General features: G+C 37.0%; 3 protein-coding genes across 7 annotated transcripts; 2 read left to right on the top strand and 1 right to left on the bottom strand.

The window, feature by feature from the left end:
- Positions 1-4,309: 4,309 nt before the first annotated feature.
- On the bottom strand, positions 4,310-20,845 carry LOC128610340 (zinc finger protein 250-like). 5 transcript variants are annotated; one of them, XM_053629594.1, is made up of 8 exons: positions 20,565-20,844; positions 12,895-12,966; positions 12,741-12,813; positions 11,713-11,776; positions 10,742-10,811; positions 8,893-8,941; positions 7,705-7,891; positions 4,310-7,493 (listed from the first exon to the last, which is right to left on the bottom strand). In XM_053629594.1, exons 2-8 carry the CDS (start codon positions 12,908-12,910, stop codon positions 5,877-5,879), a joined length of 2,076 nt encoding a protein of 691 aa, XP_053485569.1. In that variant the 5' UTR covers positions 12,911-12,966; positions 20,565-20,844; the 3' UTR covers positions 4,310-5,876. The 5 variants fall into 5 exon arrangements, with proteins under 5 accessions (XP_053485569.1, XP_053485568.1, XP_053485566.1 ...); XM_053629593.1 differs by lacking the exon at positions 20,565-20,844 and adding an exon at positions 14,670-14,957; XM_053629591.1 differs by lacking the exon at positions 12,741-12,813 and having other exon boundaries at positions 20,565-20,845.
- A 3,207-nt stretch (positions 20,846-24,052) lies between these two features.
- On the top strand, positions 24,053-27,621 carry LOC128610355 (tripartite motif-containing protein 16-like). The gene is made up of 3 exons (XM_053629618.1): positions 24,053-24,313; positions 26,355-26,416; positions 26,820-27,621. The coding sequence occupies exons 2-3, from the start codon at positions 26,374-26,376 to the stop codon at positions 27,353-27,355; spliced, it is 579 nt and encodes a 192-aa protein (XP_053485593.1). The 5' UTR covers positions 24,053-24,313; positions 26,355-26,373; the 3' UTR covers positions 27,356-27,621.
- A 6,949-nt stretch (positions 27,622-34,570) lies between these two features.
- Positions 34,571-51,482, top strand: LOC128610721 (Fc receptor-like protein 5). Its single transcript, XM_053630139.1, has 17 exons — positions 34,571-34,601; positions 35,849-35,884; positions 36,026-36,262; positions 36,395-36,566; positions 39,349-39,452; positions 40,111-40,395; positions 40,575-40,850; positions 40,957-41,274; positions 41,596-41,862; positions 42,530-42,776; positions 44,026-44,141; positions 45,169-45,273; positions 45,441-45,479; positions 45,603-45,677; positions 47,143-47,220; positions 47,379-47,434; positions 48,460-51,482. The coding sequence occupies exons 1-16, from the start codon at positions 34,571-34,573 to the stop codon at positions 47,432-47,434; spliced, it is 2,442 nt and encodes an 813-aa protein (XP_053486114.1). The 3' UTR covers positions 48,460-51,482.
- Positions 51,483-54,385: the final 2,903 nt, after the last annotated feature.

Genomic DNA, 54,385 nt, shown 5'->3' with positions numbered 1-54,385 from the left:
AGCATGATTTATCTTGGTTAATTTTTTTTTTATATCACAAAAACCTGCAATTTTAAGAGGGGTGTGTAAACTATTTCCTTTCTAGTGGGAGTCTTAAAACAATGTGTGTGAAAGGAAGTACAGAGAGAGAGAGAGAGAGAGAGAGAGAGAGAGAGAGAGAGAGAGAGAGAGAGCGCTGTTGTGGTTTGTGTATGTGGTGGTAAAAAGTTTCAATACTGCTGACACTAATGACAGCACTGACCAGCATGTAGGCAGTCAGTTAACGTGGTATACTTTTATTTCCTTTAACATAAGGTGTAAACAGATCATCAATTTTACTGTTAGAGCTGTTGTACACCTCCGCCCTGTATACACTGCAATAACTCAACATTTCTCACATTCCTCCACACTGTATTCTTGTTTATTTTTTACAATTATTTTTTCTCATGGACTATCACAAATTTTACTGACAGTCACTGTATGATCACCTAGACTACAGTCACTTTAAAATCTCATTTTATTATATTTTATTTTTATTTACTTACTGGAATGGGCACTACAATCTATGCATTTTCTGTGTCTATTGTACTTCTGTGTTTATTGTACTGCTGCAACAAAACAGTTTCCTCAGGGATCAAAAAAGTACTTAATGTGAGTATGTGTAATGTGCAAAGCTGATGAGACAGAACACAAGTGAGTAACCTCAGCATGTTCTTTATTAAGGCCCAACCAATCATCTTCATCATACTGTAGTTCAAAGCAGAGGTCAAAGTTCAGGAAGGGAATATCAAAGTATGCAGATCCATAATCCAATAAAAATGAAAAAAAGAGAGAAAGGTGTAGATTTACATAGAAACATGGAAATAAGGCTCCATACTGCACAAGAAACATAAACAAAAGCACAGCAGCACTCACTGCAGGACACACGCTGTGCACTGAGGGGGAATTTGTGACAGTTCCACAGAATCCTGGTGCTGCTGAAGGTCACAGTGACACTGAACCTCCACCGAGTCTCAGGATTTTCCTCCATTTTGCGTCTTGATTACTGTTTGCTTGTATTTTCTCATTTGTAAGTCGCTTTGGATAAAAGCGCCTGCTAAATTAATAAATGTAAATGTAAATGTAAATGTTAACCATTTTCAACAGAGTAGCAGATAAAAAATCCAGTTTAAGTGAACACAGCACTGTACTTAAAGATTTTATGTTACTGGGCTTCAGTTTCTGATTAATTCGGCTTAAAGCCTGTGGATGATATGGACACATTTCAAGTTATTTTCATTCTGAGTTCTCTGTGTTTAGAAGCATTTATTGGCAGCACAAAGTAATGTGTTATAAGATGTGATAAGATGCTGTAGAGTCTGCAGTGACATCAAACATTATGTTCCTCTTTCATTCTTAGCTCAGCTCATTGAGTGTTGTTAGTGTTTACCACAGAAACTAGAGTGAGAACATGCAGGTGTGACTGTTTTAATTTTGGCTTTACTGAGAATGTGAATGGCAGCATTTCCTTGTTTCTCAAAAGTTAAAGACACACAGCTCAAGTAGAATAGAATTCAAACCACAACAGTGTTTCATGTCTTAACTACTATTGATTGAAAGCATGGATGTATACAGGGTTTAAAAATACAGAGGTCCAAAAATTAAGTTTGCTAGAGGGGTTGAGGGGCAAAAAAATACTGATTTCCCTGATCAACATATGTGCATTTTAAGACGTTGGATAATAATAGCTTTAAAACCATGTCAGTGGCCATATCAGTGTAGAAATGTGTCTCTTTGACTGACATCAGCTCTATCACCTCTCATCTCAGCCTGGTCTACTCCACGATTGCTCTGCATGTGTGGTCTGTCTGAGTCGTTTCCTTTTGTGTCTCCTGCGCTCTTTCTCTCAGCCTCTTTTTCTGTACCTCTCTGCTCCCCATAACCTGCTCCCTGTTTCTGATCTCTTCTTGTCTCTCTGCCTTCAACATTACAACCTTTCTGCTACATTACATCCTCTGCTACTCTTCCTTCTCTCTCTCTCTCCCTCTGAATTCACTGCCTGTCCCTTTCTTTGTGACTCCTCATTTGTGTCTCCTGCCAAAGTGTAATAAAAATAATTTAGTAAAATTAAAAACACTGTATTTAATCTTTGTGTTTGAGTTTGCATCATTTTAGATTTGAATTATAAAAATGTGTCTCGAGCAGTACATTAACGTAGGAAAATGTGTTTTATACAAAGTAATATCTATAGTACTATACTGTATTATGATACTATACTTATGAAAGTAAATTTAACCTATAGGCTTCACTGTAATTCCCAAAGAACATATATCTTTGTGGTTATTAGGCCTACATTGTTTGAATGAGTTCAGGTCAGATTTTTGTTAAACAGCACAGTAACATAATGCTAATCATATTCTGTGCACAGTGGGTAGTAACTGCTCTTCCTCTCTCATCTTCATCATCTTCGCTTTTTGTTTTCTCTCAGTCTCATTTTGCTTCCCTTCCCAAAGCTGTGCTTTAACTGGTGCAGTCTTTTCCTTTTCGTCTGTATCAGTAAAGAAAGTAAACACAGGGTAAATTGATATTTATTTGCAATTTTTTTGGCCTCGGCTAGGATAATCTTGCAACAAAAATAAAAATATGCAGCGGTATCTCATCATTTTAACATGCATTTCAATCCCACACAAACTGATATGAAAGAAAAGCATATCATTATCAGTCCATCACTGGATGGATGGAGTTAATGTTAGCTGGCAGCTAGCCTAGTTAATACACTCATGATGGACGGCCACTGTTTAACGAAGTGTGACCACGATTAGGAGCTATTTGTCAGATGATGTCTGACTGGTTGGGGATGAATCATGGCAATGAACTATATGCAGATGACTAGTAAAATTCTCTAGTTACTTCAGAACACTTCAGCGGATTAAGGTGCATTCCCTGCCTAGTTTGTTGACATAGTCCAGCACTGTGGAGCACAAATCCGATTTCATTGGTCAGGTCAAGCAAGCAGTCACCTGAGAAGGTCGGTTATCTTTGAGGCACCAAAGAGTTATTATTAGGCAATCATTTTATGACTTTTAATATACACCTCGGAAAAAAATACAGAGGTCAGGACCTTGGTCATCTCAATGATGGATACAGCCATGGATGTAGCATGAGCAATCATTTCGTTACATTTATTTGTCGAGTTATAACGGTCCTCTTCATTGCATACCTGCGTTGCCCGCTTGCTTCACAGGAATTAAGAGCCTCATTGTAGCTCACGTGTATAGGAAGAGACCATCTGATGGACAGGTAAAGCGACCAATCACAGTATGTTACGTGATGTATGGGGCAGGTAAATGCTAATACCATTATAAATTAACACTGGAGTTTATTCTCGGATACAGATAATATTACTGGCACTTTGTTGATAATAGGCAACACAACGTTTACATTTACTTACAAATAAAATAAGTTTATCAGTGTATGCTGAAGGGTTTATTGTATGTTATGACTACAACAGTCTGATTGTATTTCTCAACTTATTTTATTAGTTAATCATGGAAATAATAAAAATCAGTGGTAATAAAACTATTATTAATAATATTATTTATCGTTGCATATATTATTATTGTATCAATTATTCTTATTAGTTCAACACACTCATCCTTATCATCAATGATGGAGAGAGAGATGTAGACTGGTGCCGACAACGAGAAAACCAGTTACCTGTGGCCTTATTTGTCAAAGTTCCTGCGCCTTAAGAAACCAAATAATAAATCTTACACCTTTATATGTAATCTTTGCAAAACAAAAATTAAAGTTCATCCGACTTCAATTACAATATGACATCCAAGAGTTCAAGCACAAACTTAAGGACGCATACTGGTGAACATCATTTCAAATTGACAAATAATACAGTTATTCAAAAGCTAATTCACAATCATGACATACTAAAAATGTTGCCCATTTAAGTAGCTTCAATGTAGTTAGCTACTTTTTGGTAACTTGGTAACTTGTAGTGTGGCTAGTTTTTTTTTTTTTAAAAGGTTGATAAGAGAAGTCTCAAACCTGAAAGGTCATGCATGCACACTATACTTACCCAAGTACCCCTAAAAAACTAACTAACTGACTAAATAAATAAAAAGACTGAGACTCGAAGCATTCCCAAAATAAATCGGCCCTAAAAGTGGAACTGTGAGCAATCTTGAACATAACATTTGAACTTAAGGAACAAATATGTGCGAAATGTTCATGACGTTTTTGATCCAAGGAGCTAGGACCATCCTGAACCGAAATATTGAGGTTTCTGTAAAAAGCTGCATAACCGTTTATTATAAGTTGTTGTGTGCCATGACAAAGATGGTTGTCATCGTTAAACCAAGTTTTAAAAAAATATGCATTTTTAAAACTGAAGGCAATGACAATGCATAGAAATAATCACTTTATTTATTTATTTATTTATTTATTTTTTAGGAAAAGTAAAAACGGTCACGCAATCAACTTTGTAATTATTAGACTACTTGAGATGACCCAAGGTTACATTTTTTGAAAGATTAATCAATAATTTTGAAATTACAACCCTAATTCTCAAAACTCTGCCTCTAAGATACTCTTTTTATACCCAATTATAATACAGACCTGCTGCCAATTAACCTAATTAGTTGCAAAATGTTCCTCCATGTGTTTCTTTTTAGTAACACTTACTTTTCCATCTTTTTCTTGCCCCCCTCCCAACTTTTTTGAGACGTGCTGCGGCCGTAAAATTCAAAACTACCTTATTTTTTCCTTAAAACTATACATTTCCTCACTTTAAACATTTGATATATTTTCTATGTTCTATAGTGAATAACATGAGATTTGCAAATCATTGCATTCTGTTTTTATTTACATTTTACACAGAGTCTCAACTTATTTGGAATTGGGGTTGTAGACTAGATTAAAGCCATTTAATTCAAGCGAAAAGTCAAACAGGCTAATAACCATCAGAACTCAATAATAATCATTTTGATAACGGTGGGTAACGAGTTCTACCTCTAACACAATAATAATAAATACTATTAAATTTGATGATAATCTCTCCTTAATGTGGCATCTTCAATATAGCTTCTTTATGGCATATTCTTCTGTATCTACAATCAACATAGACGGAGAAGCCTTTCTGTACGTGCATAAAAAAGTGCCATAGCAGTTTTTCCATTGTTCCAGGACTGTTTACATTTCCTACTCCTAACTAGCAAGTAGTAGTAATAGTAAATGTAATTATAGTAATTGGTACATTGTACAAATACGGAAATCTCAAACCCCATGTCTAGCTTGTTATATACCCATAAACAAAGATTTTTTTTTAAAAAAATGCTTTTGCATTTTAGTATAGAGGAAACAGTCATTTTCGTAACAAGAATTTATTTCAAAGAAATCAACTTATATAATTCTCTTTGCTCAAACCTTAAAAACAAGCACTTATATAATAATGTGCACTTATCGGTTGTACGACGTCTGTTACATACAGCAGCATTGTTCTGTAGTTGCAGCCAGCTTTGTTTTCTAAAATAGAAAATAAACCCTTTACGTTTAATGCTCTTTTGAAGTCATGGTAGGAATGTAAGGCACTTTTGGTAAGACTGAAGAACTATTCTGGAACAACTATAACTGGATTTTCAACATTACACAACCGCACATATTAAAACCAACACTGACCTATAGCGGAAACACCGTGTAAGCAAACTCTTAGCTAGTAACTGTTTTACTTTTGAGTAATTCTGGTGGTTTCCGCTCGAGTGTATAAGCAATAATAAAATCATGTGGTCTCTGACACCATCTGATTTCTTGCATCTCATGTCAATGAAGAGATCCTGCATGTGTAAAAGTACATTTCTGTCTTTGCAGCTTTACCAAGCTCAGCTCCAAGTCAGTTCTCTGCTTGTACATTATTTTTTTCCTCGTTTCTTCCTCCTGGGTTTCCTCTTCCGAGATCTTTTCTGCTGCTCTTCTTCAGAGCCGGACTCACAACTCTCCATGTCGGCATCAGCAGTAGAGCGCGTTTTTCTTTGCCTTCTAGGCTGATCTTTGTTCCTTACGGGTCTACCGATCTGTTTGTTGTCCTCTGCTGGCACACAGCTAGAGTCGATGTCATGTTGTCTCTGCCGATGGTTCTTCAGGCTGATGTTGTGATTAAAAGTCTCTCCGCAATGCTCACACAGGAAGGGTTTCTCCCCTGTGTGGAGACGCATGTGGGACTTCAAGTGTCCATCCTGGCTGAAGGAACGCTCGCACACCTCACAATTGTAAGGTTTCTCCCCTGAGTGTATGCGCACATGTCTCTCATAACTTTGAAGCCTGGTAAATTTCCTATTACACGTGCTGCAGATGTATTTCTTTTTACCTCGGTGGGTGTTTAAATGCTTATTGCGTGTAACGAAATCTTGAAACTTTTCTGGACAGTCCGGACACGTATAGAGCAGCCCGTCTTCTTTGTGACTCTGCTCATGCTCTAGCTTGGACTGTTTTGTATCAAACACCATCATGCAGTACTTGCAGGAGTGCTGGTAATCTCCGTGCAAGCGACGGTAGTGCACTTTTTGTCCAATTTCTGTGAAGAAGCGCTTGTGACACACGTCACAGGAAAACGGTTTGATCTTGTACTCGCACACATGGCCCTTCTTGTTGGGGTCCGTCTCCACCCTGATAGTTTTATTACAGTCCTGACAGATCTTGCGTTCGTAAAGGTTTTCCGTGCCACAATGCTCAGCCATGGCATGCAGATGAAAACTCCGGATGTCACTAAAATGAACGGTGTAGTCCTTTAAACTGAGGATCTCGACACTCTCGCCAGAGACACACTCCGCACAGCAATAGTTCTTCTCGTGCCGCTGTATTGAGCATACCATTTTAGCTACAGCTTCACAGTCTATACACCAAATTACTGGCTTAATAGTGTTCTGAAATGGTTTCTTGGTAAACTCCTCATCAGACGTTTCTTCATCACAGCTCTCCAAGGCCTCGTCCGAGGAGCTCGGCAGGTACTCGTCTGAATCCTCTTCTGGTCTCTTTTTAGAGAACTTGTCGCTCTCTTTCTCAGCGAGCTCTTCACTTGGGTCCTCATCTGCACTCACATTGGCATTGTCCGAGAAGCTCTGCAGGTACACGTCAAAATCTTCTCCATGTCTGTTTTGAGAGGACTTGTCACTTTCTTTCCCAACAACCTCTTCAGAACTGTACTCATCAATAAACAGTTCCTCATCAGCTGTCAGCGTTTCAGAAGACTCGGGGTAAGTTGGGTTAGCAGGCTTATCGCTTATCAGTGCAAGATTTGAACCCTCTTCCTCATCACTGTCCTCATGCGTTTCCATCAGGAGACTCAGCTCATCCTCCCTCACATTCTCGTCATGTTCCTTTCTCACCGAGATGGAATCCTCAGCAGCCCGAGTGTTGTCCTCACTCGTGGGATTTGGTGACTCAGTCAGGTGTTCCTGGTCTACAGTCACAGGTATGCTGTCGGATGACGTCCTGTGAGCATCACTACACGGCGAACGCTCATCAGTCACCTGAGGAGACGAGAATCAAAAAACAGGCTAGGAATTACCAACTTGTATACAGAGAACTATATTCAACAAACGAAGCATTTGCAGAAGTCAAAATCAGCGCTTTATTGCCAAGTGAAGTCAAACATGGGGGGGGGGGGGAAGTGATTGCTATTGCATGTTTTTAGACTCAACATTAAACTGCTGTAAAGACTTGTTGTCCTGAAATACACACCTTGTTGTTTTGTGCATCAGCTGCCTGAGAGGTCCACACTCTGTAGTTACAGCAGATCAGGCACTCTTGTCTGAAAGTGAGATGCTCACCTCGGCCTTTCCCTCGGATCCGGCACTCACTGGAGCAGTCCAGGCAGCGGAACATCAGATGCACAAACCCCTCCTTGGTCAAGTTTATATACCTGGTTCTACAACATGTACAATATATGACTTAGTGAGTTATGCTGCTATTAACTACAAAAATGAGTGAAGTTATGTACGTGGATGTTATGGAATTAAAACAAGCAATCATGTGCGTCTTATTAACCATGCTCAATACTGTCGATAACGGTCCTCTAAAACAGCAGCTTTCTTTCCTGAAGCAGCTGGTGGTTACCATACAACACCCTAAGAACACACACTCCAGTTTCTACTGTGAATGGCTTGACTGCACTGTTTGAACGCATCTACACGGACCGGCGCAGGACAGCATACCATGTCCTTATTCACTTTCTAATGATCATTAACATTAAAATTATTTGTAATGTTTTAGATGCGACATCTTTGTGGATCTATTTAATCTTTTTTCCTCATTTCTTTCTCTTTCAACCAAAAAAAAAAAAGAAAAAGAAAAAAATAGACAAGAGAAATGGAGAAGGGGGAGGGGCTTCCACATTCAGTTAATATCAGCGAGTTCAAACCACCCGCTCAACTGATAAGCATTCCCGATTCGTATGTCAATCGTCTTGTCTGCCGTTTTTATTTGGGGGAAGAAGAACTGCCCTTTGCATATCTTTGAGGGATATCTAATACGATCATACTCCAATTTAAAAAGTGCTTGCCATGCTGTGGTTGTAATTGTGGCTTTGTGTCATGCTAGTGTGAATATCTATAATTAGTCATCCTATTGTGTTTTAATGTTAGAATTGAAAAAAATATTTTGCTCTTTAAAGTAAATTCCACTAAATCCATAAAAGCTGTCCCTTCTGTTTCAACTAGAATATTTAGTCTCCTCATGCCTACACAAAAAGAAAAAAAAAAAAAAACACTAATATCAAAAAGACAGATCACATCTAATTTGCAAAATATGCAAACAATTTAAATTCATGATTTATATTGAAATCATACAATATACACACATAGTGTATTGACTAGTGAAAGATTATATACTTTAGCATATGTTTATGTGATGTAAACCAAAAGGACATACTCGGATAAGTTTGTGTGTGCACCTGCATTGAATGGCCTCCTTTGCACATCTGGAAAAAAACAAATAAACAAACAAAAAAAATCTAGATTACCTTTAAAGCACAAAGTGAGGGACAGTATGTCAATCCTCCTACCAAGGTAGGTAAGGCAAATGTTTTTTGTTGTGCCACTCGGGAGTCCCATCTGACAAGCTTTTTAACTCAAAGCCAAGGCTTCAGCTTCTAAATCTTTAAATGACATGCAGTCCCCTCTAAAAGTATTGGAACAGCAAGGCCAATTCTACTGTTTTCACTGTATTTTAAAGGAATTTGAGTTTGAAATCAGAAGATTAATATGAGAAGACAGATCAGAATTTCAGCTTTCATTTCCTCATATATACATACAGATGTGTTAAATAACTTAGAAAATGGCACTTTTTATTTGAACCCACCCATTTTTTTCATGTGATCAACAATATTGAACATGTGACTGATGAACATGTGGTGTTTCTTGCTGCCAGGTTTGCCCTGTTAAATTGATTGTTTAAAGTAGTAATAGCTCTGAATGTCTACTCTTGATTTGAGTGCCTTGATTTGAGCGCCTGTGAAGGCTGCATTTGTTGTTAAAAAGAATAAACCAACATGAAGACCAGAGAGCTGTCTATGGGAGAAAAGCAAACCATTTTGAAGCTGAGAAAAGAGGGAAAAATCTAGCAGAGTCATTGCACAAGCATTGGTTATAGCCAATACAACAATTTGGAATGTCCTGAAAAAGAAAGAAACCACTGGTGTACTAACAACCAGACAGGTCAGCCAAAGAATCAACAGCAGTTGATGACCTCAACATTGAGCTGTGAAGAAAACCCTCAAAACAACAGTTAGTGACATCACCAACTTCCACAGGGCAGGTGTGAAGGTATCACAATCCACCGTTAGAAGAAGACTTTGAGAGCAGAAATATTGAGGCCATACCACAAGATTCAACCACTCATAAGCATTAAGAATCAGAAGGCCTGATTGAAATTCACAAAAAAATACAGAGATGAGCCACAAAAGTTCTGGAACAAACATTAACCTCTATTAAAGTGATGGAAAGACCAAAGTGTGGAGAAAGAAAGGATCTGCTCATGATCCAAAACATACGAGCTCATCTGTGAAACATGGTAGAGGTAGTGTCATGGTATGGACTTCACCATTCTGGAGATCACTAATCTTTATTGAAGTAACTCATGATGGGAGCAGCAGAATGAACTCAGAAGTCTACAGAAACAATCTGTAACAATTTACAGAGAAATGCATCCAATCTAACTGGAGGAACTTTATCATGCAGCAAGACAATGATCCAAAACACACTTCCAACACTACAGAGGAAGGGAAGGGAGAAACTCCTCTGAAACAAACAACAACTAAAAGAAGCTGCTGTACAAGCCTGAAAAAGCAAGAAAGAAAAATGCAACAGTTTGGTGATGTCAGTGGGTCATCGGGTTGATTCACTTATCGTAAGCAAGGGATATGCAACCAAATATTAAGTGTTATATACGTTAAGACCATCAGTACCATTACTTTTGCTCACCTAAAAATTGGGTGGCTTGCCACAAAAGGTGCCATGTTCTAAGTTGTTTAACACATCTAGATGTAAATATCAGGACATAAAAGCTGAAATTCTGATCTATTCTCTCATATTCATCTATTGATCTCAAACCCAAATGTATTCAGTGTATAGCAAAATCAGTAAATTGGCCTTGCCATCCCAATACTTGTACGGTACATGAGTACAGTAAATAAAAACAACAGAGGTCAAGCATAGAATTTTCATTCTCATCATGAAGGACATTAACAACTTTTCTGAAGAAAAATTCACAAACACCTCACCTCTTCTGTTCCAGCTGACAACTTCTCGTGAACCTGCTATCCGCGTATTCGTCATGCTTTTTGTTAACACCTATAAAGTGGAAATCGTAGCATCAAAGTGGGTCAAACTGCACCAACAGGGAAATGACCATATCATCGATCTTTTTTTTTTTTTTAACCAGCAAACTAGTAGCTGGAAGGATACAATATACCAAATTTCTAATAACTAATCTATATCCTCAAAGCCCAGTGGACTCCCTGCATCACTGTGACACCGTTTCAATTTTAAATTAATTTAACCAGCTGTTAATTTCAGCAACAGCTACTCGGTGAGCCAGTTCCAAACCAGCAAGCTAAATAAAATCTGTACAGAAGGTAGAAGAAATGCAAGGGTTAGCATCAAAACGACTGGAGCCTTATGAATGGATTACATTTTCTGGTTAACATTAAATCTCTAGTCTTTTGTTTGCAGTGCTAAATCTAGTTTGTTGGTGAAATATTTTGTTTAGCCTTTATTACAAAAATAACTTTGATAGTGATGATGCCAATTGCAGGCAGCTTGTAAAATGTACGGCATCAAAGATCATAAAATGACCAATAATTTTTTGTTTTTTCACATTTTGGGTTTTAAAAACAGTTAAATAAATGACAGAACAAAGAATACACTTCTTTATAGATTTAGAAGATAATGCAGGCAGATCTAGTACAGTTTCGGGATTAGACACGGCAGGTGCAACAAAATTTAGGATCAAAACGGTTAAATACATGTAAATAAAGCAGAGCACACAAAGAATGTGAGGCATGATAAAAGACTACAGTGACAACAAAAGAGAATTTTGGTTACCTCTAGCACAGTTTTTTTTTCCCCTCCACATTCAAAGAAGGGCTACTAGAACATGTACCAAGATTACATGATTTGGAAAGCCAATAGTCTAGCAGGCTACTATATTTATCTACAATTTGTCCACCTCTACACACATAACAGCATATACCAACTCTATCTCCACTGGTGCTGAGGCTGCGTCATCTTGAGGTAACTGTCTGTCATCCCAAGCACTGTAAATGCACAGAAACAAACACTTTTAGAAAGATTTAAGCTGATTATGCAAACTGTATAAAGTAGAATTGCTCCAAGCTATGTGGATTCAAATAATTTCTGCTTTACTGATTTATGTAAAAACTATGCTATATTAGAATCTTTTTAGTAATATTTATTAATACCACCAACAGCTTCTATTTTCTGCTGTTTCTTCACTCATAAATTGACCCAATTATCCTGTCACTAGTAATACATTATTTTTCCACAAATGATTTGTCCAAATATTATAGTCATCAGTTGTACATTAATGTTATCAGTACATCATACAATATAAAAGGATTACACCCATTTGCTTTGTACCATGCAGTCACAAGCCTGAATCTGCAAGAATGAACATTTCACCATGGTGGCCTGTAAGCGGGAAAACATTTTAACAACTAAAACACAGCCAAAAAATAAAGTAATAATAATAATAATAATAATAATAATAAGCAAGAGGAAAACCAAAAGCCTCACCAAACAGCAAAAATAAATCCACATTAATGTTAAGTCACAACAGTAAGTTATTGAATATCACATGCTTGTTGCTGATTGGCTGCAGTGCATTTCAGTCTAAGAGTCGGCAGCATACGGACAACTGGAGGACGTTTTTCAGTAAGTGGAATTATGAGCCTAAATTGATCTACTGATGTTTTTCATGCTTATTTTTTATCAAGGACATTCGTATGAGGTTATTTTAAAGATGCTGTTACTGTTGCACAGCATTAAAACCTTCATAAAGGAAGCTGGGTTATTCAGTAGAAAGATTATTTCTAACAATAAAAAAAGTAACTTCGCAGAGAAATTGTATTTGCTAGGTTAACTAGTGTTCAGATTGGAAAAAGTGCAATTCGTGATGTGATGTTCAATAGGGCCTTCAGATTTCACGGTTGTGTTTCCTGATTTTCTGCTGCGTTTGTTTGGTTTGTGCTTTGCACTTACAGGCCACCGTAGTTCCCAGTGTAACAATTCTCCTTCAGTTTAATCTCCACTGAGACCCACCACTGTAAATAGCCTGCTTAATAAAACATTAAAGCAGTTAGCAAAGGTTATTCTTTAGACCAGAACAAAATGTGAGGCAGTGTTTTAGGATTACCTTCCTGAAGCTTCATCCGTTGATGTCCAATCTGCTCTTGCTGCAGCTGGCAAGGATGTTAAATTTGAAAAACTGTAAAAGCAACAAGAGAATTTTCACTGGAGCAGTTAAATGTGTTAAATGCCAGACGTCCACCTCAATGAAGTGACACCCTACATGAACACTGACAAGCTTTAGGTTTCTCCTCTCTGTACGCTCACTTATGAACACAGCCTTCATTCATCTTCAGTTGTATCCTGGTCACAGGTTACAGGGTTTTTTACCCCCACAAAATAATCACCGGTCAACCATTAACAAAGCAAGCTTGAGTCTTTCAGGTATCTCCAGCACTGAAAAGCCACACCAATGTTCACTCTTGTCTTCACTCTTGCTTGGTCAAATTCCTTTCTGTATGCATCGTTTTCCTCTGTAGTCTTCATTCTCATTGAGTGTTTTGTAGTGTAAGCCACTGTCAGTAACGGTCAAAGCGGAAGTTTTGATTGAACCCCAGTTTGCTGTGCCATTGCTTCAATAGGGTGTATTATTAACCTGATGTCTCAGTTCATCTCTTAATCATTTATAGTCTAAATGTACATGAGGCTGTATACATGCAAAATGACTGACAGGCAAGGCATATTGCTCTTGTTTTCTATCCTGACATTTGCCATCTTCCTTGGTCTACCGTATGTTTTACGTTTATAAACTTCCCATTTTGTTTATACTTGCACCAAATTTTAGACACAGCTGACTGGGAACAACCAACCATCTTTTGCCACACTCAGATTTCCTTCATGAAGGAGTTTTCGATTGCGTTCCATTGTTTCAACTGAAAACTATTTTGTTGGGGCCATGTTTCCTTACAATTAGCCAAGTCAAACAGCTCATCAAGGTCCTTGAGGGTTAACTGCAGACTAATTTGCATTTTTAGACTTGCGTTGGAATTTGTTTTAGAAATGCAAATTACAAGGTGATTACAGAATTTTTAAACTCTGCTTGATTTGGAAAAAATATTCCATTAATTAAATAATTTCATTCAATTTGTTTTAGGTATGTTTTATGAAGCCAGAATGTTCAGCTATTAAACAAAAAATGTTTTGTTTCATATCGGTGATTAGTTTATTTGCTGCGAAGTAAAACTAGCCAGGTGAACATCCTCCAAGTGTGGTAATTTCCATAATTTTTGCCAGGGGTAGTATACTTTAGAGTAACTTTAAAAACCTGATCACTATCACTGCAACTGTTATTTGAACAAAACAAAAAAAAACAATTAGGTAGCATTTCTGGGAGAAATAACTCCCCCCCCCCCCCCCCCCCCCGAAAAAAAATAAAATAAAATAAAATAAAAAAATAAATAAATGAAAAACAAATGGACAGAAACAGGAGTGAACATTTGTCACAGAACTGTAAGAAATCGGCTGAATTAAAATGGGATTTACATGTAGAAAAGCCAAATAAAACAAGCACTAAACACCTAAACTGAAGAAAATAAGGTTACAGTGGGCTAAAGAGAAGCAATCATGGAGCAATATCCCTCCTCCGAACGCGCGCGACATCTCTGAAGGCTGCGCATGCGCAATATCCCGCCTCCGAACGCGCGCGACATTTCTGAAGGCTGCGCATGCGCAATATCCCTCCTTCTGAGCGCTACTTCCGTGGGCTGTCCGAAGCATCTGGATCATCCAAAGCATTACTTTACCAAGTAAATACTAAAGTGATAAATGTGGATCTAGTGGATTAATGACGTAAAGTCGGCCCTTCAAACTGTGCAATAGTTGCACAGGTAGTAGTTTCCATACCTGTCCAAGAGGAATGTTGCCAATTCCGCGTCTAACTTCATCCTCTTCTTCAGTAATAATTCTCGCCATCTTGGGAAAGCGCTTCCAATGTTGATTCTTGTTTTACTGCGCTTCTGGTCGTGAAGTCGTTTGGAAGCACAGCGTGGTTTTTTGCCTTCAATACAAGAATCTCCCAGCGTTGGACCCTTCGTGGATTCCGCCATGTTTTCCTTTCCTTTTGATATGTGAAGCCCAGTCTCCATGGTCACTGGTTTCAAAATAAAAGTCTTTGATGTTGCGTGGCCGCCGTCTAATGGACTGCAGTGTGGATACAGAGTCCAGTTGAGCTCAATAAAGTTAATCAGTTCAACTTACTACAGAAACCCTAAGGTGTCCCATTATTATTATTTTTCTTTCCTTCTGTTCTTGTGATTTCAAATTAATTTTCTTGTGATATCAATGTAACAAAATGGTTTTCTCGTGATCACCAGGATTTTTCTGTGTACTCAACATAACATTTTGTTTTGATTGTTCTGGAGGTAACAAAAGCTTAGCGCAATTCCGCAGGATCGTGGATGAACAAATTAATTTTTAGTTTAATCAGGGACTCGCTCAAGCTGAAATAGCGCCTTGTATGAAAGTGAAACGGTCAAGACTGGCTGAAAACCTTTTTTACTTATATGTTTAGTCATTTGGGACACATTTTCCCTTGGATTACATCAAGTCCATGCTGCTGGACTCATGTTCATATCATGCAATTTGCACTGTTTTCATACTATCCCAGATAGCATCCGGATGTGGGCCACTTCAGGCAGTGATGCGGCACAGCTGGCCTTCTTTTTGCCCAGACAAAATGGATGAGCCTGAAGTGGCCCACATAGCCCAAATATCCCAAATCACAAGTGGGCCTTTTTAGGCAAAGATGTGGTGCTCACGGCAATGTGTATGTGACTCTTAAGTGGCCCATGTGGTAAATAGTGAGTATGGCCCAAATATCACAAATGTGGGCCACCTTTGGTAAAAATGTGGCACATGCGGCATTGCTACGGCTTGCTTGTGGCCCAAATCTGGCAAACAGGAGCGGACCGTCCAAGTGCCATCATTCCACGGGGTATGTGGGCTGGATCTGGGCCACAGCAAATTCACTATCTGGGATATCATTTGCACATGTAATTTTTGATTGGATTTTCATGGGTGTGCCACAGGGAACAGACATGCTGTCATCCAAGGCTACACATAAGGACTTTGTTCAGAAGCTGACTTACTAGAAAGGCTACAGGACTTTCTAGTGAAATAAATTTTATACATGATGCTGAGTAAGTTGCTTAATTACTGTAAGGTTGTTTCCATTCTGAAAGCAGATCCAGGAATGACCTGCACCAAAAAAAAAAAAGAAGAAAATCTTAATGTCCTAACATTATATCATTGGTAGTACATATTTCTTATCATTTTGACACACTTCCATTTTGATTTATGGCTATCCCTGTGCTCATACTCCCTGGCAGCCATTTTGAAGCATGTGTGAAAACAGTGGTCAGAAGTGAGGTCACATAAACTCACATATTTAAGGTATTTTAACCTTAATTTGTGATACATGTCACTACGATTAAATCACAAAGATTAAATGGTAAAGACCTGTAAAATGGAAAACCTTAGAGACATAGCAAGAGTGCTACAGTGGTAATTAGCACATTAGTCATATTAAATAGATTTGTGTATTACCGATATCAGAGGTGTTACTGGCTATTATTTAATACATTTAATTAGTAAGTTTCTTATTAACTGTAAGTAGTTGGAGTTTGCTTTAACTCAACAAGTTGTAATTGTAAGGTGGGTACCCTCAATGGGTATAGTACTGTAAAAGGCAGAGAATAGTGAGTGAGACTAAGAGAATGTATAATATATAATACAATATCTGTACTTTTTGTTCACAAATGTAATTCATAAACTTGAGGTATAATCAATACAACTACTGCTGATCCAATTAAGCTTATTGAGTACCCTTAAAGCCATTCAGTTGGACAGGATGTGTGTTACTTTTACTTAAAGCTGCAGTATGGAACTTTTGCCTCTCTATCACCATCTCTATTTGAAACATAACATTGCAAGTTACTCGCAGAGATATTATTTTACATGGGTTGTGCTTCGGTGTTGCTCCTCTGCATTGATGAATCTGAGTTTTAGGTATCCACACCTGTGTCCCAATTGGCATACTTATACTGTGTTATAAAATTATGCATAATTTTGTGAAAAGAGTGGGCAAGTACTGGGACACATTAACACATCGTGTAAAGGAAGAGAACGTTGTTGCCCAGAAGAAAACACGGTCACAGTGAACAGACTCCTCATTGCATTTCAGTATTTCTTCTTCCATTATTCCTTACAAATTTATACTATATAATTTACTTCATCATTCTCTTGATTTATTTTTCAACATTTTTCACTTACAACTCTCTAAAATGCATCCTTGAAATCAGCGTCACAAAGCTCCTCCTCCCTCACGCAAGGAGTTGTGGTAAATATTAGCTGAAAAAAAGTGTCCACAAATCCATACTTTGAAAACTTTGCAGAAATAGTAGACCATCCAGGTACCTTTGGGATACTCGTTTCAACATGGTACCATCCAGGACATACTAATTCTCATCTCGGATTAGTATTTAGTACTGATAGTATGTCAGTTGGGAAGCAAGGCACCTTTTACCTGAACACGGAATTCTCACCTGGCTCACACCAGAAGCATTTCTGGTCTCCAGTGTTTACAGGCAAATTAGCGTGTTTTTCTAGCTGATAATGTGCAGAGCTGCCAACTCTGCTTATAATACACAACTTTGAGCTTCTTTTTTTTTTTTAAGTCACTCGGGAAATTTTTTTTTTTTTTTTTTTTTTTTTTTTTTAGGGAAAAACTTACAAGTGACTTTTTTTTTTTTTTTTTTTTTTTTTTACCATTTATTGTCACTATTTTCCCCCAATGCATGGACACTGTCTATTCACAGCCTCACAGTAATATCAGTGCTGTAGTTTATTTCACCCTCTCCTCCCCCACATTGGAGAAAAATCACATTGTAATTCCTAGCAATAATAGTTAGTATAGTAGACATAGAAGACATATGTACAGTTCCTCTTACTCGAGGTACATTTGCAAGATTCATGGTGAAAAGAGGTATTAGACAAGGATCTGGCAGTTCACCTTTGTTGTTTATTATGGTAGTGGAAACGTTGTCTATTTTACTTAAATTGGGCAACATATCAACATAATTTAGAAGGGAATCGTTTTATTGTCAGTCAACTTGCTGATGACACTACTCTTTTTTTTTTTTTATTAAAAAAAAAAAGGAACAGCAAATACCTCTAGCACTTCAGTATATTGAAATTTTCTCAAAAGCTTCAGGTCTAAAATTAAATGTCAAAATGTGAGCTAATAGTCAAACACGATCATCCTAATATTACAGTATATAATATCCCAATAAAAAAAAAAACAAAGTTAAATATTTACTTATCTGGATATCCAAGAAAAAATTATGTTTACAAAGATTAAACATTTGGAGAAATGTAGATTAATTATGAATACCTGACTGCAGAGAGACATAACGATATTCGGAAGAATTTTATCGGTGAAAGTAGAGAGTCCTTCTAGAATCATTTATCCATGTTTTGGCTAAAAAGATAAAGGCAATTAATAAATTACATTTTGATTTTATATGGAATAGAAAAAGTCGTTATATATGTAAAAGTGATATGATTAAAGACTATGAAGAAGGTGGACTTAAGATGACTGACATTATGAATGGGATGCTTAAACTCATAGTTACAGTCATTCATTAACAATGAATCCTCATACTGGTTTTTTATTCTTGCAATCTTATTTTAAAAATGTGGTGGTATAAGTTTTCTCTTACAATGTGACATTAAACTTTATAAACTCCCTGTAAAACTCTTCGCTTTTCACCAACAAGTACTATTATACTGGAAACTAATTTTTAAACACAGCATTAGCCCACATAACATGTCAATCTGGAATAATAGATGTACATTAGTGAACAGAAAAATCGGCTTATTGGTGAGTGGTGGCAGAAAGGAATATAGTCAGTAACACGTTATGAATAATTTTGGTAATATTTGGGCGGCTGTGGCTCAGGTGGTAGAGCGGGTTGTCCACTAATCGTAGGGTTGGCGGTTCGATTCCTGGCCCACGTGACCCCACATGCCGAAGTGTCCTTGAGCAAGACACTGAACCCCAAGTTGCTCCTGATGGCAAGTTAGCACCTTGCATAGCAGCTCTGCTACCATTGTTTTGTGTGCGTGTGTGAGAAGGGTGTATGAGACACAGTGCAAAGCAATTTGGAACCACTAAGGTTTATTAAAAAAAAAAAAAAAAAAAAAACCACTATATAAGTGCAGAGCATTTAATATAATGATTCACAGTAATTTTTGTGGTAAACACAATCTAATTTGCTCCCCTAAAGTTTATGACAAAATTACATTATATCACAAGTATCCCAATTCAAATGATTAAGTTAGTAAAAGAACATTAATATACTCAGTGGTAAGATACATGATCTGATGATAGAAAATATACATTTAGCTAATTTTTAAGAAATTAGTTAATACAAAAGTGTATTGTAAGGAGAACTTCTATTTATGATACAAGTTATGTTATGATAATCTGATGATAATTAAGTTTGGTTTATTGATCAAGGATTAAAAAAAAAAAAAAGTAGCTTGTGCTGTGAATAACTTACTGCTTTTGTTGAAGTTTTACATAAACAAATGTAAAAGTTTTCAAAGCTCCTTCCTGATTACTTGTTTTGGAAAAGGAATTCTCAATTAACTTGGAGACACTGAGAAGGATGAAAAGTCCCAAAGCAAAGTATTTGTATTCGATACTGGAGTATTTTGGTTTTGCAATGTAAAATCTCCTAGACCCCTGTTTTGTTAATTATTTATTCATTTATTTTATGGTAATTTGGTTACTTATTTTCTCAATATATATTTTTTGTTTTTAAAACTTTGACAGTTGTTCCTCTGGGCCATTAGATGGCAGCAGTGCGCTGTAGTAGTGCTGCTAAATCCCTCAAAGAGAAAGAAAAAGAAAAAAAAAAAAAAAGCACTTTCCAGGAATTTCTAAAGTTTATTGCTGTTGTTGTGGCAGCCAGTGACAGCACAGCTTGACCCTGAGCTCATTTTTATTCTTACTAACACTCAATCGTTTCTGTTTAACTAATTCAGTCGCTCTCTTTAGCTGGTTTTAATAAGAGTTCCTATAGGGGCAGTACAACGAAAATTGGGGGGTGGACACACACTTCAGCAGAAAGCGGAAGTCACGTGACAAGCGTGGTGGTGGAAAAAAGTTGTGAATGACCTGCGGGATTTCTTGTATAAAGATTTAAATGCAAAAGAAAAGACATGGGAGGCTGTTTGTGTGGATGGCACGTTTTCATTTAAAATGTTGGTGATCCTTTCTTTTCACGTTAGAGAAGTACCATGTTTATGAGCTACTTTTCTCTGTTTACGGATGTGACGTATGCACGCAATTTCCCGCGAAATCGACAGGTCTAAAATATAAATACTTATAATAATAGGCTTACCTTTGTGAATCAGAGTAAAACAAAAGACACGGGTTGGAAGATGGATTTATAATGTACTTACTCATTATTTTATTATTTTTATTTTGAACTAAAAGTTATTGTATTTCTAATTTTGCATCAACATCGTGTAACTAGGCGTAACTTGTGTGTATTAACCGTCATCTTTAGATTTCAGTTTCTATGGCGGTTTTCTTTGAGTAGAGGTGAGTTGACCTCTCTCATAGCTATCAGATATGCAAATAAGTGCAATTTACCACACTGACTACAGCAAAACAAAACAAAAACACAACGCAAGAATCTAGATTCCTATTGAGCCACTGAAATGTCTAACCTTTCCAGCAGAAAAAAGGCCATCTCTGCGTTAGTCTTCAGTCCCTTCAGATCTCGGAGTTGTCGCCACCTCTCAAAAGCCATGCCGATATTTATTCTGGTTTTGGCACGCGCTCTGTCGCCTTCTCTTTTTGACTGCAAGCTCTCCGCAGTTCGTGGATTCTTGGTTTTAACACCGGATTCCCCAAATATCAACGATGATTGTGGTTTAGAGCTACCACAATTAAACGCAGCCATTGAAGCTGTCATAAGTACAAGCTATAAACAACCCACACATGCGCAACATAGTAGCCGGCTCTTATAGTTTCTGTTTACGGACGTGACGTAATCACGCAAAGACGAATGACGTCAAACTGAAATCGAGAGGGTATAAACGGAGGTCGGAGCCGGGTCCAAGTGGGATGGACCTCAGCTCCATGTGGGATGGACCTCTAGCTCCAAATGGGAGGGGCTCTAGCTCCAAATGGGAGGGGCTCTAGCTCCAAATGGGAGGGGCTCTAGCTCCAAGTGGGATGTGCAAATCTCCAGAGATCTTGTAGTGTCATAAGGAAGTGTATTTTATTTGTTAACTGGCTTTTAAAAACCTGTTTTATAATATGTTTGCTGTGTATCCACCAGGTTACACTGTTAAGGGAAGACGAGGCAAGCTCCAGGGCATTTACACCAAAGCATTTTACCCAGGATTGTGCAGTTTGTCATGCATGCAATCCAAATGTGCTAATGAGTAATGTCATTATATATGCAGAGAAAATGCATGGCACCTTGCATGGACTGTAAATATATGTCAAATGTAGTTTTTATTTCTGAGTAACTTGTACACATTTTGTAGTAGATTTTGTTGTGAAGCAATAGTTCACCTTAAAAACCAAATCATTGAGCAATAAAAAAAATGTTGGTTATAATGTTGTTACACCTGCTGTTCACCTCAATGAGTGCAGTTATATCTCACTTTAAGTTTTTTTTTTTTTCCCATCTTGATACTGATAAAGTAATATTTAATATTAGATAAAATATATAAACTTCAATCTTCAAATAGAATGGCATTGGACATGCATACAATAATGACAAAGCTGTAAGAAATAAAATTAAATTAAAACTACAAGAAAAACTGTTAATATTTAGTTTTAAATCTGTGTTTTTCACTAGTGTCACTACTTCCTGTCATCATTCATCACCGTGCACCTTGGCACGATTGGGGATTTCTGCATACTTGCCATCAACGACAAAGCTGTAAGAAATTAAATTAAAACTAGAAGAAAAAGTACTGATATTTAGCTTTAAATCAGTGTTTTCATCATCATTTATCATCGCGCACCTTTGAGGATTTCCGCATACTTGCTATCACTTCTGGATTTTTGCCTAAATCCCACCCACTTCTGAAATCCCGCCTACTTGTGGCACAAGTACCTCCCACTTGGAGGTCTCTGGGCTGCAGCAGTACGTATTTGCTAATTAGGGTATGGGGTAAGGTAAGGAGACAGTTTTGAACACTGATTTTTTTATGTACTTGCTCAATAATTTATTTTTGTTCATATTTACCCAAAAAAGCTTTAAAGAGAATTCAATCATAAACTGATTTTAAGGGTTTGCAACATTGTGTTAAGAGTTTGCTGACTGTTCATGAGAGCTGAAAACATTGAAATAAGTGCTTGTAAGTGTTTAAGGTTTCATATAGGTTTCATATAGTCACTGATTAATAATATGTTCACACTAATGTATATATGATTGCAAGACATTCTGTGGTAAATGAAAGGCCAAACTGAACTCAACTTTGAACTTAACTCAACTTTGTTGAGCATACTTGTTTAAGGCTGGAGCCAAGCTGTCTGAATCTGGAGAGAACTGCTCTCTGAGAATAGAAAGGACTCTTACGGAAATCAACATTTGAACTCTCTTCCACAGAATTAGCATCTTCATCTGAGATAACACATCACACTGAGTAGAGACCAGAAGATCACGCCTCACTATTGGTAATCTATATTGCTTCCCCCCACATCATCCTAGGTCTATATGCATTAGACTATGTGAATAAGAAATTGACTATATGTGCTTGGTATCATTCAAAAGGTCTCAGTGTGTCTGTAAAATGGTCTCATTCCCTCAGCAGCACTTCAAACCACCATTAAGATCTAGAAAATGTATAAACATATTGCATGCCTTTGAAAGTATACCCTCCCCGGGTTCCTCACACTAATCACTTCCTGTATGCAAATAAGGTACATCCTTCCTCAGACATCGAATACCCATTCAATCACAAATGCCAACTGAAATCCTGAATAGTGGGCCCAGATTCTAATTATAATCACAAACAGCACCATTTGGTGGACTTACAGAGTATATTTAATTAGAGATTTATGAAATCTGTAGACAGATCTCCCACACAATTATTTTCTGTAGTTCCATTGCTGCGTAAACTTTTATAACCCTCTTGTTTGTGTTTTATGTGATGTTTTTATATTATTGATCATTGCTTATTATCTTCTGAATTGGATTAAGAATTGTTATTGGGATTACCTGGTTAATAAATTGTTGTTTGAATTTATTCTGTTCTACCCTGAAATTATTGGCTCTAGGAGAATACGTTAAGTCCATTACCGCAAATCTGTGACCAGTTTAGTACAGGCTAAAATCCAGGTTTAGGTGGGGCATTGGGGCATGCCAAGTGAGATTCTAGAGTCCAGGCTAACAACTTGGTTTTAGCTAAGTGTACTTAGACTGTAAATGCTAAAAGGAATTTCTGTTTAGAACAACATAGTGTTGACCAGTCTAAATAGGGTGAGCCTTAACCTCTGCTTGTTATAATAGTATTCTAGTTAAGTGGGATCCATGGCATGATTATTCAAAGCTGCTATTATAGGAAAGTAAAAGTGCTCAACTTGTACCTCTGTCTAATGACCAAGACATTGGAATCCGAATGAATGAGCACAATCTAAGTAAAAGGTTAAATATGATAATCAAATGTCGAGGTAAATATAATGATAAAGACTGGAATTTTAATATCTCTTAGAATCATTCATAATTGGAGTCAGATAAAGTAAAAATAGGATCATATTTAAAGTTGACAAATTGTTGTTTCAAAATGTTTATATATAACATAAAGGAAAGACAGCATCCAACAGAGTGGCAGAAGGCTTCTTATGAGTTACTGTTTTTCATTTATGCAATATATAAACATTTTCATACAAATCCTAAAATAATATTTCTCATCTACATAATAGACTTGTAGACTGAAGTAAATAATTATTTATCATGTTCTGCATATTCGTACTAGTAAAAAAAAAAAAAAAAAAAAAAAACAGCACAAATAACTGTTTTCCAAACCCTTTTATTCAACACATTTAGGGATGTTTTCCTTTTCAGAACATGAAAGTATAGTGTAATTATCAAAATATCATTAGCTGCTGTCACCCAGAAGAAAATGGTGTCGGGGTCAATTTAGAAGTTTTTCCCCCCTTATTTTGTCATTTTGGAGTTTTTCATTGAGGGAATGCAGACCAGAGTCAGATTGTGCATACTGGTGAATCATTCAGTGAAGACACACCCCTCATTTTGCACAAGGCCCTTACTCAGAACAGGAACAGGAAGTACACTCCTGTTTGTGTGCTGGTGTTTCTGTCATGTGCGAAAGTGCTGTAGAAACTTGGAGGCCAAAGCTGATCCTGTCATTATTCCTTGTGAATGGCATTTATTAGTAGGACATATACAGCTGCTCCAGCTACAGAAACTTCTTCATTTCAGACTGTTCTCTAGGTAAAAACACCTCACTGACTGAACTACTGAAAAACCTTATGATTTTATGATGTTTGCAGTTCGAAACATGGTAATGTGAACTCATTGCATTAAATGATGAGTCTTTTGACTTGTGCAGTCTGTTTTAATGGTCTTACAGCTAGTATTTAAAAAGTTAAATGTGTTTTTTTTTATTTGCTTCAGACTTTAGATACTCTGTTAAAGTGGCAAATATCCAATCTAGGTTTGTTTATGAAAATGCAACATAAAAGTCTAAAAACAGTGTTTTATATTTGGTTAAATCTAATCTTATTTCTCAGTGATCTTTTACAGTTTTTGAAGATATTTGATTGATACTTTGCTTTGATTGTCCAACCTCCACTGAGTTCTGACCATGTTCTCCTCATCTGTTTGATATCTGCTCTCATTGCCTAGGATACAAAAATCCAAACACCAAAAGGTTCACTTGTAAAATTCAAGGTTCACTTAAAATCATAGAAACCAGAGTAATTAAAAATAACTAATTTAAAAAATAAATTAAAAAAACTACACTCTTAAACTGAGAGTTAAATCTTGAATCCTTAAGGGCTGTTCAGCTTGTCCATCTTTTGAAAGTTTTACTTTTATTGTTTTATCAGCACATTTATTTGTTTAAATCTCTACTTATACCTAATTATTATAATTATTTCTTTTTCATTTTGGTTCATTCTGAACAAAAAAAATATTATTACATTCCTGTTCCAGATTTCCACACCCGACTCTTTGGTTGGAAACCAGTTAGAATAAAATAAGACATCAGCTTATAACATTCTTTATACGTGATATACTCCTACTCTGCCTGTAGGAAACAGGAAGCATTTTCAGAGCATCCTTCTACATTGATTACACAGGTAGATGTTGATCTTCTTTGGCATTACTGGCCGTCTCACCCCAGGTGTCCATGTGATCTCTTCTTTCTGCCTTGCCACCATGCCTATCACAATCAAAACCATACAGGCCTCCCCAGTGACTAAGGCTGTAGCAAGCCCTCTGGCACCGTTAATGCATGCTCAGTGCCACTGGTTCCACATGGTTTCCTCCTGTTACGCCTAATACCACTTAGGCATGCTACATTGCAGTGTGATTTGTTGCTTGTAGAATCATAGGAAAGAAAGTTTTTCCATCATTCCATCTTCACAAACTCAGATATAGCAGCTATCTACTATGATATCATCCTGTAGCCAGGCATGCACGAAGTGATGAATTCTGGGCCTGTATGGGAAAATGTTTAGGTATAGGGCTATACTTTCTTATATCACACTGGACCACAAAAACAATATTACTAACCAGTTAAGCACATTTTGCTTTGCATTTTCAATTATGTTCAGTTAAAAATTCCATTTGCTTTTGGTCTTTGGTTACATTCCCTATAATATTTTGTAATCTTTTCTTCTACTATTGTCTAAAATTTATTTAACAATCACTTTTTTTGTTTGAATGTTCATTTTCAGAGTTCTTACAGACAATAAAAACAGTATATCTGAGACATTTTATGTGTATCAAATAAAAAATATTCATTTATTACAGTGGCGAGTGTCTTGTCACATGTATTGATGCTTTCCTACTTTTACACAGTAGAATTTCAGATTTGTATAAAGCATGAATGTTACTGCATTTCCCATATAATGATCACGAAGACATTTTGAAGAATCTCGTATTCAAATAAAAGATCAGCGTTAACCTTATAAATCAGGAACACCTATATCGTTACTTAACCTAGATACACAGGCTTAGATTAGGGCACCTACAGCCTTCCCATATTAAAGATATGATTCAGATTTCAACCTCTTCCTAGATAACTCTATAAATACCATCTTGGACAACCGTAGAAACAAAACCCAGACATCTAAATAAGAGGTAGCAAACTTTACCAAGGCTCTGGTTTTATTGTCAAAATGTGTGTGCACTCTTATGACATTATCCTTGTTTATAAACTGTATATGTTTTACTTTTGTACTTTTGCAAATGTACTCCCTTTAACCTGTTATGTAATATGAATCTGTAATATGGCACTTTGTTTTAGTAGGACAGAAGACCAGATCATGTCCCCTCCGGAGCCCAAAACCAGAGACGATTTTCTACAATGTAAGAAAACTTTATTTTAATTTGTGACATATATATTACAATACAGTGATTTTTTTTTTTTTTCACATATCCCAGCTTGTTAGGAAGCTGAGGTCAGATCAGGGAGTAGAGAGGGTTAGCGGCCTTGCTCAAGGGCCTGATCAGTAACCCTGAATGTAAGACACATTCAGATTCTTACACAGATTCTTACATTCAGATATATAGAATCATAGAATCTAATATGTAATATGCACACATTCAGATTTTTTGAAATTCACCAAAAATGCATCCTTATAGTCTTACAGAACAAGATAAAAAAAAAAAATTCCAGAGATTCTAGTGGCTACTTGTCCACTTATCTGAACCAGGCACTATTATAAATTTTATATATATATCTAATTTTTTTTTTCCTTCTTTCAATCAGATGCCTGTCAGCTCATGCTGGATCCCAACACAGCTAACAAACACCTCAGTCTATCTGACAGGAACAGAGCGGTGACCTGTAGTCAAACAGTCCAGTCATATCCTGATCATCCTGACAGATTTGAAACTGTATATCAAGTGCTGTGTAGAGAGAGTGTGTGTGGACGGTGTTACTGGGAAGTTGAGTGGAGCGGATTTGCTGGAGTTGAAATAACCGTGTCATATAAAAGCATTAGCAGGAAGGGAACAGGTAAAGAATGTGAGTTTGGGAACAACAATCAGTCTTGGAGTTTATACTGCTCTCCATTAAGATGTTCATTCTGGCACAATGACAAACAAACTAAAATCTCCAAAAGACACAGCGCCTCTAGAATAGGAGTGCATGTGGATTTCAGGGCAGGATCTCTATCCTACTACAGCATCTCTGACACGATGAAGCTCCTCCACAGAGTCCAAACTACATTCACTCAGCCTCTCTACCCAGGGTTTTACGTTTTCTCTGGATCAAAAGTAAAGCTTTTGCAACCCACACTCTAAAAAGTGATTCTGGCCTTATGTAGCACTTACATATTGGTGTAGTGTCCATGTTATTAAAATAAATTATGCTTGTAAATAAACATTTTTATTTAGCATAAGTTTAACATAAACCTACAATTATTTACCTACCTATTTACTTTTTGTTGAACTTGCATTTTTTACTTAAGTGGAAATTCTGCACTTAATAAAATTTACTGAATTTACATTGTAGATCTTCTGTTTAATTCTACTGTATAATAATAATAATAATTGTATACTGTAATCCACACATTTTCATGTTCCCATGGTCTAAAACTATTAGTTTCAGTAAATATTTTCAGTTATTTAATAAATTTAACCCTTTTAACCCAAGGATCAAGTTGTGGTCTTTTAAAATCTATAGATTTTCCAGTCATTTTGGTTTCTTTGTTATTAAATTTAGATTCACAAATTAGTTTTAGATAATCTGAGTCTAACAGCAGTTTAGTCAGATAATATGTCTATTTACATAAGTTATAGTTTCTGCACAGAAACTGCATAAAATTATCTTTATCAGGCTAAAAGATGACAGACTCTAAAGGTATATTCATCCATTGTTGTATTAAAAAATGTCCCTTCCTCCTAATATTACTCCATTTTAGGTGGATTATAACTTTACCTCATGCAGCACACAGAAGAAAGAGGTCTTATTCAAGGAGGCGGTGCCTAATAACCACAGTCTGTGGAACTACAGACACTAGAATTACAGCGTCTGGGAGAGAAAGGAGCAAAATTGGCCATCCTTTCTGGGTGGGAGTGATGGCTCTCTCTCTTACCCCTGTTGATTACAGTGATACTAACTAGTCCTGGGCATCTATGAGCTCATTTATGCAGAAGAGAGCAAATAATGTAACTCCAAGTGTGTTGCTCTGTGATGTAGCATGAGCAACAGGTGAAAAGGTGCAGTTGGCTGGATTCATGAGTCTCGGTGAAAGCACATACTAGCAATCCCTGGTTGGTATAGTTGTTATATGATATGAGGGAGAGCTGGCTGGTGGGACAGGGTTAGGGTTAGGGACATCTAAGTATCTTTAGCTTGAATCATATTTTGGCTGATGATTTATTAATAGGTGTTAATCATTAATGAAAATTCTTTATGTGAAGTAAGGGAAGAAGAGTATATGATCAGTTTATTTGTGAAAGAAGGAACATTTCTGAAAGTGTATGGTTTAGTTTTTATTATTATTATTATTATTATTATTATTATTAGAGATGGTGGAAGAAACAGTGTTTTAAAGACTATATTTGCAATTGTGGTTTCAGAATCTTTTAATGGGAAGATTATGTGTTTGCAGTGTAAAAAAATGCAATATTTATTTTGACAATTAACCTGATTTGCAATGGGGGTTGAATGATTTTGCAACTGTATAATATATATACTACTACTAATAAATATTGAAATAAATAAAATATATACATCCAAACTGAACCAAAAAGTAACATTCTTAATAACTCCTTTTCGTTGTCGATGTTTTAAATCCGCATCTGAAGTATACCACCCTGCAGACAGTAGTCTCACGTGTGAAAAACAACCACGAGGCATGAGTGCTATTTTTTATTTCGCCTCTAGTGGCCGCTCTTGTACTGTATAATGACAGCGGACCCTTCTCAGCCGCTCCGCAACGGACCAACCGGGAAAAACTAGCGGTGTGGATTTTTGCCGATAACCGATAGCTCCAGCAATCTGTTATCGGTGCCGATTAATCTGCAAAAAAACATCAATCAGTTGACCTCTAATATCTGTGGTTTCTACAACAATGAAAATATAACATATCACAACATATTAGATGATCAATTTACTGAAAAGAACTGACACGATTTTATAAGTGTGTGCAATACATTAACTTTGTAAGACGCACAGACTTGCTGGTTATCATGCAGTCAATGTGTGATAATAAATTAAGAACTGTTGCTGTAGACCACTGTACAAAGCTCTGTGAGGTCATTTATTACTCTCAGAATCTACATAACTAAAGTACAAACCATGCAATTCACTACTTGAACCATCTTGTACACAGTGTTCAATTCTGGGTAGATCTATAGCTTCAACATTTTACTTACGTATATATGCATGGCTCATTATCAGAAAACTGGACACTGCTAACAGTTACAGGAAACAAATAGCAGGTCACTGATTGTTTACTACATCTGACTATATTAATTAATTACAAACAGTATACTGTATATAAGCAACGCACAATTACAACAATATACGAACAGAAAACAACAGTCCAGGAAGTGCATCTAGACAATAACAGTTTTCTTCCACATTATAAAACTAAACAAACTGTACATGCACTGTTCAGAAAAGGATGACATAACCATCAGGACAGCATATGTGAAGCAGGGAATTTTGCACAGCTAATATAGCTCGCAAATGATCCATGCTGTTTCTCTGAATCGAGGTCAGACCAGGTACAACTGCACAGGCATCATTATGATAACAGCAGAAGGAATAGTCTCCACTCTGTGACCTATATCCTACAAAGTCCTTTTTATATATCCTTTTTTAAATAGCAAAATGGCTCTCTGTTCTGAAAGCTACATACAAAGCAATCTGCACATCAGCCTCATTTGTATCAGTAGTCGAAGACAGTGACTTTCACCATTCTTGGCCAGAATCCACAAGTCACAGTTCCCTTCAAAGTGCATGGTCTTTATGTAATGTCTGAATGAACGAGGCCTGCAGGATAAACAATATTACATAATGTACTGATGCCTTGAACTAGCACCTTCTACATGTTAATTTAAATTTCTACTAAGTTTATGTCACCATAACTGTAATAAAATAAAGGTTTATATCATTAGATGTTATACACATTTACCCTGACTTCATGAGTATACAGCATTTTTTTTTTTTTAAACAGCAACAAAATAATGATATCTCTCGGTTCATTTGTGAAGCTTAGTACCACAGTAAAGCCACATTAATTGCAGTTATATAATGTTTTTACTTGCAGTACCTTGTAGAGCCAGTAGGTTCACACAGCACAGCCGAGCTCAGATGTGCAGACGCTAATCTATGAACGTTAAAGTTTTTGTAAATGGTAGCAGTGATATAGTTTAAGACATACATGTAAACAAACCAAATTCCAACTTACCAGTTTCACAAGAGCTGTAAAACACAAAAACATTGCAAATCTTTACAGTAATAATTTCATACAACTCTCGCTGAACACACAGTGTCAGCACATCATCTTCCGGCAACAGCAAAAGATCACTTTATTTTCATTGAACTTCATTGCAAGCCACTGTATGCTCCTGTCATATATAATAACATGTTCTCTCTGTCCACTGAGCTGTAAATGCACTCCGGCTACCAAATATGATGCCAGTACCTGATCCTAACACACTTCTACTGCTGTGGCTCCTCTCACACTCAGATTAAGGATTAAGGTGGGCCCCTAGGCTACTCTTTGGTGGGGCCCCCTTACTTATAATGTTTTACCAGAAAAAAAGTATAATAATTTAGTGTCATGTGTAAAAGCCTGCTGGGATTATTACACGACCCACATGCACACACTCAGGGTGCACTGGCATACACACACCTTGAGGTAGCCTTTACTATAAACAGCAATGCTACAGAAAAAAAGGCATTCACAGCGAATCTACAGCTTGTAACAGCTTTTAGCTTTCTAAACCAACAGGTACAACATCTGCAGCAGTACACAACACCCTATTTATGTAGTTGGCTAGATGAAGATTCGGCAGCCTTTAAATATCCAGTAAATTTAGGAATTTTCTTTAGTAGAACTTGGTCATGGTGTTCTTTCAGCACTTGTGCTTTTAATTTTTGTGCTCCGCTATCATATTTCCTTTTTGGCATTTTGCTGCTATACTGTCCAGTAGCAGTGACATATTATTTGAAAACCAAAATGGCCTTATGGACCTGGTGACACCCCAATCAGCTGCTTAATTTAAAAAAAAAAAAAATGTTTCTTATGGGCCAAGGGGTAAAGGGTTTTTTTTCTCTCTGAAGTAAATTTAAATAATTAAAAATAGTCTGTCTAATCAGAGGCCCATGTCCATGTGTGCAAGGGCCCCTAGGCTACAGCCAAGACCAGCATTAATCTGCGCCAGTGCCTTACTGCTGATGATGTTCTGCTATTGCTCAGCTCAGCTTGCTGCTTTGGATTTCTGCATTATGACTCACCTCCTGCTGCACTTCCCCAAAACAGTTTATGTCCACAGCTCACCTTCCTGCTTCATTTAGTAGTCTTATCTGAAAACTGTACAAACTCAACTGCAAGTTAGCTCATGTCGGTCATTTCAGATCTGACTTACTTAAAAAAAAATCACCATTCATATCTAGCAAGGAATGTTTGGATTAATTGACATTATTACACAAAGAGTTTACTCTTATTTGTTCTACAGCAAATATGTGACTTTCATTTGACTAAATGACTAAATGATGTCACAGTTAAGACATGAAATATTGTTGTGGTTTGGTTTCTAATCAAGTTGAGCTGTGTGGCTTTAACCAGTGAGAAATGAGGAAATGCTGTCATTCACATTCTCAGTGAAGCCAAAATTAAAACAGCCACACATGCATGTTCTCACTGCTGCTGATTTCTGTGGCATGCGCCATGGTTTTCAGCACATTTTTGTTATATTGGCTATGTCCTATGCTTGTGTCATGCCTCTGATTGATTTTCCCTCTTTTTTCAGCTTCATAATGGCTTGCTTTTCTCCCATAGACAGCTCTCTGATCTTCATGCTGGCTTATTCTTTTCAACAACAAATGCAGTCTTCACAGGTGAAACTGAAGGCTAAAATCAAGAGTAGATGTTCAGAGCTATTTATTGTTTAAACAATTAATCTAACAGGAGACACCTGAGTAACAAGAAACACCTGCCAGTCGCAGCAGTGTTTCCCATTAATTACCTAGACTTTGACGGCCTGCCAGGGTCTAATTTGCCTCACCACATTTTCATAATGAACCGAAAATATTTTTACACTTCTCATAATAACATAAAACATCCCTGTTTTGTGCTCTTGCTTTGGCAAAGCATCTTTCACTCCAAGTCAGTCAGACCGTGTCGTATAACACTCTCCCTCTGTCTAGATACCATAGATGACTATGACTCACAGACAAATGATTTGCTACAGATCCATCAATCATATTGCATGTTCATAACTCCAACCTTCCGCAATATTCCGTATAAACTTCCACGTTCTCCTTCTCCTAACAGAGTTTTGAGCAACTCTCATCAATTGTCATGTTTAGCTTGATGCTAATTATAGCTATTAATAACAGTCTGAGTAATTCTGAGAGGTGTGGCAAACATTTAACCCCCTTGCAATAAAATGATAAACTGTGAACAGTGTGTTCCAAATGCACCTTTTATTTTAGGTCATTTGGGTAATTGTGGTTACCTTCATTTTCAGGTCAAATTAAACCTTCATAACAGGTTGCAAGGACAGCATCTGTGTACCTGGCTGAGGGTCTCCATCAATAGGGCATTAGAACAGTTTTTCTCAAAGCCCAGATAAATTAAATGTCCAAATTCAGGGTGCAAAGTTTGCCAATAGGGATTGTAGCAACTCAGAATGTAATAAAATGTTTATAATGCAATAATTTTCTCAAAACTAAGAAAATCTTGAGATTAAAACGTAATAATGATTTTTACTTTATGCGAAATGTATTACATTACAAACTCATCAAAAACTTTGTCACATTCTTAAACATAAAAACACTGTTATTCCTTTACAGTGCGTTTTAAAATCAAAATCGAGTCTAATACCTACCTACAAAATGCAAAAGATTTAAAAATTCATGTAATTATTATTATTATTTTTATTTTTATTATTATTATTATTATTATTATTATTATTATTACTGTACATTACATCTAATATATATACATAAGACTTGTAGGCTTCAGTTAAAAGAGGATATTAAATGTTTTTCAGTTTGACAATGAAAAGGTATTACATTTGTTTTGAGACACTGTTTCATGAGACTTTTCTTTTTAAAAATATATATTCTAAAAATCCTTTCAAACATAGATTGAATACATTTGGACAATAAGTTCTAACAACTTAAAAAGATTGTGTGAATTACCAGAAAAAAAAGTAAATATCAATTAAAATAATAGCTCCAGACAAGATAAATAGTGTATTCTTAACTTAAATCTATGGTCTGTAAATTGAATAAATTGAGTTGGCATTACTTAAAACTAGAAGCTGAAAACATGTAAAGTCATACAAAAATAGGTTTAGTTCAAATTATTCAAAAAGTTGCCTCAATCGTTTTTGAGTAAATCCAGCCCAGTATTTTTTTACAGTGTGAGGTGGCAACTACCTGCTGCACCACTGTACCACCCATTGACATAAGTATGAATGTTAATTATTGTTATTCCTTGAATCTAAATCTAACCTAAATCTAACCCTTACCATAACCTTCACCTCAGGAACTAAATAGCTGTTTCATATAGTTCATGCAGACCACACACTGTGCACAGGGAAGCATATCTCTGCTGGGGCCTGAAAAAAATAAAAATTATATATATATATATATATATATATATATATATACATATATATACATAGGGCGCACGGTGGCTTAGTAGTTAGCACGTTCGCCTCACACCTCCAGGGTCCGGGGTTCCTCCGGGTTCTCCGGTTTCCTCCCCCAGTCCAAAGACATGCATGGTAGGCTGATTGGCGTGTCTAAAGTGTCCGTAGTGTATGAATGGGTGTGTGAGTGTGTATGTGAGTGTGCCCTGCGATGGACTGGCACCCTCACATACGGGCACAAGGCACCCCACTTTGTGCCCGATGCTCCCTGGGATTGGCTCCAGGTTCCCCCACGACCCTGAAGAAGGAGTAAGCGGTAGAAGATGGATGGATGGATATATATATATATATATATATATATATATATATATATATATATATATATATATATAGTGTGCGTGTTTTCTTTAATTTTAAAAGAATATCCTCCATCATTAATAAAAGAAAATGCCATTTAAGAACCCCATTTTGTGACTAGCAGAAGCGCTAGAGGAACTGTGCAAGTTCAGGAGTTGTTCTGCATATTGACATGGAAAAATCAGCACATCAACTTGCAACAGAACGGAAGTCTTTCTCTCTTTCTCTCTTTCTCTCTGTGTGTAAGAACTGTGTGTAAGAGGAAGTTTAGTGGCTTTAACACAGACCACTGATCAGTCAGTCCTTCATCAGTGTGACAGGATGGAGCTCCGTCCACTCCGTGTGATGATCTGTGAGTAAATGTTTTCTTTGTGTCTTCATTAGAGTGAGTGGCGGCTTAAAACAATACGTTCAGATGAAGTCTAATGTCCTGTGTGATGAGGTTAATATGTGATTAGGACATTGTTTAGACTTTATTACGATCACTTAGTCGTATCAGTGCATATCTGTATCAGTTATGTGAGTTAGTTTATATGAGTTAAGATCTTTTTTTCCCCCATTTTGGTTACTGAGGTTAAGGTAAGGGTTAGATTTCTATGCAGAATAGTATTAATTAGCTGAATTAATAATTCAGTGGGAGTGTATAATAGTTCATAAATAATATTAATAATTATATCAGTGGGACAGTGAGACAAATGTGTGTGTATGCGCGTGTATGTAGAACTTACATGTTTTGAATGGTACAGTCTGTGTCACTGTTTTTACGCTCTCTTAATATCTGGTCAGTGTGATGACTAATTATCCATACTTAAGTTTCATGCCAATTTGAATTCAGCTGTTTCCATGGCACAGACTAAAGGACAATCGACATGTGATGGTATTAATTCTGCTGATGCAGGCATATAAGATTGTTATTCATCTCATAATGATGAGTGAAAACGGACTGCTTCTGTCTGAGAGTTGCAATTAGCTTTTTAGCTGGTCTGCTGCTAACTACTCACTATATACTGGCCATACTTTTTTACTTTCATTGTTTTTGTAGTGCCTTCAAATATATGAATTATTTAGGCACAGCCATTTACTGGGATTAAGTGGGTTTGTGGTTTATGTCTTAGAAGAAATATTCTGTTGTATTTCCCCTGAAACACTCGGCAGTCATTAACACAGATGTTTCTGTAACACATATTTTTCAGCACATTGCACAATCCTAGCCTGTATGTGCTACTGAGATTAGGTTTTTCCTCATATATGACACATCCTCCTGCAGGCTGTATGTATTACACCACAGCTTTAGTGCACAGGAGCGCCTTTCTCATGTGAGACACAGAGAAAGAAGTGTGTAATCCAGCTTCAGATTAGCAGATGTGGCTCAGATTAAACATGAGACAGTAATGAGCAGCATAGTGACCTGAGTGAAAATAGCTTTTTCTAAACTCCATTCATTATTGATACAGGTCGATATATTGCATTTCTTATAGCTGATGTGAAACTAAATATAGATTTTTTTTTGCAGTATATGACATTGTTCTCATTTGTCTTATTAATGAAAAGAAACAAGTCAGCGTTACATCATATTCTCTGTTCCTCTTCCCTTTTTAGTGCTTATTTCACTTATCCGAGTCGGACAAGCTCAAGGTGATTTATACATATTTTATTGCCTATGTTGTGTACATGTTGGATTTGTATTAAGGTGGAGAAGATTGTTTGCACATTGTCATGCAAAATTTAAGTTATTTACATTGACAGTGTGTGTTTGCTTTTTGACTTTTTCACCAGTTCTGTCTGTGGAGCCGAATTCACCTCAAATATTCAGAGGAGAGACGGTTACACTCACATGTAGGATTACGAGATGGAGTGGAACGTACTACTGGAACAAAGATGGTGTTAATGTTCACAGTTCTGCTGAAAATTACTACATTATAAATGTAGATCAGAGTCACAAATACAGCTGTTTCGGGTCTAATAGTGTATGGTCAACGCCACTGAGTAATGAAGTGACTCTCTCAGTGATAGGTACATGTCTGATCTTACACTCCTGTAACATGCACTGATACACATAATCATTACAAAACACACTGATTAAATATCAGATGGTCAGAGAAGGGTGTGTTTGACTGATTTGATGTATTTGTTGTAACTGTACAGAGAGACCAAAAGCCGTTCTGACTCTGCGGAATGATGGACAGATATTCAGTGGACAGGAAGTCACTTTCACATGTAAAATACGAGGACATGCAGACACTGAGTGGATGTACAACTGGTATAAAGATGGTGTCCAAATATTCTCCTCTGATAAGAGGAGTCTGTTACACTCACTGTGTCAGGTGTGAGTGTGTGTGTGTTAATCTGTTCCTCATACCAATATTTATTAACTTCAGCATCACATCACTACTGTAGATATTTATAAAGTATGTCATTCATGAACAGTGAGAGCAAAAGTTAAAGTAAAGTACAGGTGAGTGTGTGTTCATCAGGAAGAGAATCTCTGTTATAAGAGATACAGACTGTCACATCTCATGACGTAAGGAAGATAGGACAGATGCAAATGCAGTTTGACAGTTTTATTAAATGAGAGAACACAGGCAGGTAAATCCAAAACGTGCAGACGTGGACGTGAGCAGAGCTTGGTTGTCTGTTTCAGCAAACTTAGGCATGTGCAGAACTTGGGTGTCCCCGTCGGCTGACTCGGGCATGAGCAGAACTTGGCTGTCTTTGTCGGCGGACTCGGGCGTGAGCAGAACTTGGCTGTCAGTGTCGGCGGACTCGGGCGTGAGCAGAACTTGGCTATCAGTGTCGGCAGACTCGGGCGTGAGCAGGGCTTGATCGGCCGTGTCGGCGGACTCGGGCTTGAGCAGAACGTGGTCGGCCGTGTCGGCAGACTCGGGCTTGAGCAGAACGTGGTCGGCCGTGTCGGTACACTCGGGCTTGAGCAGAACTTGGTCGGCCGTGTCGGTAGACTCGGGCTTGAGTAGAACTTGGTCGGCCGGGTTAACAGACACTTGGGACAGTAACTGGGCTTTACAGTGGATCTGTGGAGCTGAGACCCCCTCCTGAACCTTAGGCTGGAGCTCTGGTGCTGGAGCCTCCCGGCTGACTTCGAGCTAGAGCTCGGCAGGTGAGCCCACCTCGTGGGTCTCAGGTTCGAGCTCTGAAGTCGCTAGGTTCACCTCCCGCTGGCGCTCTGATGCTCTGAACTCCTCCATAAAAAGTTCTGCAAATTGAGTGATATCCTGGAGGGCAGAGGACCCAGTGCTCACCAGCTGCTCCGCCCAGTCACAGGCCGGACCACAAAACCTGGACACCAAGACCCCGATCCACTGTCTCTTAGTAGGCTTGGGATATACCAGGCTGCAGAAGTATTCCTGGCAGCTGAAGAGGAACTCCAGCGGGTAGCTCCCCAATCCCGCTCTGGCGGCAGTTCAACGGCGTACTGCTGAGGGAACTGCACGGACTAGAAATGCGACTAGTAATCCGAACGTTTCCAGATATGGTATTGTCCTGCTACTCCCATTGTAGCGTGATGTCTCCCCTGTCTTCCTGCTGCATCCATGTTGAGATGGAAGATTCTGTCACGTCTCGTGACGTAAGGAAGATAGGACGGATGCAAATGCAGTTCGACAGTTTTATTAAATGAGAGAACACAGGCAGGTAAATCCAAAACGTGATCCAAAACGTAATCCACAAACATGCAAGAGGTCAGGCGATCGGCAAACAGGCATACACAGGGCTAGGCAGGAATCAAGGTCGTGGTCACGGGATACAGGGTCGATATACCAAACATGAAACATAAACAGCGAGGGACTGGTAGCGGAGAAACCAGCGTGAACTAAACAAACGAATTGAAACATGAAACATGAAACATGACATGGACTACGACTTGAACCTTGAACCATGAACCTTGAACCATGAACCTTGAACCATGAACCTTGAACCATGAACCTTGAACCTTGGTTATCTATCGTAGTTTCTTTTCTAATCTTCCACGCCATGTGCTGGGAGGCGTGCGGTATATATACAAACATAATCAGCGTTGTAATGGCTGACGGCTGAGGGCAATTCAGACACATGTGAAATAATAGCCAATGACAGAACAGGGAGGAGACACAACAAAACATAACAAATGCACATGTCGAAATGTCACGATTGTCAACATGGGAAAAGCAGGTGCTCGCGCACCTTGCTCGTGCACGCACGCTCACATGCTCCACAGCGCGCTGCTTAAAGGGGAATTCGTGACACAGACTATCAGATATCAGTGTTATGTAGGGATAATAAATCTCATGGTAGGAGAAAGATGGAAATTATAATTACACAGCACTCATGTTAATCAGACTCATAATGCTGTTTATAACTGTAACTGAAACACAGACATTAGTGCTGAAACACTCACTACAAAATATAAAATTATGATCAATATAGAAAGAATGTACAGCATGTGTCTGATACCAGAGGCCTTAAAGCTACACTGTAAATAAATCACCTGCTTTGTCTCTATAAGTGCTGACTAATCACTTTGGAAATCATACATAAGAGACCTGGAGCCAGATCACATCAGGATCTCAAATAATTGTAGGGATTTTTTTCTTTTGCTCCACTCTGCTTCCTTACCAATGACCAAAACATGGAATTATACAGAATAAAATGTAATGTTAAATAAATGGATTAAATGAATCTCCTGTTCATTTTATTAAATAAATCTGAATAATACTTTACTATAAATACATCTAACACAACACCAAATGATTATAATCAGGATCTGTAGAAGACGCTGGACTTTTTGGTGCAAGTGGTTATAACTTGTCCAAAACATTTTTCAGAGTTACATGTGTAATGTTACATTCTTCTCCAAAATCTTCTAAACTCTCTACACTCATGAAAACCAATCAATCAAAAGTATACTAATTATTTCAGGAAATATTTTATTATCTTTGTACAGCGCTCCCAAAACCTGTGGTGTCCATAAATCCTGATGAACAGGTGTACAGAGGAGAGACTGTCACTCTCAGATGTGACATACAGGATGAAGAGGACTCTGACTGGATCTACAGCTGGTATAAAGATGGTTCTGGTGTCAGTAGTGAACAGGAGTACAGAATCAGTAGTGCTGAAACATCTCATGCAGGTAAATACACCTGTAGAGGAAGAGAGAGAGGAGGCTCACACTCCTCACACACCAGTGATGCTGTTACACTGACTGTATCAGGTGAGTGTGATCATCTCTTCAGTACTCATTAACCTCAGGTTCACCTCAGCACTCAGTACTGATGTAGATTAGAGCTGCACAATATGCATACAAAGTGTGATATGCAGTAAAGATGTTGGACTTTGAGATGATGATGTGAAATGCAGTCGATGAAGACTAAAGATGTGATTTTTATTTATTTGCTGACTCAATGTGCTGCAAAATGCTGAACATGAAAATGTCCCAGGTTTATCCAATAATAAATAATATTAATGGCAATATATCTCATTTCAACCAAGATTATTATTATTATTGCATTAAGTGTAAAATGTAAAGTGTGAAATAATAAAATGCATTCTCCTTTTTCAAACATTTTCTTTTGAAGGGTGTTTTAAATAACAGTCAAACATAATGCAGTACATTTTGTCTTTACACTTTTTCTAGAATAAGAGAACAATGTACTTCACATTAAATCTACTCTCACAAAAACTAAAGTACTTTGATGAATACCATAAAATATTTTGATAGATGTTCATGAATAATTTCACTATGACAGGAGTCTTTACAGTGTATCAGTAATAGTGTGTTTGTCTGTAGTAGTGATTAGTGTGTTAAACACTCTGAGAGCAGAACATGAACAATTAACATCCTGAACTGTGTGTTTCATCTCCAACTGCAGAAAAGCCTAAACCTGTACTCACACCAAGTCGTGAAGGAGCTGTACTGAAAGGAAACTCAGTGACTCTGTCCTGTACACTGAATCTGCAGTCTGCTGGATGGAAGTTTTACTGGATCAAACCCACACAGAGCACTGAGACTGAGGCTGAAGCTAAAACAGACTACTATACTAAAACATACAGTGCAGTTAGTGTCTCTGATGGGGGTCAGTACAGGTGCAGAGCTGGAAGAGGAAACCCAGTCTACTACACACACTACAGTGATGCATTCTGGGTAAATGTTACTGGTGAGTAAAAACAGGTTACATATCACTGCCACTTCTTAACAGACTTTATATATTATTACATACATATACACTGCATCATCACTAATCACTTAAATATATAGCAGATGTAATATTAGCACTGTATATTATTGAAGCGAGTTTGTATTTGGGATGTTAATAATAAAATTATGTTTCTGTAGAGAGTCCTAAAGCTGTGGTGACCATAAAGCCTGATAAACATGTGTTCGGAGGAGAGAATGTGACTCTCAGATGTGAAATACAGGGAGGAGGAGACACTGAGTGGACATACAGCTGGTATAAGAATGATAAAACACTCTACCCATCCCCCACAACACAGGAGTTCAGCTTCAGCTCAGTTATAAATTATGACAGTGGTGAATACACCTGCAGAGGGAGGAGAAGCAGTGACTCTCAGAGATCAGAGATCAGTGATGATGTTACACTCACTGTATCAGGTGAGTGTGTGAGTTTGTTTTATCTCGTCATTAATTATATGTAACAAGATTACCACTCTGTATGATTTAATTTAATTTTATTTATTTCACATCTGTTGTCCATCAGATGCAGCAGAGACAGTAGTGAGTGTGTCTCCACTGCGCTGGCTGACTGAAGGAGACTCAGTGACTCTAAGCTGTGAGGTTAAACACTCCTCTACAGGCTGGACGTTCAGCTGGTACACAGAGTTTCCCTCCAGAGACAGTCAGGGTTCCCTCAGGTACAGTACAGCGCTCCTCTCAGACAGCAGCAGAGGATCTGGAGGCTCCTACACTCTCAGTCCTGTTACTGTGAATCACACAGGAGTTTATATGTGCAGCGCAGAGAGAGGAGAAAAAGTCTTTCACACATGGTTCAGCAACCTACAGCCACTGTGGATCACTGGTGAGGAAATAAATCAACAATAGTGTTGAGTTGGAGTGTAGCAAATGTACATTTATTAATATTAAATATTGTATATGTGCTAATGTGTTGTGTAATAACTGTTTATATTTAAACTCATTAGTGAGGAATGTGTAAAGCAGCTGAATAAGCACCTGATAGTAGATTTTTATTCAGATATCATTGTCTAATCAAAGCAAGTATTAGTCCTGTGGTAATTTTAATGTTACACATGTTTACTAAACTGTACACTGAAATTAACATCATGATAAAATACATGTTAATTTTCAGAATAAGATCTGAATTATAATGTGTGTGTTTCAGGTGAATCTCCTCCAGTGTCTCTGATCATCAATCCCAGCAGAACTCAACACTTTACTGCTGACTCTCTCTCACTGAGCTGTGAGGACCAGAGTGACTCTACTGGATGGACAGTGAGAGGATACACACACAGTGAGGCACTGTTTGATTGTTCATCAGTTTCAGGATCTACATGTAACATCAGCTCCCTCTCTACATCACACACTGGAGTTTACTGGTGTCAGTCTGAATCTGGAGGACGCAGTAATCCTGTCAACATCACAGTGCACAGTGAGTCTTCAATGTTCTCATCAGTAATAGATGTACAATATACCGGAATAAAGATAACACTTTTAAAATCTACTGAATTGTTGAAAATAAATTATAATATTGTTATAAAGAAACTGAGTGCAGTTTCTAGGGTGACACAGATTTGATGTTTTTATTCAGTCGATTCTAACAAAAGACCAACAGATAGCGCTGTGTTCAGGGCTGCAGAGATCTGAGACACAGAGGTTTATACACACATCTGCACACAAAGATCAGACTCAGAATAAAAAAGAGAAGAAAAATACAAAGAGATGATAGCAATAGAGGCATAAAGACATTAGACTTACATAAATAAAACTATTAGCCCTATATAGAAGTTAGACTGAAGAAGGTAAAACTAAAAAAGCTTCTATCAATGTTTTAACAATAAGAATATAAACAGAAATAAGAAATAAGAATAACTCATGAAGACTAGTTTAGTTTCAGGATGTTAAGAATATTACAGTGAAAGCTGCTTTCACATCTGAATGTTACTGATACAACTGACATTTATACATATTTTCTCTTACTGCACTGTGCTTCACTCTCTCTGATATCTACCACTGATTTACTGTAGCTCTCTGTGTTAAAATCATTACTGTATTTTACACACTTTCTGATTTCAGTGTCTTCTTTCTCTTTCCTACAGATGGTGATGTGATCCTGGACAGTCCTGTCCATCCTGTGACTGAGGGACATCCTCTGACTTTACATTGTTTATCTCGCAACTCAAAGACCTCAGATTCTGGTGTTGATTTCTCTAAAGATGGTTCAGTCCTGCAGAAGAAGACTACAGGAGAGATGACCATCAGTACTGTCTCAAAGTCAGATGAAGGTTTCTACCACTGTAAACACCCAGAGAGAGGAGAGTCACCGAAAAGCTGGGTTTCAGTCAGCTTTCAAAGTATTTGATTCCCTTTGTAAAAATAACATTAAAACATGCAGTGATTACTACTACTACTACTACTACTACTAACAATAACAATAATAATAATAATAATAATAATAATAATAATAATAATAATAATAATAATAATAAATTTGATTCTGTAGCACGTAGCACCTAAAACTCAAACTGGCTGTTAATTAAATGATGAACAGGAAAAAAAAGAGGAAAAGTGTTAGTACAAAATGTATGTTTTAGGTTGAAGGAGGTGCAGTTAAAGGCCTAGAGGTGGATTATGGCACTAAATATTTTGCTCATTATTGTCAGTCTGGTCGTTAGGAGCCACTAGTAGATCAGTACTGGTGGATCTAAAACTCCAGGGTGTAGAGAGTTACAGCGAGGTCATGTACTGTGTGAGAATTAAGAGTGTGTTTGTTTGATTCTCTGTGAGATGGGTAAACCGTGTTAATGATAGAGTATAAATCTAATGTGTGCTTGGTATGAGTAAGGACTACAGCAAACTAAGTAAGGATCAATAAGAGCTGATAAAAAAAAAAAAAAAATTGTTGTGAGTGACCTAATGCAGAGTTCAAATGAATGTGTGTTATTAAAAAATGATAACTAGATTGTGAACGTTTGTAGAAGGTGTAACGGTAATGCCATCAATATTAAATTAAATACCTGGAATTCATAACAGTGGAGTTTTGGGTGCTAGAAAAATGTCTGTTTTATCAGTTTAATTTAGTGTAATTTAAGAACGTTGGAGGCCATTCATTATTTTAGATCATGAATGTATACAGTTAATGATGTGGAAAGAATAGCTCTCAGGCTGAGATAAATCTGAGTGTTAATTACTTAACAGTGAATGCTTTGATCTTTTTGAATAATCTGGGCAAGTGGATGCATATACTGTAGCTGTAGTGAAAAGGAGGGGGTCAAGGATTGGGATATCATGTGTGACGGGGCAGGAGAGAAAAGGAAACATGAACCAAGCTAGAAATACTGATAGAGGAAAGTCACCAGCATCAGCAGAAAGGAGTAGATTATTAGTGACTCCTTGAAGAGCAGTCTCAGTAGAGAATGTGGATCTGATTGGAAAGGCTCAGAGAGATTGCTGGTAAACACTCTTTAAAACAGTCTGAACAGAAATGGAAGATTAGAAATTGGACTATTATTAGAATGTACATTAGTGTCAAGGCTAGTATTTTTGTGAACTGTAGTGACAACAGGTTTTTTCATTTGTGTCTTTTTCTTTCCTCAGACTCAGGGTCTGGATCCAGTATTGATATAGTATTTGTGGCTGTGGGACTGAGTTTGGCCTTGCTGTTCATCATCCTTTTACTGATCCTGCTTTGGTGGCACAAATCCATCAAGGGTCTGATAACTAGTTTTCACTAAATTGCTTATAATATAATCAGTACTTCTACAAAGCTTAGTCTATAAAACATGAAATAGTATACGTTACACAAACATGGAAATAACTTAAACATGTTAACAAAATGGTCTATGACTGGTATCTAACACTTTTCAATAATTACTCTCGTTACACATGATTTTACACATCCTTAATTATCATTAAAATAACATACAATGCTTCTATTAAATAAGAAATAGATACCAAACTAATAAAAATAGGAAAAGAATACTAATTGGGACACAGTGCACTTACAATTGCACAATTTGGTGCTCATTTATTAATCTTTATCAAATTCAACTTGTGTCTAAATGTTTTTGTAGGCCAATCTAATAAAAAAAATCCCACTAAATTTACACAAGTCTTAGCATTGCTGATTTTCTTCATACTCATGTGTATGATAAATTCCAATCAGCTGTAAATTGAATCAAGTGCATTTATGACACATTGGTGTTATATGAATTACCAGAGGGATTCTGGACTTCAAATCCCAGCAGCCACCACACGTCTGTACCAGTCACATGACCACCTGCACCTGACTCTCATTCTGGTTAATAAGCACCAGTCTGTATATAGTCACTGTTTGCACCTCACTCTGTGTCTGGCTTTGTTTCTCCCACTTTGTCAAGTATGCTCTCCTGCCTCGTCTGTATTGATTTGTGTATGTTTTGCTTTATTAAACTTTATTCTGTAAGTACATCCGTCTCCGCACTCAAGAGCTCTTGTAGGATACACTATTGTTTTCTAAACTAACTGGATTCTCATGAGTAACACATTATGTATGTAAAGGCTCCTGTGAATGATTTTCAAATAAATTTGTTCATATCCAGCTTCATAAATGAGACCAATTGTTGCTTACACATTTAGTGGCTTGTAATTACTCTTGGTACTTTTCAGCGACATATACACTAACGTATAAGCGTTCTCTAAAATAAAGTTTATATGATTTATAAATAGAGCAAATGAAGAATTCTGTCTTCTCATACAGGAAAGGACAGAGACATACAGCAGAACAGCAATCAGACACCAGGCCAGAACCCGAGTCAGTCAGGAGCTGAGGATTCTCAGTCAGCATACACACCACTTCAGACCGGTCAGACAATGTGTCACATAATGAATACTTTCCTTATGTATACAGTAATTCAATATAAGATTGTGTTTTTACTAACAAGATAATTTAACAATGTTAATTTCTTAAACGCTTTCAAAATTGTCTGAAAATTTAACTTGTTTGTTCTTTATTTGCACTCTTTTCTGTAGATGTGCACATTTATGCCACTGTGGAGAACGCAAGTAAAAGTGAGAGAGATTTCTTTATTTCATGTCAAATATTTCCACTTACACTAGAAGGAATAAATCTCAGATTAGCACCATACAGTAAATACATCTCCTGTAGTGACTATCACATTGCACTGTGATTAGGTGACGCTGCAGCTGAACCCAGTGGGGATGTTTATGCACAGATCATGAAGAAAAAGGAGTCATACAAGAATAAAGGTGGAGTATTTTTACTGCAACTTCATATTTTATATATAAAAACACTTACAGTCTACAGTGCATTCAATCATCTACTATACTAAAAATCTGCATGCACCTCCCATTTTAGGTGTCAGTTCCTTCTAAAACCTCAGAAAGAAAGAAACTACTAAAACCTGTTTATTATATAATATATTCTACATAATACCACATGTGTAAGGGATAATCCATGGCTAGGTGTACATTACACGATTTTAATTCACTACGTGGAGGCAAAGAACCACCTGATGTGCGGTTATACCATGGTCACTTGCCAGTACTGACAAGATAAATCTAACATTGATGTTTGCAGCACAGTATTTGACTGAAAAGATTAGAAATAATGGTTATTTTTTGTGTTATTTTATTTCCCTAAAGAGGCCACATTAGGGAATACCGTTGCCATTAAGGTGTACTTGGTCTGCAACAATGTTTCAGTAGGTGGTATGTGTCAACATAACATCCACATGAATGCTAGGACCCAAGGTTTCTCAGCAGAACATTGCCCAGAGCATCACACTACCTCCACTGGCTTGCGCTCTTCCCATAGTGCATCCTGGTGCCATCTCCTCCGCAGATAAGCGATGCACACGCACCTGGCCGTCCACTTGATGTAAAAGAAAAAGTGCTTCATCACACCAGGCCACCTTCTTCCGTGGCACTCTGACTGGTCTGCTGTTATACAGCCCTATACACAGCAATCTGCGATGCACTGTGTTTTCTGACACCTTTCTAACATAGCCAGCATTAACATTTACAGCAGTAGTTTGTGCTACAGTAGTTGTGCTGGGATTAGAATAGGCAGGCTGGCCTTTGCTCCCCACATGCATCAGTGAGCCTTGGGCGCCCATGATGCTGTCGCCGGTTCACTGGTTGTCATTCCTTAGACCACTTTTGGTAGATACTAACCACTGCATTATGGAGATGCTCTGACCCAGTCATCTAGCTATAACAATTTGGCCCTTGTCAAAGTCGCCTCCAGCACATCAGCTTCAAGGACTGATTGTTCACTTCCTGACTAATATATCCCACCCCTGACAGGTGCCATTGTGTGTGTGTGTGTGTGTGTGTGTATGTGTGTATATATATATATATATATATATAATATATATATACATACATACATACATACATACATACATACATACATATACACACACTAAGCATCAGGAAATGTGCATACAAAATTTTTCAAGTTTAAAAAAAAATAATAATAATTGAACATGTAGTTCAAACCCATAACAAGGAGAAGTGACTATAAGCTCCACATTTAAAATATATCTGTGTTCAGTTACATCCCATCATGCACCTGTAATTCTCCACACTGATTTCTTTTTTTTCTTCTTTTTTTTTTCTTTTTTTCTTTTTTTCTTTTTTTTTTTTACAAAGGTTGATTCAGATTAAAATGTTGTCTGTGTTTGTTTTGTTCTGTTCACTGTCACTGCAGATGATGATGCTGGGCCCAGTGATGTGATTTACACTGAGCTTGAACTCAAGCCACAGAAAAAAACGAAGAAAAATCAAGGTAAAGCTATCGTATATATTTATATAAATTTGCATGTACATTACCTTTTATTGTTTTCTGATTTATTAACCAATTCATTTAGTTCATGTTGATTTAACAATTGAGATGGGCTGCAGTTGATTGTGGACATTAATTCAGCGTTTCTTGTTTACATCTAGTGAAGACCAGTGTAGAGTATGAAACTGTTTACTCACAGCTGAAGCAGAACACATAGGTAAGACAAAATCTGTTCTATTTACAAATCTCAAGTTGAGTTAGAAATACTTAGAGAAATCTTAGAATTGTATAGAAACCCTAGTTCAAGTTTTGTGCCTTGCTCAGTAGGAGTTCAGTCAGAGTTATAAACAGTTCTATATATAAATAGTGTAATATAAATGCTACAGCCTCAGTTAGATTGATAACACCTTTCTAAATTACTACAACTGAAGCAATTCTAAAAGCAAATAATGTCAAAAAGCAGTCCTCTAGTACTTTAATTTACTGGGGTTGATCTTTACTTTTAAAGCCCACCGTGTTCACACCCTCAACTAACTCAGGAAAACAAATAAACCTCAGTCTATAGAAAAAATAAACAACCCTATGGCAACCAGAACCCACAGCTGAATGTATAATGCATATTATGAGAAATAAATCAGCTGCCTTCACAGTTTTTCACAGAAGAAACTGGATTTAATACACTTTTTTATTTGTACTATATGTATATATCTCCCACCACTACCTGGCCCTATAATTTTACATTTACAAAGACTAGTTTTTGCTGATGTATCATTAGTTACTGTGGAATACAGTGTGTGGATTAAACAAGCCTGTGTCTCTTGTTCAAGACGACATCAAACAATCATCAATTGTTGACTCTACTGCCAATCCAATTTTTTGGAAAATACCCTAGTAACATTTCTGATAATAAAAGATAAAGTGGTTTAAAATCACATCTTTGATGCATTTTCATGAAATTTCTACCTCGTATAGTACACTGACACTCCTATAGTGTCAGTGCAGTTAAGAGAAATTCTACTATAATAAGTGCAAGTATCACAGTGTAATAACATACATGACAGTTTCTCCTTAAATAAGCCATCGCTATTTACTGCTTTATATTTAAGAATTCCTGTATATACTGAAATATAAATTTGCATTGCCTTTTAAATGTTCCTTAATGATTTGCTGTTGGCTTAAAACACCAAAGTTTAATCATTTCAGGAACTAAAATCTAAAACAGCTGTAAATGTTCATTTACAGGTGCTGGAGGAGTGAATACACAACTGAACAGACGAGAGAGAAGAGAGAGAGAGAAGTTCATCATGTGTGCAGTGACAGTAAAATCGGAGTGAGATTGTTTTGTACAGGTTCTTTGCACTTATTTGGTTTAAAATGTGTGTGGGGAATAAGAACGTGTGTATGGAAAGCATTAAGAAGTATTTACAGGGTGTATTTTATTGATTACTTCTCCACTATTAGGACTGGTTGTAAAGCAAAAGGATTTAGTAGTAATATTAAGAGTAATAAGTCAATGTGACTGAACTTTTATTCTTGAAAATGTTTTTCACTCATGTGAGGGGCTTCATCAGGTCATCTGTGTGCAGTTCACATCTACAGAACTGAAAGCCGTTAAGATCACATACAGAGATACACTGATGTATTTTCCACCACACGGTACAACCACAATCTCCAGCCTATAGTTAAAAAGATCATGTATCATTTCATCATAACAAATATCACTTCATGGTTTCACTGTATTAAGCAATACTTTAAATAAATGCATGCAGATATCACAAACCACAACAAGATGAATATATATCACAAGTCCTAAACTGTGTGCACCAAATGTGTCTGTAATGTCACACGTCTTCCAGAAACTATCGTTTTAATGTATTTTTATTGCACTGTAACAAGCCTGTTAGAAAAGTCATGTGCATAGAGTGTACAGTTTTATCTCCAGCAAACGTTTGTACTCATCTCCATCCATGTGGACATAAGCAGTATCAGTATATGTAAAGTTAGAGGTGCTCAGTACAGTGCAATCTCTCAATTTATTTACTTGGTATTTTAATGTACTTTTTTCTTTGGTTTAAATTTGGGAGCATTTCAACAATTACAGTTGTACTTTTAGGTCACACAAATGATACCCTGCATTAAAATATACATGTATACAAAGCAGCTGTATTTTGCTACTTTGTGTTACATAACGAGACTGGAGCGGAAGCAGGTGCAGATTAAAGTCTTTATTCGAAACAAAGTCCATAAACATGAAACGAGATACGCGGTCGAAGCATGGAACAAGATTCGAGGCATGAAACAAAAACAGGACATGAGAACACGACCACTTAGCATCAAGCTAGCTAACATATACTTCTCTATACTTAAACTTACTTCTACTTAGTTCGTTCAGCGTAATACTGCAGGAGGTGCACAGACACACGAGGGGTTTAAATAACTCACTTAATTAAGCTTGAACGCAGACAGCTGGAAACAATAAGGACACACCCTCAAACACCAACCAATAACACCACAGGGAGGAGACAGAACAGAATCAAAACAAATGCACGTGTCCATAGTAAACAAAGTCACCATCATCAATAATCCAAGAGCGTGCGCTTGCTGAGCGCTCGCACACTCTGGCTCATGCACGCGCGCGCCCTCCGGCCTTCAGTGCACAGTGCCGTCTGCAGGGGAGATCATGACACTTTGATTTGATGAGCTTTGATGAGATTTTCTTAAGGGGCGTTATTCACTGATTAACCTCCAGTTGCTTAACAAGTGATGACATCCTACGAAACAATGATAATGATAATGAGTCTTTATTAATCACACATACATATGCACAGTGAAATTCTTTTCTTCGCATACCCCAGCATGTCAGGAAGCTGGGGTCAGACCGCTTCATTCTTATGCATCATTATTGTTGTACTCGACAAGAATAATACCTGCATTGCAGTAGAAATATTCAGCTCTGTTCTCTTTAATATTATGTTTAAAAAGTGGCCAAAGCTAAACAGAGAGCATGAAACATTTCAGATGAGGAAATATTTTATCAATCCTGCATCACAAAGACTGTGAATAAAGTCTACTGTAAGATATTGCAAATTTAAAAACAAAACAAACAAACAAACAAAACAAAAAATGCTTTCATGTATTTTCTGTATAAAGGGGGTCATTTTATTACTTTTATACATGTGTCAAGAGCTTACAACAGTGCCATCTTCTGGGTATAATTCATTTTATGAAAATATATGCATTATTAAATTCTATGTCTTTGAAAATGTACATTTTACATGTGTTTTTAATTTGTGTTTTGTTTTTTGTAAATACTAATGTTTATCTGTTTTTTGTTTGTTTTTTTTAACTTTTTTTATTAATTTATTTTTATATTTCCTTTAAATCTACACATCCTCAAAACTGCTCTTGGACCTGTTCCTCAAATAAACTTTGACAAGGACATCTTTGGACTTGTTACGATTATGTTATTTGTGTAAATATGCATATCTTTCTTTCAATTATTCCTGCTGTATTGTAATAATTATTTAATTTGTCCTTATTTGAGAGTGTTACTCTTTTATTTACCTTCATTATTCTGACTACTGATGACAACCTGTGAACCAACTCATATTAATACATAATCACAAGTGATTCAGAAAGTCTATCCATCCATTTTCTGTAGTGCTTATCCTACACAGGGTCGCAGGGAGCCTGGAGCCTATCCTAGGGGACTTGGGGCACGAGGCAGGGGACACCCTGGATGGGGTACCAACCTGTCGCAGGGCACAATCACACACAGATTCACAGACTACAGACAATTTAGACATGCCAATCAGCCTACAATGCATGTCTTTGCACTGGGGGGAGTACTCGGAGGAAACCCCTGAAGCACGGGGAGAACATGCAAACTCCACGCACACAGGACAGAGATAGGAATAAAATCACCAACCCTGGGGGTGCGAGGCAAACGTGCTAACTAAGCCACCTTGCTCCCTGCTTCAGAAAGTCTATTTATTTATGTCACATGCGTGGAACATTCAAAGAGGTGAATACTTATACAATGAACTGCAGTCTGTGTATGTGTTTTGTAGATGATGTTCAATTTGTTTGTGCCTGTATTTAGATTCCATCAGGTGTGTGTACAAAAATACCCCTAAGTTAGTTCTCGTAGCTCAGAGACTGAGAGACTGAGTGGAGATCAGCTGTAGTTCAGTCTCTCACCAGTAGAGGGAGAAATGCACCGAACTACACTGCAGTGAACATCAGCTCCAGTTCTGCTACAGAGACACTGATCTGTAGCACCAAAACAAATACACAGTAATAATGCAAATCAGTGTTGATAAGTAAATTAATATTTAAAATAATTAAATTCCTATCCATCATATTTTGTTTCAGAGCAATATGACATCACACTGAGATGTTTTGCAAATGACAGTGCACACAATATATACACATTAATTTTTTTATTTTTTTATTTTTTTGGAAAAAGATGTAGGCACAATATGAAAGAATTCCACTTTTGCACACTGTCACCACTGACACTTTGGAGTTCTCTGACCTAAGAAAAGGAAGAAGAGGCTTTTGTTTCTTAGAAACGCTGAGTTTTATTTGAAGTTGGTCACTTTTCGTTTTTACAAAACTATGTGGGCACGCTACTGATTCACCCCAGTGTTTCTCAATCCTGAGCTCACACAATTCAACCTCAGTCAGGCTTGTTAATTATGCTCCGTTCAGGGTAAGGTTGCAACTTGTAATTCCCCACCTACATCTGGTAATACCCAATGAAAATTCCCCCTTAACTTGAAACTTGAGTCTTCTCAATTACCAGTTCTTTTCTTGTTTATAGAGTGACACACTGTCACACTCACACATGCTGAGTGCCATCATCACAGCATAATTCAATGTCTAATATTTTAAAAACTGAAGCAGCACAAACGAAACGTTTAGTGGCACAAACCAGCACAAACAAACGACACTATTTGATATATATTATCATATATATTTTATAACAATAAAAGATAAACATAATGTTAGATGTCACTGCAGCCTGTACAGCATCTTATCTCATCTTATGACACATTACTTTGTGCTGCCATTAAATGCATCTAAACACATAGAACTCAGAATGGAAATAACTTGAAATGTGTCCATGTCATCCACAGGCAGTAAGTAAAATTAACATAAAAGCTTTATATACAATGCTGTGTTCACCAAAACTGGATATTCTATCTGCTAATCTGTTGAAAATTGTTAACAGTAATCAAGATGCAAAAAGGAGGAAAATCCTGAGACTCAGTGGAGGTTCAGTGCCACTGTGACCTTCAGCATCAACAGGAATCTGTAGAACTGTGTAAAGCTAATGGGATTCAGTAAATAAAGAGCTAATTGTTTATCATACTTATTGGGAGTACATATTAGTATATAATTTATACATTACACACCTAAACATGCATCAGCGATGGGGATTAGTAAATATAAAAGATCTAAACACACATTAACTATGGGGGATTAATAAATATAAAAGATCTACACACTTGGTTATGGGATTAGTACATACAGTCCCCTCTGAAACTATTGGAACAGCAAGGAAAATTCATTTGTTTCTGCTGTACACCAAAGACATTTGGGTTTAAGATCAAAAGATGGATATGAGACAAGAGTTTAGGATTTCAAGAATTTAGGATTTCAGCTTTTATTTCTTGGTATTTACATCTAATTGATGGATATGACAAGAAAGATGGATATGACAAGAAAGATGGATATGAGACAAGAGTTTAGGTTAAGTTATGTTCTGCAAATTGTTATTATAATTTCTGGGTTCATATAAAAAGAGCACATGAACTTTGACCAGAACGGAAGTCTTTCTCTCTGTGTGTAAGAACACAGGAAGTGTAGTGGCTTTAACACAGTCTACTGATCAGTCAGTCCTTCATCATTGTGACAGGATGGCGCTCCGTCCACTCCGTGTGATGATCTGTGAGTAAATGTTTCTTTGTGTCTTCATTAGAGTGAGTGGTGGTTTAAAACAATATGTTCAGATGAAGTCTAATGTCCTGTGTGATGAGGTTAATATGTGATTAGAACATTTTCGTATGATTCTCTGATATGATTGTTGGATCAGTGTACATCCATATCAGTTGTGTGAGTTAGTTCATTTGAGTTGAGCCCTTGTGAGAATTTTTATTATTATTTGGTTACTAAGGTTAAGGTAAGGGTTACATTTATATATAGAATAATATTAATTAGATGCATTAATAATTATATCAGTGGCAGTGTACATTACAGTCCCCTCTGAAACTATTGGAACGGCAAGGCCTATTTATTTGTTTCTGCTGTACACCAAAGACATTTGGGTTTGTGATCAAAAGATGGATATGAGACAAGAGTTTAGGATTTCAGCTTTTATTTCTTGGTATTTACATCTAAATGTGTTAAACAACATAAAACAGAACCTTTTGTATCAGACCAAACAATTTTTAGGTGAGCAAAAGTGTAGGAACAGATCTTTTTATCTCAAACCCAAATGTCTTCAGTCTACAGCAAAAACCAATAACTTGGCCTGCTGTTCCAATGGTGTGAGGGGACTAACTATTTTTTTGTTTTTCAGCATAGTTTATGTGGATTGCTGTTATTTGGGTGTGTCCGCACTGCATCCTGTAGTGTAATGACATTAGATTAGATATACTACGTACTGGTTGTTCTAACCTTAACACTAACTCCAACTCTAACCATAGATGGATAACAGTGACGTACTGTGTCTGCAGTTGGCGCATGCGCGTTACAACATGCAGTACCTAGTGGATCTAATCCAATGCATCATAGCGTTACAGACTGCAGTGACCTTTTGGTTCATTTTATTGCATATGTGTAGAATCTAAAATCTACCATCTTCAGGATTTGTGTATTATTTTGGGTTGTCTGATGTGGCATGGAGTTTTTACTGAGCATGAATCAGATTTTGGTTCATGATACTTTTGTGGGCTTTTATCATGGATGCACATTTTTTGTTTCTTATAAGGTATTACATGAATACATGATCAGAGTGTTATGTTGTTACTTTAAAAAATAAATAAATAAAAGATGGTGTTGATAATGTTGTTGTGTTCAAAAAGTTTGTAGTATGGTGGAATATTTAAGGTGATTATAGAGAAGTTTAGAAATGTAGTTGTTATCCTTGTAATTGTATGGG

This window comes from Ictalurus furcatus, chromosome 7, assembly GCF_023375685.1.
Source record: "Ictalurus furcatus strain D&B chromosome 7, Billie_1.0, whole genome shotgun sequence".
Taxonomy (NCBI): Eukaryota; Metazoa; Chordata; class Actinopteri; order Siluriformes; family Ictaluridae; genus Ictalurus; species Ictalurus furcatus.
This window is presented reverse-complemented; position numbering and strand designations above follow the sequence as displayed.

What these genes read in the sequence shown, in the direction of transcription:
- LOC128610340 (XM_053629591.1), bottom strand. Translation starts at nt 20,812, where the DNA reads ATGACAGCTTCAATGGCTGCGTTTAATTGTGGTAGCTCTAAACCACAA. An exon ending in ACGGATGAAGCTTCAGGAAG is followed by an intron (nt 11,777 to 12,894) that starts GTAATCCTAAAA and finishes GTGCATTTACAG; the next exon opens with TGCTTGGGATGACAGACAGT. An exon ending in TGTCAGCTGGAACAGAAGAG is followed by an intron (nt 8,942 to 10,741) that starts GTGAGGTGTTTG and finishes GTTTTTTTCCAG; the next exon opens with ATGTGCAAAGGAGGCCATTC.
- LOC128610355 (XM_053629618.1), top strand. Translation starts at nt 26,374, where the DNA reads ATGTCCCCTCCGGAGCCCAAAACCAGAGACGATTTTCTACAAT. An exon ending in CAGAGACGATTTTCTACAAT is followed by an intron (nt 26,417 to 26,819) that starts GTAAGAAAACTT and finishes TCTTTCAATCAG; the next exon opens with ATGCCTGTCAGCTCATGCTG.
- LOC128610721 (XM_053630139.1), top strand. Translation starts at nt 34,571, where the DNA reads ATGGAGCTCCGTCCACTCCGTGTGATGATCT. An exon ending in TGTTACACTCACTGTATCAG is followed by an intron (nt 40,851 to 40,956) that starts GTGAGTGTGTGA and finishes GTTGTCCATCAG; the next exon opens with ATGCAGCAGAGACAGTAGTG. An exon ending in TGTGGAGAACGCAAGTAAAA is followed by an intron (nt 45,480 to 45,602) that starts GTGAGAGAGATT and finishes CACTGTGATTAG; the next exon opens with GTGACGCTGCAGCTGAACCC.